Source organism: Ctenocephalides felis, unplaced genomic scaffold (assembly GCF_003426905.1).
Source record: "Ctenocephalides felis isolate EL2017-DRISC unplaced genomic scaffold, ASM342690v1 CF-g0.4_SCAFFOLD_01886, whole genome shotgun sequence".
Classification (NCBI taxonomy): domain Eukaryota; kingdom Metazoa; phylum Arthropoda; class Insecta; order Siphonaptera; family Pulicidae; genus Ctenocephalides; species Ctenocephalides felis.
The window spans coordinates 80,573,014-80,645,102 of record NW_020538040.1 but is presented as its reverse complement, the minus strand read 5'-3'; the positions used below and the strand labels follow the sequence as shown (position 1 = coordinate 80,645,102).

The window sequence follows — 72,089 nt, the reverse complement described above, 5'->3', positions numbered from 1 at the left end:
TGTGGTAAGTATTATTATCTAACAATTAGTTATTAATATCCAATCAATATGCTCATTTTCCCCCCAAAAAATAGATAAAGCAACTTATAAACAACTTTCCAATCATATTATTGCAAATTATTTTTGTTAGTTGTTTGAAAGAAAATTATATAAATAGTGAGAGCGTAAATTAATTTTAATATGGATCTTTACCACTTCATCAGGTTAATTAATCAACGCTCCAATTATTTGTCCATCTATCACTTTTTTCAGAAGAAATAAACAATAATATTATATCAATTTTACATTTTTTTAACTCCCGAAGAAGAAGTTTATGTTTTTATCAAAAAATTCGGTTCGCTAATTTTATGTTTTCTTGACGTTTCAATTAGTTACAATATTAGAACAAGAAGTTATCTACAAAATTTTTAGCTGCAAATATTTTAAAACCTTTTTTTTAACAAATTACCGATATTTATTTAATAATGTAGCTTGTAGAAAATATTGTAAATTGTAACGATTGAAAGATTTGGCGAGTTGTGTATTTTCTGGGATATTTTAGAAATATGGATTTTATATTGGAATACTTTTTAATATTCTTAATTATAATGTTTCCAATAATTATCCTTTCCTCATCTTTTCAGTTGCCTTGAGAATAGTTTTAACTTTATCCGTGGCGTCATAGTCTTTCTAAATTGAAATGGATTGAACTTTCTTAAAAACGTTAAGTTCTAACTTTATCCGTGGCGTCATAGTCTTTCTAAATTGAAATGGAATAAACTTTCTTAAAAACAAATATGTCATAAGATAGGTTCAAAAGTTTGAAGTTAATTAGCATTGAGAATGAAGTTTGTGCAGAAATACATGTTAAAAACACCATATCAAATTTTTTGTTTCACAAATCAAGATTTATTAAATAGTGATTAAATTTATATTTTTTGATACTTTTAATGAATGAAAACTGTTAAAAAAGTTTGAAAAAATAGGGGCGCCAGGATAAAAATTGCATGCGGACCTGGCACCAACCCGGGGTATAACGATCAATCAAATTAATTACTGACTAACGTAAAACACTAGAACATAAAAAATTGAAGCTTTTAAGTAATATTCATTTGCTAATTATTTCAATAGCATTAAATAAGTAGTATAAAATGTAGTGCAACTCAATATTCTACAAATGTTGTGTAAAATCAGGATATAAGTAAGTTTATATCCTGAAGAAACATGGCACGTTATTTTTATTTTTTATAAACTAAATATTTTTTATTTTATTTAAACTAAACACGGGGTTACTGCCATTTAATACAATTGGGAATTTTTTTACGATATAATTATGATAATATTCAATTTTACCAATGTAATACGAATATATTGGTTTTGTAGATATTTTGGACGTCACTAAGTGTATCGCTTTTCTGCTACGAATTTTGGACTTATTCTACTGACCAGAGATTTCAAGACCTCCGAGAACTTCTGGGGGTAATTGCTATCACATATTAGTTGCTTTGAACTTCATATATAAATATATTAATTAATTTATACACATGTAACTAAAAATTAAACAATGTTTGGTTAGAAATGTTAATTAAGTTAGTTTGTTAAGCTTGTATAGTTTATACCGTAAAACATAGTACATATAAATGAGTTTATTCTTAACTCACGCGTTTTTCTAACCGAACATTGTATAATTCAAAATGTTAGTTTTTTTTTAATAATTTTGGTAGTGTTTTTCATTCTTGCTGAATGAGACACATTTTGTTCTCGAAACTAGTGGGGCGCATGGCATCGTGTCTTAAGGCAAATTGCTGGAACTTTCCGTACCAAAAATTATTTTTTTTAAAAAAGATTAACATTTTTGAAAATTAGATTTTTGAGAAACTATAAATTTTTGATAAAAAATTACTTTTTTTGAAAAAAAAAGACTTTTTAAAGAAAAATTTATTTTAAAATATTTTGGAAATTCTGAACTTTTTTTAAAGCAATCGTACTGCTTTAACTGCATAGAGACGAAATATCGAAGCGCGTAAGCGCCGCGCCGCCGTCTAACGGATAAACATTGGTACGGAACCCATAGGAATGTAAACAAAAATTATACTTATTGTTAAAATCTCTATATAATATCTGATAATTTGATGTGCATATGTCTAATGATCATTTTTGACCGCCATATGGGTTCCGTACCAATGTTTATCCGTTAGACGCCGGCGCGGCGCTTACGCGCTTCGACATTTCGTCTCCATGCAGTTAAAGCAGTACGATTGCTTTAAAAAAAAGTTCAGAATTTCCAAAATATTTCAAAAAAAATAAGTTTTTTTCGAAAAGTCTTTTTTTTTCAAAAATGTTAATCTTTTTTTAAAAAAGTAATTTTTGGTACGTGAAGTTCCAGCAATTTGCCTCAAGGCACGATGCCATGCGCCCCACTAGTTTTACGTGCAAGAGCCGTACCTCTTACAATTTTTAATATTTTGAGCTTTGGTATTTACATGGTTGACAGAACTTGTATATTTGTTACGAGGAAGAAGCAAGCATATCGTTGATTTTAGTATCATTGAAATGTCGTGACATATATAAAACACTACTGTTTCCCCTAACCTAAAGTATAGAACGCCAACATCGTTAATTTATAACAGTAGACGATACATATAAAAACTCTCAAAATAAATTGATAAACCATTTATTTGATTTTCGATCATTTGATATTTCTATATTTTGATCATGCACGTTTATATCTAGATTGATGAATAAGTAAAATACGGAAAATTTCTGGAATTTCCCGTACAAAAAACTAACATTTTTAAAAAAAGCTTCAAAAATTTTTCAAAACTGAATAAAATTGATTTTTGAGAATTTTGAAATTTCTGAAAAAACTTTGCTTTTTTTAAAAATTTGATGTCTTCTATATTTTAATTTTTTTTTAATTTTGAACTTTTTTTGCTTTTTTTGAATCGCGCTGCATAGCTGTTTCAGAGACAAAAAATCGAAGCGCGACAAAGAGGCAAAAATTGGTATGGAACTCATAGAAATGTACAAATAATTTGTACTTATTATTATAATCTCTATAAAATATCTGATAATATAATGTACATAATACAATGATTGACACACATACATCATTTTTTTTTCTAAAGTATGCCAAATTGTTCAAAAAACTTTGAAACGTAAAGAAATGCAAAAATTTTCTTTTTAGATTTTTTTGCGATTACTATAACTTACCCTACGGGAAGCTAATTATAATTATTTTTTATATTATGTTATGAATAAATCCAAAATTTTAATTATCTTTAGGTTGCACTGTTCGTCAATAACAAATAATTATTATATTTAATCAAACTCCCATGGAGAGTAAGAGTTCTACTTAAAACTGTAAAAACTTAGTCGTAAGTAGCATTTAGCTCTCAGGCAAGTTGCATGAACTTTCCGATGTGAGATTGAGGTGAGATCGACTTTGTCTATTTTATCTATTTTGTGCTCTAAAAATGTTCTTTATATATTGATGTCAACTCTAATCAGTAACTACTTACGTAAAACAGAACAAACAAATATGCTTGACATAGCTTCTGAATACAATCGTATAATCGCGCGGCGAAATTTTAAACTTTGATGAATTATTATTTTTCAACCGCTTATCGTAGGCCTTAATATTCTGGTTTGTTATTTCCGACTTCAAAATCTATCGTCATACAAAGTTTCATCGAAATCGTCAAAATATTTTTTTTCGATAAGAAATTACAAAAAACGGCTCAACAGATCTTTAACAAAAACTATTCAACGCAATCAATACCTTACGAACAGTTTTTGACTTTTTAAAATCGGTTAAGTATTGTGGGCGTAAATCGTAAACAATAAATTTTACACCTTTCGGCGGTTCTTTATTGAGTTACATCAAAACGCTTTTAAATTTTTGAAAAAATATCAATGAATATTCAAAAATCGGCTCACATACACGCACAGACAACCATATTTCTACAAATTTTGGTCTCATTCGATTCAGAATTGTCGAGAACACATAAAATCAGCAAATCGGATATTCTGTCGAAAACAACCTTCTTCTTCGGGAAGTTGAAAATATTTATAGAATCTAACTTCATATTTAACTTTCCGAAGAAGAAGATTATGTTTTCATCAAAAAATGCGATTCGCTAATTTTATGTTTTCTCGACGTTTCAAGCCATTCTGAATCGAATGAGATCAAATTTGGAAAAAGTGTGTGTGTGTATGTGTATGCGTGTATGTCAACAGATTATTTGCCGCGAATCGACGTTTTCTCAAAAACGGCTGCGACGATTTCAAAAATTTAAAAGCCATTCGATGCACCTCGATGAGAACTATTGTTTGTCAGTTTTGTGCGACCATCGGCCAAGCCGTTTCTTTATAAATAGCAGAAAAGTGAAAAAAAATTCGTTCGAAAGATATTGGTTTGGAATCGTGCTGATTAGTTTTTGGTAGAGGTCGGCCGGGCCGTTTTCTTGAAATAAAGTGTTAACAAAAATTTTTTTGACGATTTTTATTATTATTTTTTTGACGGTAGATACCATAGTCTTATAGATCATACTAAAATATTACGTCCCTACGACAACTAGTTTAACTTTAAAAATTCGTATCGTATCGTTTTTTGGCATTTGTCAAAATTAAACCTTTCATCAACGTTTGCTCCAAAACGCCTGAACCGATTTCAAAAATTTAAAAACCTTTTGATGTATCTCGATAAGGATTATTGTTTCTCAGCCTTTGTTCGACGATCGGCCGAGCAGTTTCTTTTCAATTTGAAAAAAGTGTTGAAATTTTAAGCTCATACTACCGAATCGATTTTAAAAAATCAAAAACTGTTTGAAAGATATTAGTTGGGAATAATACTGATTAGTTTTAGGTGAAAATCTACCGAGCCGTTTTCTTGTAATTAACTGTTGAAAAAAAATTAAGCCGATTTTTATGGAACTTTTTTTGGCAATATATATCATGGTCTTATAGAACTTACTGAAATATTACGACCTTACGACAATGTATTTAAATGCCAAACAAGTATTTAAATTTTAAAAATTCACCAAAATTTGAGAAAATCAGTAGTTTTTTGACGTTTGTTAAAATTAAAGTTAGACGATTTACTTGGTATAATGATAGAGTACTTGGTCTTAATGAACACACTAAACCATTAAAGTCCTACGGAAACCGGTTCAATTATACAAATTACTGATTTATGAAAATTTGCTTTTAGAAAATGCTCCAAGTTAACGTGTTCGTTCATTTTTAAATATGCGTAATAAATACACTCAGAATATGTTTAAGGGGCCGTTCAAGTATTACGTAAGCACCATAGGGGGGCGGGGGGGGGTTTATCGATTTGCTTATTTTGCTTATTTTTGGTAAGAAATTTGCTTACTTTTGCTGACAAAGGGGGGGGGGGTAAATAATTGTAATAAATCTGCTTACGTAATACTTGAACGATCCCTAATCACTTATAAATTAATTTATTTTTTATTGATTAAGTCGATTATTTAAACATATAGGGAAATTCATGTAACTTGCCTCAAGGCAAAATACCAATACCGACTAGTTATATATCATATTTATTATGATAAAATAAAGAAATAAGAGGTTATGATTTTGACAGGTTTCGTTGTCATTTGGTCGAGGTGCGGCATTGCCATTGGCCGTGAGTTGCGCGATTGCTCCTCTGGCGGTGTGCCACACGATGCATACGCTTCTAGGCAAAGTGTACCAGCCTCTCCTTTACACAGTATTACGATACGCCAAGCAGGCACACTATACTGCAGCAGCAGTTATCGTCATTGGAGCAGGTAATAATATAATTAATTGCTGTTCAGTTACCCATCAAATTAAAGTCGTATTGAAATTGATAGGCGATGGAGATATAATTGCATTACCTCTTTTGTGCGAGCAAGCACAAAAATTTAACAGATACAGCATATTTATAATTACTATGAATATGTCTATTTTTTATATGCGTCCACTATCTTAATCAGCTTTTTACTCTTATTATATCGTGATGGGATGGCAGACACCGAAGTAATATATAGTGCATGAATGCAAATAATTTACTATGAATATGCCTATTCTTTATATGCGTCCCACTTTTTTAATCAGCTTTTTACCCTTATAATATCGTGGTGACGGAGTGGAAGACACCGAAGTAATATATACAGTTATTTAGTGATATTTGATATCGAGAAAAACCTGACTCATACCAAACCAATTTGTTTTTTCAACCAATATTCATGCAGTAGTTTTAATACACAAATTACATAAATTTTTTTAGGATATTTAAAAAGTCATAACGCGCAAAGAAAATCCAAAATACTCACTCTAATACTTAATCCTTTTAACACAACAAAATGCAAATGTTAGTCGCTTCCTATTTTTAAATAGGAAATATACTATTTTCATTTTTATTTAGCATTTAAAATAATAATTTCAATTGCAGTTATTCATTCATTTGCCCACTTTGTCAACGCTATGCAGTTTTCTAATAATTTTGATTTTGCTTCCCGAGAGTTGAATTGGGCAAAATATAAAGGAGAGGTAAAACAAAATTATTTTATTTCAAAAATCATTTGATGTTCATAAATAAAGTATAATAACAAGTAATAAGTAAATTTCACATATACTTGTCATTATCCATAAACATCTTATAACTAGTATTTATCATTTTTACATATATGTTACTCTTTAAATAAACCCAATAACTTCAAATGCTCTTCAGTTTTCTCACTAAATGTCATTTTATATGCATTTTTCTATATATATATATATATATATATATATATATATATATATATATATATAATATAGAATTTTATGATATGAGTGGAACGAATATTAATTGTTTAATATGAACAAAACAGCACTCAGATTTGTTTAACACAACTTTATTTTATGATTACAGACGTTTCGAGACCATGGTGTGTCTCATCTTCAGTGTAATTTCAAAAACAGTTACTTATATACTACACATTCTTTAATAATTTATTTAAATTTTATTTAATTTTATTTATTTATTTTATTTAATTTATTTAATTTAAGTTGGTGTTTTTTGTATACCAAAAATTAAATAAAATTTAAATAAATTATTAAAGAATGTGTAGTATATAAGTAACTGTTTTTGAAATTACACTGAAGATGAGACACACCATGGTCTCGAAACGTCTGTAATCATAAAATAAAGTTGTGTTAAACAAATCTGAGTGCTGTTTTGTTCATATTAAACAATTAATATATATAATATATATATATATATATATATATATATGTGTGTGTAATTTTGAAATGTTGTAGATTCATATATAGTACATAATACTGCAGTTATTAATATTATAATTGTCACAACAAAATACATAATTGATCTTAAAAAAAAAATTATTTGTTCGATTTTTCTTGTTTGTCCATTGGATGCGAATGTCACCTACATCTGTTACATTAGCATTATTATTTATATATTTAATGAATTAAAAAAAGAGAATATATCATAACATGCTATATTATATTTTTTCAGTGTTCCTTTTATATAATAATACGGTCTTGGGCGGGCATCACTGGAATTCTAATTCTATCAAATTTACTTATAATTTGCATCACATCTACGCGACAGATAAGACGTCTACATCATGGTGCTTTTTGGTTTGCACATCAAGTAGCAGTTCCACTCTTTCTACTGCTTTTGCTACTTCATCCATTGAGGTAAAGGCATAACTATTGCGCATGAGCACAAAATGTTATAATATTAACTAAATTATTGGTTTTAGTTTTCTGGTATCATTTGATAACTTATTGAAAAAATCATCGCCAAAATCCGATTTGCTAATTTTATTTTTTCACGAATTTTCAAGTCATTCTGAATCGTTTGATGTTCAGAATTGGAAGAAGTGTGTTCTTAAATACGTACGGTTGCACCGATTTCAAACAATTAAAAGCCATCCGATGAAACTCGCTGAGGATTCGCATTAATAAGTTTTGTTTTAATTAGCACATAATGGCGCATCAAAATTTCAAAATTCTACTGTTACAATTTGAAATTAGTTAAATCTTAATTCTTATCGATTAAATCAATTATTTACAAATATGGCAAAATAATAATAATAATAATTGTGAGTGTGAGTGTGAGTGCCATTTCGTCTTAAGATATGTTGCATTAAATTTTATTTATGTGTAAAATTTGTTTTAGTACTTCACTAAATTAAATACTATAAAATTAATTGAATATTATACGTATGATATTTGTAAAAAGTACTAACTAATTAATTTTATATTATTTATTTTAATATATTAGGGTACGAGTATGATATTAAATATCATACTCGTACTGTAATAATAAAAAGTACCAATTAATTAAATTCATGTTTTCTATTGTAGTGGAGTACTCAAACAAAATATGATGATAGAGCAAAAAGAAGCAGAAAATAAAAGAAATGCATATGCAGACAACATAACTGTAATTACGGCGAAATACGAGCCTATTAAAACTAAGGTATAAAATTTATTTAGCGTAAGTGTTAAACATTTTTCTCTTATTAGCAGTATTTTATATATTTATGCGTATTTAATTTAAAGATTTATAACACCAGGCTTGGATTTTTCCATTATTTGGCTTAATGCTGTGCATTCTGGATGTGATATGGAAGTACTTCTGGGCATACAGCAATGTGGAATTGATTAAAGCAAGTAAAATAAAATTTCACTTTCAGTATATTTGACTATATTTGCAATAAATGCATAATTAACTATCACACAAAGCAATAAAAAAATCGTCAAATTATTATAGGATGATTGACCAAAATATTCAGTAACTTCAATATTTTTTGGATAGCAAACCAAACAACAGTTGCAGAAGATTTTAAATTAATTAGCAAAATGAACATTTCTTTCATTGTGCAAAAAGATGTTTTTGAACTTTTCGAATGTCATAAATGCTTAATATTTCACTTGCAGTGCTTTAAAAACTCCCAATACTAATAGAAAGTACGAAACTTGCTTGCACACTAACTAGTGGTGCATATCATCGTGTCTAAAGCAAATTGCTGGAACTTTCCGTACTGTAATTTAAAATTTTTAAAAACTCAAAAAAAAAATAGATGTTTTTTGAGAATTTTGAATTTTCTTGATCATTTTTGAAAATTTTGAAATCTTCTAAAAAATTTGAATAAAAATAAATTGCTGTTTTCGAAAATACTGATAATTTTCGAAAACTTAAATTTTTATATTTTTTAGGAAAATTTGAAAAACTTTGAAATTTTTCGAAAGTTTTTGATACCTATTCACATCGGTTGATTTAAATTATAAAATATCTGATTTTGGACCACCAAATTGGCATTTTTTAAAACTTTTTTTTATCTCCTTTGTAAAAATTTAATCAAGTTTTTTACGTCAATACAAGTGGAATGTTTTATAAATCATTCAAATCGCATGCTCCGTTCTTTCACAAATTTAATTCCATTTTCTGCACTCTTTGCTTCGTATCTCCGAAACGGCTGGACCAACTTTTGCCAAAAACTAATCAGCACGACTCCTCATCAATAGAAATCGAATGTGTTTCGAATAACTCAAGTCGGTTAAGCAATGCTCCCGAAAACGTCGACAAAAACGTGTATCCATACATACATACATACATACTACATGCAACCATACATATACACACACAAATATCAAATATACATTTTTTGTAGGGTATGTCAAAATGTTCAGAAATCTCTGAAGAAACGTGAAGATACTAATATACATAATTCTAATACTACGTCAATTAACAGGCAAAATACCTACTTGGCAATGCTGCGGAGTTGACTCTTCGAGTTCTTCATAAGTTAGACTTCACCCCGCGACCAGGGCAGTATGTTCTGTTGAAATGCACTCAGATATCACGTATTGAATATCATCCTTTCACCGTTGCTCGGGTCAGTTACCTGCTAGGCATTTTAAAAACATTAGTGTCAATCAAAATATATTAAATACATAATTGTGTTCATGTTTATTATAATTGCTTTAGAGTGAAAAGTGCGGTAAGATCTCGTAACCTACCAGTTCATTCAGCAACTATCACTACTGCTTATAAAAGTCAATGTTCTGTGGAATAGATTATTATCAATTCATAACTAGAAATGGATCAACTTATCATATATTATCTTGTTTTATTACATTTTTTTGTCTTAAAGGACACTTTTTATGTTTGTAAAAAATATACACAAAATTTATAATTTACAGTGCCCGAAATCAGACGGGGGATCTTTTACTATTATAGTATCGCATCAAGGGGATTGGACTTCTGCACTCTGTCGAAAGGTACTATTTAGATAATGATAATACTTCGTATATATACTTCGTATATAAATTTAAAAAAATGCATTCTGTATTTTAAGTGAACATCTTTTTGTACTTTTTTGTATTAGGTGAAAACTCTCAATAGATCTTCTTGTGAGAATTCTTCCGACGGCCTATTAACGTAAGTATATTGACATTTTTTTCTTGCCCTTAATCATGATGAAGAAAGTAAATATCTGCTATGAGACTACTATTTAAAAATACAGTCTTAACATTAATATAATTTTTCACTAATTCATTGATTAGCTATAGTACTTGGCAATGCGATATTAAAACTGTAACTAGTGGTTCAGTATCTAGTATTTTTTTAATTGGGTTCATATTTTTTTAAATTGTGACTCGGCATATAGTTCCAAACTTTAATAAATTTTCATAATTAAACCACTTTTTGTAGGCCCTTAATATTTTAAAATGTTTATTAAGGTCATAATCTTGAGCGCGAGTCCTATTCCAGTTTCATCTAATTGCTTTTAAATGTTTGAAATCGGTGGAACCGTTTTTGAGAAAACGCCCATGAACGGAAAAACAAACTTCAGAATTACTTGAAACACGTCGCGAAAAGTCAAATTGTAAATTCAAAATGTTTGCAGTCGACTATCTAGTTTGAGCACAGGACCGCCCTGATTTCAAACATATGCAGCAATGTGGAAAGTCATCAGTTTTTTAATTGACAAAACTTTCAAAATTATATATTTACATTTGTAAAACAAATAAATTGTTATATTTGAATTACCTGTCATAAAACAGATTTTCGATGATTGGTCCATTAAGAAGCCCATTTGAACAGTTGATGAAATGTAACGTGGTTGTATGCATCGCTGCAGGAGCTGGAATCACACCATTTGCTTCTGTGCTACACGAGCTAATGTAAATATACATAATATATATATATATATATATATATATATATATATATATATATATATCTGGTTTATACATAAACTTAAAAATATTATTTGTAGAATAAATTCAACTTTAACGAAACCAAAAAGAATCCACTTAATATGGGTTGTACGACACACTAGTCAAATTAACTGGTTTGCAGATGTAATTAATAATTTATATGACAAGGTAATATATAATAATGATAATATTTTTATGGTAATATTTTTTATCATAATTTATTGTTTTACTAGTTCTGGAATGCAAACAAACCTGACCGATTACATGTAATATTACACATTACACAAAGTGATGTTGAGATCGATAAATCCTGTTTAAATTTGATAAAATATTCAGTGCTTAGAAAAAGATGTTATGATGGAAAACCTAGTTGGGAAGAAATATTTGGCATTATAACATCAATTTATAAAAGGTAAATTACAAATATTATTAAACTTCACTTCAATCTTGTATACATTTTATTTGCGTCATATGTGCAATCGTCCACTTAATTCATACATTATTGTTGAAAGATTAATTATTAGAACTATTACTAATTTTCAGGCAATCGGTTTCTGTATTTTGTTGCGGACCAAAAAAATTAAACAAAACAATCAAGCAATACTGCAGAAAGTTTAATAACTTAGGACATAATCTAACTTACATCCATGATCCATTTTGAAAATAAGTAATTTGAAAATAAGAAAATAAATAATTTTCAGATAAAAAAATTGTAAACTAGTTTCCGTAAATCTAATAATAATATTCAGTCTTTAGTTCATTGTTGAGATATTTTATGATATGGGTCTTATTGTGATAATTGTAACTTGTTGGGCCCTCATAAATTATTAAATGAATACATATTATCTTATTATTATTTCGCTAATATATTCTTAAGTTCAATTTAAAATGGACTTTCTTTAGCTAATTAGTGTATGAAGTCCTGTCATAAGTCAAATTGTTGAACTTTATGTTGTATAACCAAATATCAAATAAATAAAATTTCAAAAATATTATCAATTTATCATATTTGCGTAAGTAGTTTTGTTGAAACGCTTTATAAGTTACAAATACATCTTGATTGGAATCCAACATTTGTCTTAAACCATGTAAACTTTCAGCTACATGAACATTTTCATTTAAACTTAAAAATTGTTGTTGAATTTATTATTAAATTTTATAAAGAATGTGAAAAATTAACCAGGTAAAATAAGTTCAACGACATCTTTTAAGCAAAAAAAAAAAGAAAAATGACATAGTAATTCAATCTCCAAGAAAAAGATTTCAGTACAATGTCTAATTTCCCTCTTCAGCTCTGGAAGTATGTATAAAATTATATCATTTGATAATGCAATGTAAAATATAATTCACTGATGGTTATTTTCCACTAATTATGAAGAATGGATAATAATACATGAAGGTCCGTGGTTAAAAAGTTCCACCGCCCATATCTCAAAAACCAGTAAAGTTAAGCATTGTTCAACAACAATATTTGAAAGTAGAAGGAAAAAGATTATAAACAGTCATCGCCTTGATTCTTACAACTTTGGTATCGAGATGTAAAAGGTAATCTTTGAAAATCCAAAACAAAAGTATTTCTTTCGTTGTTAGTTTTTTGAGTTGTGAGCACTGTAGTTTACTAGACCTTAATATAATTTTTAACTCTACGTTATTTAAATATTTTATAAAATGTAACGTTAATTTTAAGTGAGATTCAACAGTGTTTTTTAACTTCCCGAAGGAGAAGTTTATGTTTTCATCAAAAAATCCGATTCGCTTATTTTATGTTTTCTCGACGTTTCAAGCCATTCTGAACGAAATGAGACTAAATTTGGAACAAGTATTTTTTACCGTAAATCGACGTTTTTTCAAAAACGGCTGGACCAATTTCAAAAATTTAAAAACCATTCGATGTATCTCGATGGGGAGAATGGGGACTATTGTTTGTGCGACGATCGGCCAAGCCGTTTCTTTATAAATAGTTGAAAAGTTAAAAATTTTTCGTCCACGTTTTAGCCCGCAATTCTGAATCGATTTTGAAAATTCAAAAACCGTCCGAAAGATATTGGTTGAAAATCGTGCTGATTAGTTTTCTTGTAATAAAGTGTTAAAAAAATTTTTTTCGTCGATTTTTATCATTATTTTTTTGACGGTAGATATCATAGTCTTCTAGATCATACTAAAATATTACGGCCCTACGACAACTCGTTTAGCTTTAAAAATTCGTCAAAGTTTGCAAAAATTAGTATCGTTTTTTTTGGCATTTGTCAAAATCACACCTTTCATGGAACGTTTGCTCAAAAGCTCCTGAACCGATTTCAGAAATTTAAAAGCCATCGATGTTACTCGATGAAGTTTAATTTTCTTGTAATTAACTGTTGAAAAAAAAATTTAAGCCGTTTTTTTGGAACTTTTTTTGCCATATATATCATGGGCTTATTGAACTTAGAGAAATATTACGGCTTTACGACAAGTAGTTTAATTTTAAAAATTAATAAAAGTTTGAGAAAATGAGTAGTTTTTTTGACGACCGTTAAAATTAAAATTAGGTATAACGATTGAGTACTTGGTCTTAATGAACATACTAAACTGGTTCAATTATAAAAATTATTGATTTGTGAAAATTTGATTTTAGAAAATACTCCGTGTGGACGTGTTCGTTCTTTTTCTAATATGCGTAATAAATCCACTCAGAATACTTTTAATCGCTCATAAATTAACTTATTTTTCATTGATTAAGTCGATTATTTACACATATCGGTAAGTTCATGTAACTTGCCAAATATTGTTGATATAAATTATATAATATTGAGCACGTAGAGTAATTTGGGGTTTTATTGTATTTATATTATCTCATTGTCTATACTATATAGCATTCAAACAACACATCCTTACACACTTAAAGTATTACTTCTTTTGATTCTCTAAAAATTGTGTAGAAATACCGTACCTAGCAAAACACCATTTGCCGGGTCAGCTAGTATATATACACTAGATAAATAAATATTTATGTGAATATCAATCTGAGAAATTGATATTAATGCCCAAATATGGATTTTATGGGAAATAATAAATATGGGAAATAAGTAAATAGTAAATATGGGAATAATAATAATAAAATTATTATTTATTTTTTTCAATATAAAATCAAGAATACTTAATAGATTATAATAGTCTATCTAACTAGTTGAAACGGAACTTGTTAAAATAATAGATACAAATTAATTCAGAAAAAATGGAAAATGGGGAGTAAGTGCTTAGAAAATGGCTTATTTATTCCGAGAAATTGAATTGTAACTTTTGTTTTTATAGCAAAAGCTTCGCTTCTGATAAACTTTGAAATTTGAAGCCATGGATATGAAGAAAATATGAAAATGAAAGCAAAATTTACATTGGACCAAAAATCTTTGAGCTTTTTCATACATAGTGGTGTTCATACTCCAAATATGATTATTAACTATGCGAAAATAATACAGATACAAATATAATTAGTTTTTTTTTGTTTCGATATAGTTCAAGAAATATGTAATATTTTGCATTTTTTGCTAATCTTTGGACAATACCTTTAAAATACGTTAAAAACTTAACTTCAAAACAACAATCTGACACTCTGAATTTAATGGGAAAGTAAAGATGAATAAGTTTGGCCCTTACGATATCAATAAGAAGAAGTTTACGATGCAATTTTGGATATTGTAAGTAATGAAAAAATAAATTAAATTAAAAGTTTAAAAATCCATTATGAAATACGAGTGTTATGTTTAAAAATGAAAGGCTAGTTTTTTCGTCCTCTTATCATGATTTGCTCAACCAGAAATATGGCATACTAAATAAGTAAAATGTTTCAAAACCCAAATATTAATATTACACTTATGATAGAAATAAGTAAAATTTTAAAAATTTAATTATGATCAACCCGCAAATAAATCTTATACGGTTTTAGATTATTTTTTTATGTACTAAATCCGGAATAATTAATTAAATTAAATACAAAAAATTATGTTAATATTTATATTATTTTAACAATAAACTATTAAAACAGATAACATTATTAGGGGGGGGCGCTAGAAAAAAATTGTATGCGGGCGCTGAGGACCCCAGGACCGGCCTTGTATGTATATATATATATATATATATATATATATATATATATATAAATATCAATGTGATAGTGGTAATAATTAAGGTTAGCCAGAAAGCCTTTGAAACTTACTAGATACTTCAGTAAAACGAATTAACGATGAGGCGGCCAACCTACTTTTCTAGTACAATATATTGGCAATAGAAACTTTGTTATTAATACAATTCACACATCCTTATTGTTTTGTACATAAGGCCTAACCCAGATCTTGAAGCGATCGCTTTCAGTTCAAGTTTACTAGATATCTATAGAAATTTTGTTGTAACTCTAATAGATAAAAAGCCAGCTAAAACATTATAAATTTATAAAACAAATTCAAAATTTAATCGCCAAATAAAAATCATTTAGAATAGAAAAGTAAATTCTAAAATTCTCTTATATCGACACATGGTGCAGAGTTAGGTAAAACAAACATGCTTGATGTTTAAACCTCTATCAAATCTCATATATTTGATGTGCATATTTAAAAAATATCTATTTTTGTCCAGTGAATCTATTTTTGATCGATTTTTCCAGAAATGTATGGATAGATACATACACAATGCATTTGAATAAAGTATGCCTAAACAAAAATACAACATTTTAGAATTAAAAGATATATAAAAAGCTATATTTATTTGAAAAAAAAAGAAAATTATATTCATAATTTAAACACCGTGTCAACATACCGTAATAATTTAGTTTCAATGTAGATGCTTCTTATTCGTTAATTTAGTTTATTTTATAATTTCATAGTTTTCAATATAATATAAAAAACTATTGTACAAAAAAATATTTCTTCAGTATAATTGTATTAAAAAAATAATTATTTTTTATAATATACATCAAAGTACCATATAAATTAAATAATAACTTATAAGTAAAGTAATAATAATAAGAGACGAAATTGTTTTTTAAATTGCCGAAGTAAAAGATTGCCAGAAGATTCTAGATCGTTTGACACCAAAATTGAAAAAAGATTCTGAATTTTCAAAATCAGTTTAGAATTTTGCTTTTAATTTTTTTTGCTAATTAGCACTTTTTGCTAATAATTCTAAACGGCTAGGACGATCGTCTCATTCATCATATCGAGATTCATCGAATGGCTTTTAAATTTTGTAAATCGGTTTAGCCGTTTTAAGTAGACAAAATGTTATTTTTTGGTTCATATCACAAAAGTTTGACCATCACCTTGCAAAACAAAACAATACAAGTCCTCATGTAGTTTAATCGAATGGTTTTCAAATTTTTAAAATCTGTTTTGGCCGACGAAAGACAAAAATTTTTCAAAAATGGCTTCAACGATTCAGAATAACTTGAACCGTCGAGAAAATAAAAAACTAGAAAGTATATCATGTATAATAAACATTTTATATACCAGAAGTAAACAAAAAGTAGTATTTTGTAATCTTCACTGTGAATATTTTTTTTGAATAATAACAAATACAGGAATACCTCGTTTAACGCCGAATCATTTATCGCTGTTTCAGTTTACCGCTTCTTTTATTTCAACCCAGGTTTTGAAGGAATAAATGATGAAGATGTCGAAGAAATAATTCAAGAAGCAGGGCAATCTTTCTAATGGTAAGCTCAAGGAATGAACTGAATAAGAAGAAAACAAAAATGTAAACAGTAATTATAGCAGTAATTCAGCAGAAAAGCAAAAAGAACTTTCGATGGTGTTTGTAAAAAGGAGTTTGTTTACCGTAACTGAAATAATGAATCAATTCATTGAAAATGGTCCGAATTTTGACAGGAGCTCTAAAGTAAGGCGTGGTGTTAGAGATGCTATATCCGTTTATGAAGCACTTTTAAGAGAACAACGCAAAAGAAAAAGTGAAACAACATTAGATACTTTTGTCACAAAACGGCAAAACACTGAAAACGCGGAGGGCTAACCAAATATGACTGACTTTTTGTTATTTATATTTATATTAGTTATCTTTATTTTTGCAAGAATTAATGATGTGATATTAATTTGGGCTTTAAGAAATAAATGTTTGGTTTTATTTTTAGTAAAAATAACATACTTTTTAAATTTAATACCGAACAAATTTTAGCCCTAGCCTCGTTTAGTGCTGTTTCGCATTGCGCTCTACTTTGATGGAACGGGTACCCCGCGTTAAACGGGGTATTTCTGTAATACATTTAGGATCAAAGCCTTATTTTTCAGAATGCTTATACTTATTATTTATATGATGCTTTGCCGCCGTTTGAGTTCTTATCTAACCCTCATATTATCTCATCGAACCGTGTGAAAAATGATCATTAAATAATATTTAAGCAGAATTTATTTTACCTTATTCATATTGATTTATACTCAATATTGCTTGTTTAAGTCGTACCACCTAGGGAAATAATGCTACAATATTTATAGAGCTTAATGCTCTAATGCGGAAGAAAGAAGAATATCTTTGGCTTTCAATAAATCCTCATTTAGTTGGTCTATAATTAACAACTACGGATTTTTTTTCGATCTTACACGCTTTTTGAAAATAATCTTTTTTAACAAAATTTATTGATTTTGCATTTACTCGAAATTATAAACACTGAACTATAACTTGCTTATGTCTGCAATAACATTTTAATTGTTTTACTGTCAAAATACAACAAACTGTATGTTACAGTTACACATTTTTAGTAATCTTTATCTGTGATGTAAACATGTAGATCAGATGGGAATTGAATGTTTTATGAGACAAACTAAATTTTGTATGTGTATAAGCTAGTTTGTTTGCAATATCAAAACAAAAGACATCATTGTTTTTAATAAGTGTTTTAATAATTGATAGCGTAAATTTATTCAAGGTGAGCAAATAACAGAATCATTTTTTACAAAATCTTCAATTTATAAAAAAAATATAGTTCAGCAATGACATAAGATGAAAATAAAAAACTATACAGTAAGAGAAAGTTTATATCTCTGAAAACAAATTTTAATTTTTATCTATAGAGAAAATAAAATATTGAAAATAGTTTTTTTATATTTGTTTTATTATAGAAATAAATAAATTTTTTTATAATTTATTTAAACGACTGTCGAATAAGTAATATAAATAAACACTAAAATAAAAATTAGAAACATATTCTTGTCATATTAGGTTTACTACTGCGACCAAAATATTAGTTAAAACTTTCCAAAAACATTATTTTTTAATTATTTCAGTTTCACAATGTCGGGCTTCTTTCCAATCCTATTTAACGGATTTTATAATTAGACGAAATATAGCCGAGGTACGACTTATTGTTAGGCAATTTGAGCAACTTGTTATTTTTCAAGTAAAGACATGACGCTAATAAGATTTTACATTTTATCATTTGTGCTGAGAACTTTAAAAAATCTGTATTTATTTTCAGTGATGATACTTATTACGTTTAGCTAATGGTAATAATTGAAATGTTATTGCTTGATATATTTCTCAATAAAAAAGGATACAATAAAAACATCAATTGTCATATCTTCAGAAGGTTAACACAAACTAAACATTGCGGCTCGTTTTTAGTAAATACGTAAAGTACTCTCGCTTTTGTATACAATAATATTGGCACATATTACGTATGTGAGATAGAATTTCCTAATGTGCTATATATGTGTATTATGAGCGGGCATATAAAAGGGGAGCTGAATATCTTCAAAGTGAAATCTTTAGGATAAAATCTAGTAATCCTAAAAATAATTGATAACACTTTTTTGAAAAGCTCGTCACTGTATTCTTCTTATGTCACAATGCATGATTGATTTATTACATGAATTGAAGTTGTACTGAGTTGATCAGTCATAATTTTGTTAACGACGCGAAAATACTAAAATACTGTCCTTAAATATGATATATTAGCCATTAAATTAAATCATTCAAAAAAGGGCCAGTGGCACATCCGAAGGACGGTTGTGACAGTAGTGACAGGCATAAAAATAGGTTAAGAACAATAGGTACTAACGCCAAAATCAAAACCAACCGACTTTTATTGTGGTTAATAATAATATGTAACACAACACAACATAAAAATTTAAATAAAGCTTATGAATGAAATATAATAATATAATAACAAAACATAATTTTTTAAGAATTCTCTGTAATTTTTTTTTATCATGTTGAATTTTATTTTTCCTATCTCTTTCGTATTTTGTCTTAGTTAAGTTAGATTGTTTTTTATCTGTTTCATCCTCGCCCAAGAGAAACAAGAAATATATGTCACAACCGTACCCCAAAATTTGTCACAACCGTACCCAACGCACAGTTCTGAAAACAAATCAACCATTATGACTGAGCTAAATTATTTAATCAAAAACTAATTGCTGCTAAATAACTACTAATGTTCAACTTACAGTAAAATAACAAGAAAAAGTAAACTATCTGAATAGGTTACAACTAAATATAAATAAAAAAACTATATATAAATAAAAAAATACAATAAACAGTTCTTATTAAAATAATTCGAACATGAAAACTAACTTTTGACTCTTTAAAAGCAATGGGGTTTACAAATCATGTTAATGTAAGGCACTGACTGAAAGCAATAATGGAAACTTATTCAAACAATTATACTTGATCTTCTCCCTTTAGACCTTATCTCAAAATCAGTATACTTCAGCTGTTATGACAACTGTCACTACCGTACCCAGTCTCCCCTACATGCCCAGACCTTTTCTCAATTCATGTCATTCCATTGATTTTTTTATCATATTAAACTAAACATTTCCACAAAATCTAAGTAATTCAAATATTTAATATTTTTGTCACACCAAAAATAAATGAGATATACATAATAGTTTTAATATTTATCATTTTGTTTCAAAATAGTTTGAAAAATTATCATGTTTAACCCCTTTAACCTATATTATTATTTATATCAAGTTGTAGTAAATATGAGTAGATTGACCGTTTCAAAGAATTTCAATTTAAAATAACAAAGTTCGTTCGTTGGGTCAAACCCTTAAATTTATTGATGTTTTCCTCTGTTATATATGTTTCATCAAATTACAATTTTCCTGATTTATTTCTACTTCTATTACAATATTTTAGTTTGTCAAAAAACATGTTTTAATATTCTAATTGCTTCGAAAATTTCAGAATGATATTTGAAATGTATAGTGATAATAATATGCACTAATATAGTCAGTTTCGGTTTTATTTGAAACATGTTAAAGCTCTTTGACTATGAAGGTGTGGCACAAAACGCGTTCACTAAAAGAACAATTACTCAATTTTTTGACCAACTGATGAAAAAACAATAGATGGGATGGGGAGATAACACATCACATGAATTTGTATAAAAGTGCGGACTGCACAAAACGAAAATCAAGTAACTCATTTTACTTGTGCTGGTACAACACCGAACAAATAAACAAGATGGGTCTAACAATGAAGGTACGGATATCAGAATCTTAAACTTATGTACATTTAAAAAAAAGTTAAACTAATTTTAATAATTATATTCAAGAGTCTTGTTGAAAACGTTTTCAAAAGCAAGTTTTTAAAAAGTGAAATTGTAATAGTGTGCTTTTTTACTTTCATTTTCATTTTCGCAGATATTTGATTTGATTTTTCGGTAATTATTAGTTGAATTTAATATTTTTTGTTAACATTGTCGATAAATTCTAAATCGATTGTAAAAATTCAAAAACCGTTTAAGTGTTATTGATTAAGATTCTCGCTTATTAATTTCGGTATAGATCTCCGTACCGTTTTCTCGTAATTAAAAGACAGTTGTTAATCAAATAAAAGCATTCGCTTGAAAAATATCGGCTGGAAAAATTGCAGTGATTCATTTTGGACAGAGATCAGACAACCTGCCTCTCATAGGATAAATGAGAAGAAACGCAAACAAATCGGAAACGATTTTTTTATATCTCGATATATTTTAAAGGAGTGGATTAAGCGATTTAAATGAATAGTTGCATAGTCTTTGCATAGGTCCAACAGTTTTAAAAATGTGAAGACAAGAAACGGCCATTTATTGACAATAAAATATCAAATATCGTTTAAAAACTCGTGATATGGATGGTATTAACTGATTTAATTTTGCTAGCATTATATCTATTTAGGTATTTTGTTTATTTTTTTATATTTATGAATAGACTTTTTATATAAAATTTCCCTTGCTAACGAAAGTAACAGCTCCGAATTGTAATTTTTTAATAATATTTTTTAATTTATTTCAAATTTTTAGCTTGCATTAGTCATGACTTTAAGCTTGGCTTTAGTTTTCGCTGAAGAAACAAAATTACAAGCTGCCAAAGATGACTTAAACACCGCTTCCAGCGAGCGTAGTAAGTAAATTAAATTATCATTTTCATAAATATTATAAAAATGATTTTCGAACAAAATCGTATTGTTCTTTTTAACTCGGAAGGTTTCGAAATTGATTACTAATCTCGAGTCGACAACACACATTAAGAACCAATTAATTTTGTGAAAAGTTGTAAAATATGTTTACTAAATTATTTTATAATTTATCTATAAAATTTTACAATATTTTCATCTTGATCTATACTTTTTATACAACAATCGATATTGATTCCATTTTTTATAAATTGGTATCTTAATAAAATTAACCTCTAAAGTATTCTTATTGCCAATTCAAATATGAAAAAATAATATAAATTTTTAATAAAACTTGTATGAATGACATATGTGTATGTGATGTGTGAATAACAATTTCGTTCATAACTCATTCTTCCAGTTACGCTCAGAAAATATTTGTTCTTACAGTTTTCGACTTATTCGGTAACGTACCTCACCAGACATATGGTTATCCCAATACCAACTACAACTACAACTATCAGAATCGTTATCCCTCATTTGGTACAACTGGTGGATATTACCCAGGCACCTCAACCGGATATTATCCTGGCACAACAACCGGATATTATCCCGGATCATCTTCTGGATATTACCCAGGAACGTCTACGGGATATTATCCAGGAACTTCAACCGGCTTCTACCCTAGTACCTCAACGGGTTATTATCCTGGATCGACCACGGGCCATTACCCAAATGGCGGAGGATACTATCACAACAATGGAAATAACTTTGTAGGAAGTCTTGGATATAATGGTTATTCAGGTTACAGGTAATATGTTTCATCTATTTCATTTTTTAAAAGTAAATATCTATGCCACTATATACGAAAAGAAAAACTTTCACAGTTCCACAGATAATGCAAGGCGCTATCTTTTCGTATACATTTCTGTATTCAAATTTTCACCTATAAGTAGACGATATATGTTTAACGAGTCTCTACTTATGCAGTGGTATTGTTGATGTTATTGTAAAAAAACTGTCATAATAATAATTTTCAGCAATACCTTAAACATAAAAATGTAGTAAAGTATTAAAGTAGTAAAATAAATGTATTAAAGTAATTGTAGAAAATATTTTATACTAGTATTTATACCAAAACCACAATCACCGTAAAATTATTTGTTATTGCAAAGTATTGAAAATAACTATAATTTATATACAAAATTAGCAGTACATGCCATTAAAATATTTATTTACGATGCATCATATATTATTAATATCAAATTTTAATAACATAGATTCAAATAAGTTAATCTCATTTTGATATAATATATTCGTGCATTAAATTTAAACTTCTTTACAGCGGTCGTAGTAACGGATATTACAACAACTTGGGAACGTCTGGTTTTGGATACACTAGCGGATATACATCAAATTTAAATCCGGGGTATACAAATAACTACGTGAATTCATATAGAAGATATTCCTGGTAAAATGAACTCTTGACCAAATACATGGATGAAATATACTGGAAGTTCAAACACTGTTATTGAAAACGGCTAATTGAGAGCTTTATCAACTTCGTATAGACGATTCAAATGTATATAGCAAAATGTTCCAGTCAGAACTTAAAAATTATGATTAATGCAACTTTAAGTGACAAATGTTAAATATAATAACTATAAGCAATATGATTACAAAATGAAAAAAAAAAGTTTGTATATAAAAAATTATTTACAATAAGAATCAATCTGTAAATAAATTCATATAACCAACATAGCGTATTTCACTTATTATCAAACACGGTACTGTACACATTATAACGGTTTTATATTAATCCTAGAGAAGTGAAGCTTTCAAAATATTAAGTAATAATATCAAACTATTATTTCTTTCGAAAATTTGTAAGATACATTGCAAGATAAAAAAGAACTCCATAAGCAACTTTGACTTCGATAAGAATTAAAAAGAGTTGTCAGATTTTCCATATTATCACTTGCCGATATTTTGAAAATTGAACATAAATAAATGCGTTTGTTTTTCAGTATAAATAACTTTGAATGTGCATTGAAACCAACAAAAATCAACATCTTCACCCTCCGATGATTTAAAAGAACAATTACTTGGACAAACTAGGCATTACTTCAAAATACCGTATTTTCATTTAAACATATATTATTGAAGTACGATATAAATCTACGAAGACTGGGTAAAAAGTTTCCGGCTTAACACTTCAATTTTCAGCATAATCTCCATTGAGACTGATGCAATTCTCATAACCAGTTTTAAACGTAAATTCATCAAGCTCCTCCAAAAACTTAACTTATAACTTCAATCTTTTCTTAATTGTTTCCAAATCTTTTACCGCCAAGCCATGTTACAGATAAATCGCTGGGGCTTGTCCAAAGATTTGGGAAGATGCCGCATGAACTTCCCGATACGTGTGAATAATAAACTTAATCAATAAGAATTGCGATTCAGCTATTTAGGTAAAATGTTCAAATGTTCTAATTGATGTCTTTGATAGTTACATTGTTACATACGTATAATATCTGTAATTGTAAGAATTAAATTAGTTTAATATATATCATATCATCTATTTCGAGTTCAAAAATGTTTTTTATTTTTGTGTGGATGCCAACTGTTATCAGTAGCTACATACGAAATACAGCATATGTATAAAGCTTGGTATTTTGATAAATTTTTATAATTCAACCGCTTATCGTATGCCAATAATATTTTAGTATGCTCATCAAGTTTCATCAAAACCGTCAAATAAAATTCAACAAATAATTACGAAAAAAAATGGCTCGGCAGATTTTTGACAAAAACTGATGAAACGATATCCGACCAATATCTTAATGGAATTATATATTTGAATTTTTTAAATCCATACAAGATTGTAGGCTAAAAAGTGGACGTAAACTTTTACACTATCAAGGAAACGGCTCTGTCAGTCATCAAATGGCTTTTAAATTTTTGAAATCGGTTCAACCATTTTTGAGAAAACGTCAATGAGAGGTCAAAAATCGGGTCACATGCATACATACGCATACTTTGGCTTAAAATCATCCAAATTTGATCTCATTCGATTGAGAGTGACTTGAAACGTCAAGAAAACAAAACTAGGAAATCGGATTTTCCGGCAAAAATATAAGCTTCTCCTTCGGAAAGTTAAAAACGTTTAGTACACAAACCTAGGTCTATTCAGTATAGTGAAATAAGTAATATCAATTTAGACTCTAAATTTAAGAGCTTACCTTGTATTTTTGCATTCTTTCATTAATGAATTACCAATTAACAGGTCGGACATATAAGATATATCATTAATGATTGCGACTTATTGCATTTTTGCAGCATCAACAAATTATGTTGAATAGGTTCAGCCTAAGCCCTTCCATATGGCACCCTAAAATTAAATCCAATGATTAGTAAACTAACTAAATAAACCATATGACAAATACGTTCTTTTATAATTTTCTAATTTACTTATATTTGTATAAAGATATGTATTTACATTGCATAAAAATGGAATCAGCTATGAAAACATTAATTCAGAAAAAGCTTGACAAGGCTAAATAGTACACACATATCCAATGCGCAGTATGTAACGCATGTATGTATATTTTTATGTTTATGTATATATATATATATATATATATATATATATATATATATATATATATATATATATATATATATTTAGAACGACTCGATTTAAAGGTCACTTAGGCACATATGATTTTCAGATGCTATGGATCAAAGTAAGATACTTTGCTGAAGAAACCATACCTCTAAAATGAATTTTGATGTCACGTGCATTGACCCAAAGATAAAGGTTAAATTTTGAAAAATCCGTTTTGGCCCATCTAGAGTCCAATCGCGTCCAATTGCGTCCAATTGCATGACCGACCCCACAAACTTTAGAACATTGATGCACCATACAAAAACCGCAAAAAATCATTGTTTTTGATACTTTACATAACAAAAAAAAACAACAAAAAAATTTTTTTTTGAACTACTTAACGAGAGAACAAAAATGGCATGCGGGCGCCTATCACCATAAAGACTATTCACATTTTCAATCGCCTGGCTAGCACCGGTCCTGCTCAGAACCATAAAGACTATTCACATTTTCAATCGCCTGGCTTTTCTTTTCGACTTTATCCAACAAAGGCTATTAAATATAGTTAAATATCTTTGCTAGTATCTATATTTGATGCGCACTCAAACAAAACTGAGTTAACGTTTATTTTAGTATTAAGTCTCATCTTTTTAACGCCACTTAATAACACCCGATCAGACAACGCGAAATACAGATAATTAAAGCCGTCCATTGAAAAAATAATGGATTTCTATTCACTTCATATGTAATAATAATAATTAGTAGTCTGCCCAAAGGCAGGTCCATAGTATGATAGCACCACATAGTCAAGTATTTTCTTCCCCTCCCTTGTTGATTATTCCCATTACCGTTTCATTACCATTAATTAATGATCACTAATCACTTTATGTTCGATTTTATGTATTTTTCTCTCCAAACTTCTGCTTCCGTGCTTCCTGAACCTGTGACTTTCATTTCAGTTCTCTGTATTTTCTCTTCACGCGTAAGTCATAAACCTTCATCTACACACATATATATATCACATATATTCACTTCGTGTCTTCTTGAACTAAGAAGCTCGGTATTTAAGCTTATTCATTTCAAGCTTTCTCAAACTAATAAGATCGGAAAGTCTGAAAAACCTCACTTAAGCGCAACACAAAAATGAATGTTTGCTGTCAATTCCTAGAAAGTTACTGCACTAGACGTCGGAACTAGATGCAGAATGCCCCATACTGTCCTGATTTGGTGCTATCTGACCAATTATTTTCAACTCTCAAAATTTTGTACATGATAAAGCATTCACTAATGATGATGCCCTGTGAATTCAATTAGCATGCAGTCATAAAGTGGTTAGAAATATGGGAAAATATGAACAAATTGGAAAATATATATACAATCGATTAAAGTTTATTATCTCTATAAAACAATTAGTTTCACACTACAAAACAAAAAATACTTTCTTGCCTAGGTTGGCATATAAATCTATATATCCACAAATACTTATAATATATATATATATATATATATATATATATATATATACATACATACATACATATATTGCCCATTTACTCCTCATCAACCATAATGCTATAATAAATAATTTATCAGATAGAAATCCAAAATAAATTAGTAAAAATAGTTTTTAGGGATGTCTAATAACACATTGTGACTGTAATAAAAAAGATTTTTTACCACGTAGAATTGTTCCATCACAATACTACTTGTTTAATACATTATAATAAATATTTATAATTCAACAATATAAGATTTAGTAAAAGCAAAGATAGGTCTAATTATACTAAAACTAAACCTATTTGAATATATTTTATTAATCATAGCTAAAGGTTAAATGAGTTTACTGTTTTAAGAAAAATATGTATTTAAAGCAATATAATATAAAATAATGTTAATTGTCATGATGAACAAATAACAAATATCATGATAAAATTCAGCTTTGTGATAGTACAACTCTTTCAACTCATGATTTATGATGATTAGGCTTATGCTAACTTAGACTAATTAAAACCGTGTATTTTATCAATAACAATAACATACGACATTCAAAAGCCGCTCATAAAAATAAATAAAATAGTTGAATAATTAAATTTTGACATTTTTAAATACAATTTGCCTCTAGCTCAATGTATTAGTTTAAAAACCATGTATTCATATTTAATTATGATGCCTAACATAATTTTAGTGCACTGTTTAATAATAACAACTATGTAATCTTTATATGTGAGTTACTTTTGCTAAACCTATTTATGAATTAAACATATACACATTAACAACACAAACATACAATCACACTTGCATATTACAAATGGATTTATATTATATATATATATATATATATATATATATATATATATATATATAAGTTACACATATTTACATATATACAGTCAAATATGTGTGCCTAAGTATGTGCATACAAAGTTAAGAATATATGTAATAATAATTGTGTTCTCAAATATCACAGCAATAATTATAAAATGTACACTAATAAGATAATAATATTTACAATTCAAAGTTAACAAACAGTTAAATTTTCTAGAAAAAGACTTTAAAGTCAGTCTGGGACCAGCATTATTATGTATGCCCTGAGCAATTTGAATAAAAATGATATTAGGCATATTAGATAAAATTAGAAATATTCAAGTTGTCTTAATGTGACATTATTTACTTAGTCTTAGTTCTGAATTCCCATATCAAAAACTGATTTTCATACGCTTGTGTGGTGAGAAGTGACAGGCACGATATTTGCAGTATTAGCATTATTTACTGCTTCTTGATTTCCTGTTGGAGAATCTTTTTCTTCAGCAATTCTAGGTAGAAGTTCACTTGGACCTGGTAAATTTAAAGACAACCGACCATCAAAATTAGCAGATCCTTGAATTGTATTTGTACTCGTTGGAACATTTGGTAAAATATTAGAAGCATTTGATAAGACATTTGTAGCAGGCGCTGAGCTTATGGTCGATGATGAATGTAAGGTCGAGTTCTCCAATACGGTTTCTTCGTGGTTTTGATCGTTTTCTTCCTTCTCCCGTTCTTGAGTTGAACAGCGCCAAATGCTAGGGGTAGTTTTAACAGTTTTATTACTTGTAGCCTGGGTTGAACATAAAGGCGATATTTGAGTGCATTTATTCTCTGCGCTTCGCGGATGCAATCGATCGGGCGACAAAGCTCTGCGAAGTAACGGCGAGCCCGGCTCTGCGCTCTTTGGACGGACAAAACTTTTTTTCGAAGTAGTTGCAGTGTTTGAAATACCTCCTGGACCACCCGGACTGTAGGATTGAGTTGTGTTACTACTTCCGGGCTGATGACCAACAGGAAACGCTAGCGGACTAGGTGAACGAGTAGGCGATGCGGGCAGTGGAGAAGGAGAAGGTGTACGTGCCAATGGCGACAATGGTATATGGCCAACGGATTTTCTGCGACTGGGACCTGATCCTGTAACTCCGGAATGCAAGGATTTATTACACCCATTTGTATGCAATTTATGCTTCAATCCGTGCAACGTTGAGGGCCTTTGATAGTGTTGCGAGCCTCCTATGCCACCGGTACCGCTGCCTGCCGTAGGCGTGTTAGGAGTTGACGAGCTGGGAGAACTCGATTGGGGCGAGTTACAGGGAGATGGTTGTATATATAAATCGTTAGATGATAAGCTGATTCGATTCACTGGGGAATACGAACTTCCAATCGGTACTTCCTGACGAGGAAATGCTTGGAAACTTCGACTTGGAGTAACCATAGTCGGCGATGATATTGCAGCGGCAATCTAAATTAATAAAATTAAATCTATATATAATCTATATATATAAAACTAAATGAATGACTGTGAGTCAATGTCCTATGCATTCATAAACCATACATCCAATCGCCGTAAAAATTTGGGAAACTGTTCGGCATATCGCTGGACAGGTTCTAGCATATTTTTTTTGGAATAATCTTACCACAATCTCCTATTTCGCAACAATTATCATAGTATTTACATCATTTTTCATCTCGATTTAATTGAACGCGTGAACGCATTTGACTGAATTTCGATTGAGAAGTTTTGAGCTTATGAAGAAGCTCAATTTTACATTGAAATAGAAATAATTTCATCAAAGCTTGTGCAACATTAACACTTATTTCTCAATGCATTGGAACAATTTTCTTAATTTTACAAGTTTATATTTATGTAAGATTTTCAATCATTATGTTTAACAATATATATTTAGAATATTATTTTTACATTTATTGTTCAACCTAATAATTAAGCTGCATCGCATTGATTAAATCTCATGTAATTATTATTCCGTGAAACCTCTTTAAAGTTAAAATTAAAATAATTGATCCTTTTGCCATCTGGCTGCCCCTTTTTAACCCGCAATGAGACAAATTTTTGAAAATAAAAAAAAAACATTTTTACAATGATAAATTTACTGGAAATTTTACTGAACATTATTTTGTTACAAATTACTTTTTTTAATACCTTGGATCAACTTTTTTTATTATTCTTTTTTATAAATCGAGATTGAAAATAGATGTAATTAATTTTTTCATATTTTGTAATAAATTAAAAATAAAACTTATTTTGACAACTAATTTTACATAGAGCACATAAACCAAAAAAGTTTGCTGATGCTTGTAATACAGCTCAACCACCAACTAACATTTGCTATTTTCCACCATTTAATGTAATATAACGGCATTTTTGTTAAGATTTTCAATTATATGTATAACACAGCAACGAGTGATCGGGCACAGCTATATGTTTATAAGATATTAAAGCACATAGTTCAGCTATGATTTAAATATCAATGTAATACAATTAGTATTGAAACATTTAATCTTAAACAAAAAAATAACTATTGGTAAATGGCATTATGCTTAAGGTAAATTGCCGAAACTTTCCGTACCGTGATTTAAAATTTTAGAAGGCTTTAAAGTTTTTGGAAAATATTGACTTAAAAAAAATTGAGTTTTTTTTTTAATTTTAATTTTTTTTCAAAATTTTTAAACCACTGAAGTCCGCCTTCCCCAAAAACTTATCTTTTCTTGACATCGTCAACATAAGCAAAATGCTCAAACTGTATGACCATTTTTGCACTCTGCTCACTAACATGACAGCGCGACCGCACGGCGTATCTATTTTATAGACAAAATATCAAAGCGCAATAGCGCTGCATCGCTGTCCACCGGTTGAACATCTCGATAAAAAAAAAAAAAATACAACTATGTCTAACGATCATTTTTGACTGTCAAATGGGTGTTTTTAAATTTCTTTTTTGGATCTCTGAAATCGCTGGATTTGCCTTACCAAAAATTTAATTAATTAGTCATTCTATCAATACAAATGAAATATCTCTTGTATCGATCTAATCTGCTCCTTTCTCGCAAGCACTAAATTTCCGTTTTCTTCTTTTTTTGCCCCGAATTTCCGAAACGGTTTGACAAAAATTTGTATCCACACATACACACGTACATCCAGTTTTTCCATAGTATATTAGTTTTTTTTTTTAATTTTCAAATGAATTACAATCTGTCTTTATAGAAAGACATTGAGTAATTTAAAAAAAAAAATCCAGTGGTTTATTTTCATTAATGTACTAAATTATGTGTGAATTTAGTATGGGTATTATAAAAAAAACTAATATATGCATACAATTATGAATACAGTACATTACACAGACTACACATACACATACATACACACACCTATCATAGATAATATGGTACAACTACACATACATACACATACATACACATACATACACACACCTATCATGGATAATATGGTACAACAACTTACACATACACATACATACATACACATTCATACACACACTACGCATACACATACATACATACACATACATATTTAGATGTTATACATATACATTCATATTTGGATGTTACATACATGCATACATACACATACATACATACACAGGCTACACATACACATACATACACACACACCTATCTTGGATAATATGGTAACAACTTATTAGCAATTAAAGTGTTAAATCTATTAAATGAGTTCTTTTTAGTCTTATATTGTACATGGTGTTGTAAAGACTCACTATCAGTTCATTTGGATGTTGGTCGATTTTGCATTTTTATTTAAAAAATTTTTCTGTTTATTTAGTGATTACTATAAATAAAATATTAAAATTATTGAGTATATAAAAAAAAGTTTGGCAACACTTGTTAATATTTCTAGCTTACTTGCTGCATTTCCACACTAGCTCTTTTGCTGCTAATTTTTCTAAATAATGATGATTTTCTTCTCTTATCAGTATCTCGTTTCGGTTTCCTTTGCCTATGTAAATTCCTCCGCGCTAGCTTGCTTTGCCATAATTCGCGCTTACGACCACCACTCTGAATACTAGTATGCTCTAAAGGAGTAGCTCTCAAACTGACATGTTCTACACCTCCTGTAATTAATATAAGTAATTAAATGACGAGTACTTTAAATATGAAAATAATGAATTGTTTTTACTGATAAACACATACTTATATAGATATAATTTTTATGATAATTTTTAGTAATTAAATGATATATATTTTCATAAAAAAATGTTAGCATAATCTTAATTAAGTCATTAATCTTAATCATCTTAATTAAATGTTATAAGAATATAATGCACACTATTTACTATGTATTGTAAATGTCCTAAAAAAACATGTAAATTATTTGAAACTTTCTCCTATTTAACAATTATAATTTTTTTTAAGAGATACCATCTTTGAATCCCTTCCATCTTTAAATCAGCCGGTGCTGAGATACTACACTGATTATAATGTGAATAATCCTTCTAAATCTATGCTATCTAAATATAAAAATTACACTAAAATAATAAATAAATCTTACATATCTCATATATAAAATTCTTCTGTAATGATGTATGTAAAAATATAATCCTACTAAACGATTATTTAAATTTTGATAAATCTTCCTGAAGTTTCTTAAAGGAATTTTTTAGAATGTATGTGATTATAAATATATAGTAATATTGTAGAAATAAATGGAAAAAATTGCAAAAAACTACATGTCATTGTTTGACATTGAAAATATTTGAGACATTTTTTGGCTGTCATCTGCCAAAAAACTCAATTTACTTATGAGTCTAGACTAAATATTAGAATATGTATAAGAAATTCATGATTATGAATAAAAAAAATAAAATGTCTAAATTATTATTGCCAAAAAAACAGCTGAGATGAGCCAGAAATTAAAATAATATAGGAGCTAGAAAAAAAAATGTATATGCATTTTGGTGTGAAGAGTAATTTACAAAAAACAATAATTATTATTTTTAGGTAAACGGTAAATATTAGTATAGGTTATTATTGTTATTACTACCTAATAATAGTTGTAAAACTTGAGTGTGATAAAGGCCTTGAACAGCTTCCCCATTAATATGTGTAATTAGGTCAGCTGGTCGCAACCCTGCTTCGAATGCCGGACTACCTTCATCAACAGCCTATATGATATACAAAATAAATGTAATAAAATTCATGGATTTTATGAAAAAATTACATCATTTACATCAAATATAAAGTACAACAAATTATATAAATATGTATTAAAGTAAAAAGTAAAGCTTTTCAATACTATCACCCCTTTATAAATCTAATCTAAGCATAAAAACACATAAGAATAAATCTGCACTTTAAAGAACGGGCAACTAATAAATTGCTACTGCCAAGAATTACTGGTTCACTTTTTTCACTTGAAGAACAGACCAAAATCAAATCAAGAGAAACCTATTTGCTTTATTTGAAATTTATTGCATTCGCACTTGAAGTATAAATTACTTAACTTGTTTTGTAAAAAATAAAAACTATTTATATATAATGCAAAACATGTATTTCTAATTAGCTAAAAATTAATTGAATTATTTGTCTGTTATTATAGATTAATATTATCTAAAAAAATGAATTACTTGAAAATTGAAACACAATTAGTAATTGTGTAAAATCATAGCTGATATGAAGAAAAATGTTTACCATACCATGACTAAATGATGCATAGTGTAGAAATCTGTATCGCCATAATATACGCGAATAGTGTGTACAGTGAAGCCAAATCCTTTTGGACCACGCCTGATGATGATCGGAGGTTTCAAGTTTGTGACTAATGGTGACAGCTCCCGACAAGGCGAGTTGTCACGGGAACTTGCAGTACTAGAACCACCACCGCCTGGCGACTGTATCTCCACACATGAACTACTATCTATAATGTAAAATATTCAATGCATATAAGCCAGACTATAGTCAATCAAACAGCAAGTTGCATGTGTAAGATAACTAATGAAAAAGATATTAAATTTTATAAAGTAGAAAATTTTATTACTAAATTCTACTTTTTTATGTATGTATGTATGTATATATATGTATATATATATAAATATATATATTCTTTTTTTCTCTTTCCAAATCATTGTTTTTTGTTCTAACACAATAATCTATGAGAAAGCTACATATTGGTATTATGAACAATAATTGCATCTGAACATAATCTTTAAGTCACACACACATACATATATTTATATATACCCTGCATAATTTATATATACCTGAAGGTATTATAAGTGATAAGCCTAAAGCTGAGGCACTTTTGACTACAGCGCGCGACTTGTGTTTACTTGTAGGTAGAATTTGAAGATTCAACGATGGAGCCTTAAGTCGACTAGCACCGAGACCACTACTATTTAAGGACACCGGAGAAAGTTCTCTAGTATTTTCTGATGATGATGTACCAGTGTCACTGCCAAATTTTAAAGCATATTATAATATAGTTTTTAAATTCTTATTGAGTAACTTTGACATTCAATGTTAATTGTTTTCAATTTGTCAAAGTTTAATCCATTTACATTTTGTCAGAGCTACTTGATAGTGTAAGCTCTTCAATATATTAATGTTCAAAATCACTTTACTGTGTTTCAGATTATGAAGTGAATGTAACTGAGTAGATTGCTTACATTTTCCAATCTATAATAATTCTCTTTAGTTATTGCAATATAGAAAAAATCATCTCTTAATGGGAGTTTTAAATAAATTACCAGCTATGCTCGTCTTCCACGGAAACCGAGAATCGAGGCAAGGCGTCACGCGTATGTCGCCGCCTTCTTTGAATCTGGGGCGACACGTCGTCACTGTCTGTTTGAGAAGACTCTGGCGTACTTGTTGTCTTATTTGAAGCGCACGATAATTGGTTGAGATCAGCTTGCAGCTAGAAATGTATTCATAAAATTCGTATCACACATTGAGTTATTTAAGTAGTTATTGATATTTCATATCAATTAAAACAATTTTTCATATTGCGTTCATCGGAAATGTTGACACAATTAATTTTGTATATGCTATAGCTTTAAAATGTTTACAACGATAAATGGTTGAAGCTGTTTCGATTTTTTTTTGTTTTGAAAAGAAAATCATAATTTATTATTTGCATTAACAGTTTTAAATTTATTAAAATTAATTTATAACAATAATATTTATTTTAATCCTAAAATATGTTTCGAATCACTCGGATTATATGAAATACTCCTGACAATATTATTATAAAATTAATAAAAAAAAAATCAATAGTTAAAAAAATATATAATATTCAAAAAACAGTTTTAGCAATTAACCACTTAAGGTCACGCACGAACACTACTCGCGCCTAAGTAACGTATCCTAGCGGGCTAACAAGAGCGCTGCTCGCCAAAGTTAATGTTTGTTTTATGCGATAAAAGGCTTACGATGGCTCGTTATTGGGATATGTTTAGTTTAGATATGATAAGTACAGATCAATTAATAATTGTATATATAATAGATTAATCTTTAACGACTTTTGAGATTAGAAATAAACATGTAAATAAAAATTTCTGAATATTCGTCAAGGGACATGTTATTGTTATATGTTTGTGTTATTTTCGATAGGAATCAATTGATCATTACACTGGATTGTATCATCTAATTAGACAAGAATCCATCTATTTTGTTTTTAACTTTCATAGTTTTACACGCACATTTGCTCTAATTATATATTGCTGAATTTAGTTTTATTTCCCAGAAATTGTTAAGTATATATCTCAATTATTTCCATTACACATATATTCTTGAATAATTTATATGTTACTATATATATGCTTTATTATCAAGAAATCGCAATTTTGAGAAGATGAATTTATGTAGTTCAGGAAGGATTTCTACATAACCGATTATTAGTTCGAAATCAGAAAGACAATTTGAATTCGGGGATGAAATTGAATTTGATATGAGTACAAATGTCACATTGTTAACAACCCCTCAAAAAATTTTTAATTATTTTTTCCGCGACTAATTGGTAAGAAAAATTGTAGAGTAAACAAATACAATGCAATATATTGATGAGTATTATATACGAGTCAGAAAAAAACATGTGGTGGTTGAAAAACCCCATTATTGCACCTCCATTTTTTTCTGAATTAATGTCCAATAGGTGTTACAAGTAGATCAAAAATTACTTGCATTTCATGAGTAATGAAATGTACAGGATTTTGTATAAAAAGTTATTTCTTGTGCGAATCAAAAACTTGTAGAACTTAACTAAACTTGTATATTTGTAATATACCAATATATACGAGAGAGGATAAAATTGTAAATAATAAATTGTAAATATACTAATCTGCTAATATCTTAACAAATTATTATAAATTTGATGAAAGCATTGGTAAATGAAAGATAATTATCGATAATTTTTACTGTTCTGATGAATTATTTCGATTGTTATCAGTTTTTAACTCTTTCGACTCTGATCCTGGCAAAAACGGTTGTAAAGTAGCAATGTACGAGTGGAAAGGGTTAATAATTAATAATTATACCACTGGTGGTATTTATCGAACACATTGAAAAACATAATGCAGAAAATTTTTTGTTAAAAGGTGATCAAGCAACACTTTGAATCCGCTGAGATTGGCAAAATGTAATTTTTTTCAAAACTATACCAGCAGCAGGCAGTGGAAGAATGTTTCGAAATCTATCATACTATCTATCATACAAATCTATCATACAAAAAATATTTTTTTATTATTATAATATAAATAAATAAGTAATACTTTTTATTCTTGAATTTTTTAAGTAAGTAATACTATTTGTTTAAACATTTTTTAAATTATTCTTAGATAAATAAATAGTATTAAAATTTAGAAGTTATTAAATAAAAATTTCGTATTACTTATTCTTATTATATAACAATAATTCAGGCATAAAAAATAAAGGTAGTCCAAAAAACATCAAAACAGTCATCAGTAATGTAATATATATTGTTAATTTTAAACAAAAATAAAGTTGTTGAAAAGAAAATGTTACCAGAAACACATATTACATCAATTGAACTTTTAAAATCCGAAATAAAAAAACCTGCTTTTTTAGATCACTTTTCACAAAAAAAAAACCAATCATTAAGTGGTTAATATCATACCTTCTTCAAACCAGAAGTAACAAATGATTTTTTTCCTTCGCTAGGTTCAGTCTCAGTGTGACTTAATCGATTACTTTGAACTTTTCTGTACTGTGGAGAACATGATGAAAATGAACCAAACAGTTTTGAATCATCTGTATCATCAGTGTCGTCCCCAGCAATCTCATGATTGTATCTGTCAACTCGAGCTTTAAATAAAATAAGAATTTTGATTATTTAAACACAATTTAAAAAAACATAAGCAAAATATGTAAATTAAAAAAAGCAAAAATATGTAAACTCAATATATACTCAAGATAATGCTTCTAAAACTTTTAACAAAAGTATTATCCTTGTAATAAATTTGCATTAATTTCATTTACTATATGAACTTAGGAAATAAACTTACTATCAAAATAGCTGGTGTCATCCTCATTTTCCAGTTGAGGAACAAATTCAGCCTTTTGTCGAAGCAGAGAATTCCAATCAACACCAGCAAAGTACACATGCTCTTTAACTTCTTGAGGTCCCGCTGATCCGAGGCGTTCACGTGGACTTTGCTGCAGCAGTGCTGTTATAATATTTTTGGCTTCTGCTTGTATTGGCCAGTCATCATTATCGGGCCACTCAATATCATCTTAAAAAACAATCCAAATAAATATATCAGAAGTTTGTCCAATAAAATGTATCAAATAGTTTTACATAAATATCATTATTTTACTACTTTTAGTGGTCTGAAAAAAATGAACATGTTTTAGAATTGTTGAATGTATATTAATTATGCTTTTGGTTACTTCAAATATAGTCATATTTGCGAATTAACTCGTTTAAAGGTTTACCACTTATATTAAAATGTGTCCTAATATGCCATAATATTAAAGATTATTTCTCCTTATGATCTTACTACTGTACAAAAGTTTCGGCACATTATTGTGATTTTATTAATGCAATCTTTTTTGCCTATGTTTCTGTTAATTATAATAAACAAAATTCATTTCATATGCCAAAATATTCTTATTGTTAGTGACTGTGCGGTAGGCATTTACCTACCGCACATTTAGGCGGTTTGTTCGATAGAGTTTTTGCCGTAAATCTTTTCTCAAAAACATTTGAGGTATCTCGATGAGAACTATTGATTGTCAGTTTTGTGTGACGATCGGCCGAGCCGTTTCTTTGTATTTTGAAAAAAAGTGATAAACTTTTCGTCCGCATTGAAGCTCACACTACCAAATCGATTTCAAAAAAATCAAAAACAGTTCGAAAGCTATTAGTTGGGAATGATACTGATTAGTTTTAGGTGAAAATCTGTTGAGTCGTTTTCTTGTAATTAACTGTTGAAAAAAAATTTAAGACAATTTTTATGGAACTTTTTTTGTCGATATATATCATGGTTTTATATAACTTACTGAAATATAACGGCCTTACAACAAGTAGTTTAATTTTAAAAATTCATCAAAGTTTGAGAAAATGAGTAGTTTGGTGTTTGTTAAAATTAAAATTAGACGATTTACTTGGTATAACGATAGAGTAATTGGTCTTAATGAACATACTAAACCAATAAAGTTCTAAGAAAACTGGTTCAATTATAAAAATTATTAATTTTTGAAAATTTGCTTTTAAAAAATACTCTAAGTTAACATGTTTGTTTTCAAATCTGTGTGATAAATCCACTCGGAATACTTTAAATCACTCAAATTAATTTATTTTTTATTGATTAAGTCGATTATTTTCACATATCGGGAAGTTCATGTAACTTGCCTCAAGGCAAAATACCAATACCAACTAGTTTAATTTTAATATTAATGTAATATATTTACCATTAACTGTATGCGCAAAAAGTTCTTCAGGTGTTTCACCAAAAAATGGAACACAACCAATAAGAAATTCGTATAAAATAATTCCCATAGACCACCAATCAACAGGTTTCCCATAGCCCTGCCTTAATATAACTTCAGGTGCAATATATTCAGGTGTACCAAACACTTGCTTATCTGAAAATTGTCTGGCTTCTCTGTCAATATACCCTTCATATAAATTAGTTGCCACTAAAATAAATAAAAAAATGTTTAATTGCATTAATAAATAAATAAAAATTAATTAAACAACAAAAATACTCACACGACATTAGACCCATTTTACTTAAACCAAAATCTGTGAGTTTAATATGTCCTAAGGCAGTAATCAATAAGCTGTAAAGATTTGCAATACAGAATTTAGTGTCTTTTTGAGGTTTCAAATGACGTATAACATGAAATTAATTATACATACTTATCAGGTTTTAGATCTCTATGGACAATGCCATAGCTGTGCAAATACTCCACTGCAAGCACAGTCTCCGCAAAATAAAACCTTGCCATATCTGCCGGAAATGGTCCAATATTTTTAAGTAAATATGCACAATCACCACCTTCTACATATTCCATAACCAGACACAAATGCCTTTTAGTCTCGAAGCTGCAGTACATACTGACTACGAAGGGATTATCAGCAAAACTTAAAATATCACGTTCAGCAAAAACTTGCTCAACTTTATTTCGAAGAACTAAATTTGTTTTGTTGATTTTTTTCATCGCAAACCTTTGTCTGTTTTGCTTATGTTTAACAAGATATACAGCTCCATATGCACCATTTGAGATTAATTTCACAATTTCGTAATCGTCCTCGCTCGGCGAGAATAATTGAGTATTATGTTTTTTGTTTGGTGTTGATGTGAAACAAGAATTTTTATTTGTGCTGTGGCTTGCATTACCACCGCTATTGCCACTTCCACTGCTGCATGTAGAAGTAGTTGAATTGTCATGTAACCACTTATTGTCTTTCAAATCTAGTTGCAGCTCTTCAATTGGGTCTCGATTTAATCCTAGTTTTTCGATTATATATTGCGGAATGTCTGCTTTGATGCCCTGCATATCTTTAACTTGTCCTTCTGCTGCTTCCAGCAGATGGTAAAATTCCTCCGGATCAAATTCAAGACATTCTAATAGCCTCGCTGGGCGTGAAACTATAAGAAGTAGCTTCCGTATTAAACTAGTTATCTCCACTGCTGCTTCCGGTGATTTTTCTTTCGTCTAGAACAATTATGTAAAATAAGAATACTCTAAAAACTGTAATTCATTTTTTTTAAGCTAAGTAAAAATTTTTAAGAAAGAATTTGTTTGTTTTCTTTTTTTTGACTGCTTATTTCATGTGGCACTATTGTATATACATATGACACAAACAACATGCTAACAAATATTAAAAATAATGACAAAATTAAAATTGAAAATTTGTATTTAGAAAACTAATAATTACCTCAGTAATTAATCGTTCCAAATTTTCCTGCATTTCAAAAAAATAGGTGCTAGTGATAAGTTTGGCGTGCGATTTGTCCAAACAGTCCCTAGCGACTTCTAGGACTTGATGATGAACGAATCGTAAAATTGGACATTGTTGCATGAATGAAGTACTATCAGATTTATGGTCGTTCACAAACTGTGCTAGACGTTCCTCCATTTGTTGTGTTGCTTTTGGAAATCTCTCCTTGTACAGAGTATTCATAGTTGAAACCTCATTATCGACGTGAAGCGTCCTACTTGGACTACTGCATAAGGCAATATGAACAAATTAGATATTACGAATATTTTTCATCAATATTTATAGAATTTGGTTTTGGACTTATTGTTAGTAAACTATATATGTAATAATAGTGTACAATGCAGTAAAAGAAGACATAGTCATATATATCATCAGGACTTTAAGCCCAATTAGGAAATAAATTATAATCAATGTTGATAAAATTATCGATAATTACACAACATGAAAATGCAAAATTAATCATGTAAAATTTGTAATATTGATTTACCTCAAACTACGTGAACGCGGTCGATGAAATGGTGACTTTTTTCCATTTCCGGAAGAACCTCCGGAGTCGTCTTTATTTGAAACAGGCGTAGAACCCGAATTACTATCATTACTTGAAAAATGATGAATGAGCAGTCTTAATTCGTCGCTTGTTGGAAGGTTTGGTAACTGATGAAGACGTTCCTGACTTGAACATTGTGACTGAAAAAAATGGTTAAACCACTAGAAGCATATTTGAAAATAAAACATGTATATCATACTAAAAAAAACATCGCGGTTTAATATGAATCGAGAATAAAATAGTTATTTAATTAAATTATACAAATAAAAATATTATTTAAGAGTAGTTACAACTAGCGTTGCTCAAAATATATATTGAAAAGTATTTGAAGCCATCCAGAACAAAAAAGAGAAATGTATAATCTAATATAATCTATATAATCTGTAATCAAATTTAAAAATATCTATAATCTATCTTAATAGCAATTTCCAATGCTTTCCGAAAATCATAAAATATTACTACAAATTATGCCATGTGAAATGAAGTTTTTATATTTACTATATCTTATATTTACTATATCTGTAAGTTTTCATTTTAGCTTATTTAAATCATATCTGTATAAATTTTTGCTAAATCATTGTGTAATCTTACCGATAAATTTGAACTACCAGGAGTGGTTCCGTAACCAGAAGAAGGAAGTGATGCAACCGACCAGCGTCGTCCGTCACCTCGGCAACCGCCTCCCATAACACTGCTGGAGTACCCAAATCATAAAATTATGAATTCTAATTTCTATTTTTATTTATTTGGAACAATAAATATTAAGAAGTACAAGTAGAAAATATCACACGACAACAACTTTCATAATAAAAAAGATGTAAACAAAATATAATCTGATAAATAGTAATATATCAACTTTTAAGATTTCATTTTATTGGTATTAATATTGTTTAACTATTATAACAATTGCAATAATTTAATTTATTATATTAATTAATTTGCAAAAGTTATATAAGATAAAAATCATTGTACGTGTGTTGAACGCTAACGCAGGCACTTCATGCATGTTCGAATATAATTATCGGATTATCGCTTTTTGAATATAATTAAGTAGAAAAGAATACGACAAAACTGAAATGATATGAAGTTGTGCATGCGATAATATAAGAGAGCGATTTCCAAACATACCGTTTGGGTCCAATGAATGCGAAATGTGAGTTCGGGGAATTTATCCTAGGACTGTCAATAGGACTAGCTGAGATGGGTGAATGAGATCTTGGAGATGTGTTGGCGGCGAGACTCAGTCTGTGTGCCGTCGACACAGTCCTGCCAGATCTGCGAGGCATGCCAAGCTCTTTCTATCAACACACAGAAAAAACAAAGATTATTCGACTCATAGTTATGCGTTGCCTTTTGCAAAATATTAATCATCGGCATGATTCTTGAAATCACCTAAAGCAAGTATTCTGATGTGTTTGTGTATATCGATTTTGGACACTTATTATATATATTGAGAAGAAAAAGAAACATACAAATTCCAATAAAATTCCAAACTTTTATGATCACAGAAAAGAACATATGTACATACATATAATAAAATTTCATACTTATAAACTGCTGTAATTCATAAACGCGAACACGATGTCTTTAATGTCAGCTGTTAAGTATTAATTCCTTTACAAACAAAAATGATTCCTTTGTATTAAGTTTTGCTATATACCAATATTATGTATGTTTGTCAATGTACAAATCACTATATATCTTATGTATAATGTTCATTGTTTGAAACAAGATATAATTAAATTTAGTATATGTTAAATATTTCGCATAAATATGAGGTAAGATAAAAAAAAGCGGAATAAAATAAAAATCCACTAGATAGTCATATCAATATAAAATATTGATTTCCATTAGAATAATTTTGACCAGTATCAATATACATTGAAAATCCTAATTTAATTAATTAATTATCTTTGAAAAAACATTAAAATACATTTCGATGTTTCAACATTATGATGAAGTACAATGCCATCTGATAATCCTTAAATATAAGAATGATTTAGATTCGATTACTTCTGGAATGATTTCAGAAAACAATGCCGGTTCTGTAATTTATATATCATGATGATAGATATTAGATGATAAAGTTTTAATGAGAAAATACATTAAATAAAATTAATTATTATATTTTGAATGTTAATATAAGTTAAATGTTTAAAATACAAATGTAAACTTTTAATTATTACAAGCATTTGATGTCAATAATAAAAAGTTCATTTTTTACAAGCATGCGTTTTTAAAAAACATTTTATATGTTTATTACCATGTTTCCTGACAATGATGGAGCAGATTTTCCTAGAGGAGATTTCCTCATTTTAACAAGTTTCGAATCATCTGAAAATAAAATAATATATATTAATTATACTATTTTACATTTAAAATAATTTCACGTAAATATTATTTATAAAAGAAATAACATGAACTTTGATATTGAAATGAATTTCATTCGTTATGAATTTAGAGTAGTACGACATAAGTGTCACGATTATGGATAAATTTACCTTGAGAGAAATAATAAAAAAAACTGTGCAATACCAATGAACTGTTTGAAAATTTGGCAGAATTAACCGAATGATTTTAAAACGCGTATTAGTCGGCCCTGATCGTAAAAAGCTTGCCCAATCCCGCGCAGTATGGTTTCTCATTCACGCAAGCTTATTTTTTGTCAGTTGTTTATTTGAATTGCAAAAATAGAACATACAATAACTACAGCGTATGCGAGAGACCTCGCCAAGAGACGCCGAGGTCTCGCACTCGCCTCCGAGACATCAAAATACGTCAGAATTTTAGGCTTTTTTTTTCATCCCATGTCGTCGCCCATACGCTTGTGAAGTCAATGTACACATATTGATACTTGACAATAAACTGCATTTTAAACAAAGAATGTATGAAATACATCGCCTAGAAAGAGCATCCGAAACGATGATGGTTAATTAATAATACCTTCACTTCAGCGACGTATTATATACAATTTCTGACTTAAAATGACTATTAAACGAAACGCATGATTGCACTTGCCAATTTTCCACCGCCAAACCAACCTTTTACCAAAACCGGTTTAGCATCGCCCATAATTACATTTCACGTTCTTCGATGCAAAAAATGCTGCACTAAACCACTCAAAATCCATATATTCATTTTGAACTGCAAAGACACCAGAACTTTCGCTATATCACAACGCAGATCTTAATATATTTTCGATGCATTCAAGCTTTTAATCACGACTTTATACAATTTAGCGTTTGTACTATATTACTATCAAAAATGTAATATACATATATACAAACATTGTTAATAATTAATAAACTAGTAAACAAGTAAAATTCTGGTAATATAAAACAACATAGTTAATGGCAAAAAATTCAACTGCCAAACAATTGAAAAAAGATTTAGATTAGCACAAATCTTATTTCGTAATTCTAACCAAAACGGTAAAAAATAATATACTTATTAGAAATGACTGACGGCAACTGATTTTTTTTAATATATTACGGTTCCTTTTATTATATTATTATAACACAATACGGAAAAATGACTTTTATATCATTAAGTATAGAAACATACGTATCTCAAATAAAGATCACAAACAACTGTATTTCTTGCTCAAGCTATTATATAACAGGGTCGACTGGACTTTCTGCGGAGCCCCCAGTGCAAAACAGCAGCGAGGAGCCTCTTCCGAAGGCTCAAATAGCATTTGTTACTCATTGTCGTAACAAATAATAATACGTACATTAAATACGATTTATGAATCGACTTATATTTTATATAATTCACGCAGTTTTTGACTTAAAAAAATCGAAAATACAGTTAATCAGAGGAAAAGATTATTACAGAAATAAAAATTAAATGTCAAAGTACCGTACGTTCGTTCACTTTTATAGCTATAAAATAAAAAATTTTGCTCTTATTTTGAAGAAGAAACAATTTTATTGAAGCAAATGTAGATTTGCTTCAATAAAATTGTTTCTTCTTCAAAATAAGAGCAAAATTTTTTATTTTATAGCTATAAAAGTGAACGAACGTACGGTACTTTGACATTTAATTTTTATTTCTGTAATAATCTTTTCCTCTGATTAACTGTATTTTCGATTTTTTTAAGTCAAAAACTGCGTGAATTATATAAAATATAAGTCGATTCATAAATCGTATTTAATGTAAGTATTATTATTTGTTATAGAAGTGAAAAAGTATATTATTGTACTATAAACATTTAATTGTTATTATGATTTATTGATCGATTTGAAGAATTTCTTATTTAGTAAATGTAACATAGTTGAATTATAGCACTCAAATTTACCAAGGGCTTCTAAAGTTTGTGTTAATTGTATTTCACTCCAGAACATTGCAAATAGAAAAAAAATGTTTTTTTCTATTTTGAAATATTTTGGAAATTTTGAACTTTTTTCAAAGCAATCGCTCTGCTTTAGCTGCATAGAGACGAAATATGCTCTAAGCAATCGCACTGCTTTAGCTGCATAGAGACGAAATATCGAAGCGCGTAAGCGCTGCGTCGCCATATGACGGACGATGTTACGGAACCCATAGAAATGTAAACAAAATTGATACACATTATTAAAATCTCCATGAAATATCTGATAACTTGATGTGCATATGTCTAATGATCATTTTTGTTCGCCAAACGGCATTTTTTTTTACTTTTTTTGCTAAATCTCCGAATCCGCTAGACCTGCCTTCCGAAAAATTTAACCAGTTCTTCGTTCTTTGTTTTGAATTACATGTTAAAATCGGACGCCTCGTTTTCTTAAAAACTTAGTTACCGTTTTTGGCACTTTTTGCTCCTTATTTTCGGAATGGCTAGACCTGCCCTTTGCCAAAAACTAATCAGCACGCCTCCTTATCAATTCGAATCAAATGCTTTTTAATTATTCAAAAGCGGTGGATCGGTGTTACCAAAATCGTCGATGAAAATTTGTGCCCGCATACCCACACACACACAAACGAACATACACCCATTTTTTCTAAGGTATGCCAAAATGTTCAGAAACCTTTAAAACGTAAAGAAATATAAAAAAACTAGCAACTTAGCAACTTTTAAAATTATGACAATATAATTTGGAAATTTTATTCCACACTTTGTTTTTAATTTTCATTATTACACTGTTCGTAGGCCTATAATATTTTAGGTTAGGATATTCATTAAAAACATAAACTCTATCTATCGCCGTACATAAATTATTCAAAATAGCCAAAAAATTACGAAGAGACAATCGAAAACTAATCTGCACGATTTCAACTTATATTTTTCGAACGGTTTTTAAATTTTCAAACTCGATTCTGGACATTTTTCGAAAACGTCTACAAAATGCTGCACTTCCAGCTAAGTCTAAAGAAAAGGATCGGCACACACAATCTTTTTCCAATTATGGTGTCAAATGGTTCAGAATGAATTCAAACAGAGAAAAGAAAGTTAGCAAATTCGATTAGCTGTCAAAAACGAACTTCTTCAACTACTGAGTCAAATAATAAAGTTAATCATTTCATCAGTACGTAATGAAGTCTGAAAAAATTATAGATAGATCCAGTAAATGAATAAAAAATATAAAAAAGCCCTAACGTGAAATACATTTTCAGATACTACACTACTGGTATTCAAAATTCTATTAAAATAACACATTTTTTCCATTTCATTTGATGAGTGCGTAACTCAATTTTCGAACCATGGCGAGCTTTTATTTCTTAGAAATATATTTTATTTCACATTTATATTATTATTAACTTCCCGTAGGGTAAGTTATAGTAATCGCAAAAAAATCGAAAATGAAAATGTTTATATATCTTTACGTTTCAGAGGTTTCTGAACATTTTGGCATACCTTAGAAAAAATGGATGTATGTGTGTGTGTGTGTGTGTGTATGTATGTATGTGTGTGTATGTATGTACGGATACAAATTTTCGTCGACGATTTCGGGAACACGGATCAACCGATTTGAATAATTCAAAAAACATTCGATTTGTACTGATAAGGAGACGTGCTGATTAGTTTTTGGCGAAGTTAGGTCTAGCCGTTCCGAAGATACGGGGCAAAAAGTGCCGAAAACGGTAACTCAGTTTTTAAGAGAACGGAGCGTCCGATTTGAATAATTCAAAAAACATTTTACTTGTATTGGCAAGATGAAGAGTTGATCAAATTTTCATGAAGGCAGGTCTAGCGGTTTCGGAGATCTAATGAAAAAAGTAAAAAAAAATGCCATTTGGCGGTTAAAAATGATGATTAGACATATGCACATCAAATTATCAGATATTGTATAGAAATTTTAACAATAAGTATAATTTTTTTTACATTTCTATGGGTTCCGTACCAATGTTTATGCGTTAGACGGCGGCGCGGCACTTGCGCTGTGACAATTCGTCTCTATGCAGTTCAAGCAGTACGATTGCTTTGAAAAAAAGTTCAGAATTTCCAAAATATGTCAAAATGAAGAAAACATTTTTCTTTTCAAAAAAATAGTTTGTTTTCAAAAAAAAAAATTTTTCTTTCAAAAAAATATTTTTTTTTTCAAATAAAAATTTTTTTTTCAAAAAAAAGTAATTTTTTGTCATATTCCTAGTTTCTCAAAAATCTAATTATTTCGAAGTAAATTTTTTTCAAAAATGTTAATCGTTTTTAAAAAAATAATAATTTTTGGTACGGGAAGTTCCAGCAATTTGCCTTAAGGCACGATGCCCTAATTGCCTTAAGACAGAATTCCACTTACAACTAGTTTTATGTTACATTGCATATAATACGACGATGACATCAGCAGCTAGCAATATTTTCTAAGAAAGTTATATTTCGATTACGTGAGTTTCTAAAAAAATTAGATCGAAGAAGTGAAGTGCAGCAAACATGTGAGGCATTTAATGTCATTTTTCTTCTTATATCGATAATAAAGCTGCATTATAGCCAATTATCGTTTATTGTGATATGTTCCAACAATAAGCAAAATTTGTAGATATATTTCAGGCGAAGGTTTTATTCGTTGAACTAATTGATAGCATTTTTTACAAAATGCGAAGTTTCTCGAAAAATGTTAATATTTATTATAATATGAAGAGAATGCGTGAAAAGACTTATTCAGTATTAATTCAAGAATTCAATTAGCAATTCTAATATTAAAATGCATCACGTGGCATTTTTCCAATTATATAATTCACAATTGCATGGAAGTACAATTTATAAAAGATGCCATAAACGACGGAGTAACCAATTATGTGCTCTAGTTAATTGATGTTCCAGCAAAAGAGTGACTTGACAATCAATCATAGTTCAAGTTAAACAAAAACTTAAGTGAACAACACTCAAAAGAAAGTGCACTGAGCGTTTCTTAAATTATTTATTCGAACAAAAGTATGCTTTTGTGATGTAATAATTCACGTGCATGTCTTACAAAACAGTTACCAATTTATTTTCATTAAAAACGTAATATTTGATGTTATGACGGATAAAAGAATAAAAACCAATACATCAAACTTTAAGGAAAAATTCCTCAATTAATTATAGGATATACACTTAAAATATAGTATAACATAATTATATAGCAAGATACTAAGCACCTTTCTATTTATCTATATCTTCCCAAAATCATATTTTCAATATATTTTTTTCATCTAAAACCACTGATTTAATAATAATAATATATAATAAAAATAATTTACAAATGAAGTCTTTAGTTTAAACAATTGAAATTTTTGGGGTTTGATAATCAAGAGCTATTTATGAACAAATATAATATGTTAAGTTTTTGCATTTTTATTTTAAGTGCGCTTAATTTCTGGTTTTTGTATTAAATGTATTGAAAAGTTTCTCTAAATACATGGTTTGGTGTACGATTATTTTTGGTTAAAACATCCACACTTTTGGCCTTTCTCGTGTTTTTATAGAGATTTGACTTTTCTTATCATAACTAATGCGTGTATATTCAAAAAAAAACTAACCTAAAAATTATTTTAGAAAAAAAAAACAACTATAAACGCTACTAAATAAATAAAATAATCTATGAGAAATTGATTAAATTCAATGTGAATCTCAGTATTGATACAAATATACACACCTTAAGTAAACTATATGCTTATATATTACTAAATACTATAATTAAGTAAACTTACTACTTAAACTAATATTTCAAATTAAAATAGAGTGAGATTTAAAAGATATAATACATAAGATTATTAAAATATTTTGACGATGAGATGAAATGCAAAAAAATAAAATAAAAATAAATAAACTATTTATATTCATATGCACATGAAAAACGTCTATTTCAATATAACAAACACTCCAATTATATTTATTTATTTAATTATTTATCTATTTATTAACTTCCCGTAAGGTAAGTTATAACTAATTATAACTAAGTTATAATTAGCTAAGTTATAGTTAATCGCAAAAAAATGAAAATGAAATTTTTCATACATCTTTACGTTTCAAAGCCGTCTGAAAATTTTGGCATACCATACAAAAAATGGATGTATGTGTGTGTGTATGTGCGAATTCAAATTTTCGTCGACGATTTTACGAACGTAAATCAACCCATTTGAATAATTAAAAAAAAATGATTCGTATTAATGGGTAGCCGTTTCGAAGATAGGCGGTTTAGCCCAAAAAGTGCCAAAAATAGTAATTCAGTCTTTAAAAGAACGAACCGTCCGATTTGAATGATTTAAAAACCGTTTTATTTGTGTTGACAAAACGAAGAACGGATTAAATTTTTGAGAAGGCAGGTCCAGCGGTTTCGGTTTTTCATCTCTTAAACAGCTACGAAGCACGATTGAATTGAAATAAAGTTCGAACTTTCAAAATTTCTTCAAAAATTTCATAATTCTCAAAAATCTTTTTTTTATTTTAAAACTTTTATAAAAAAAATTAATATTCAGTATGAAAAGTTCCAGCAATTTGCCTTAAGGCACGATGCCATGCATGCATATATATATATATATATATATATATATATATATATATGTAGAGACAAATTAATTTTATCATATTAAGTGTTTGCAAACAAAAAAAATGTATTTAATAACTGTCGAATTATTTGACGCTTTTACTCAAAATTTAGGCATTATGTCATATTTATCTAAAAATATTATCACATATGATGTAGTTAAAAAAATAAAAACTAAAAAATTAAACTTATGTTTTTTACCAGAAAAAAGAGAAGAACTTAAATCAAAATTAACAATAAGAATTAAACTCTTTCATATTATTTATTTGGCTATAAAAATAATTTCAACAAATATTATGAACAAATTTAAATCACAATTTCACAACACATGAATTTCATAAATTTGAAGAGCTCAAATAAGTATTTAATAAAAGTTTCATTAGCACATTCGTATCGCAAATTATGAGAGCAAACACGCGTTTATAAAATGTAATCAAAACGTTCAATAAACGTAAACTCCGTGATTGCCATAAACATGCCTTGATTTATTGCACAACTCGAATGAAAAATAAATAATAGCGCAATTCATAAAACGTCACTTAAAAACCATATTAGAAATCTAAATTCGGCTTTCTAATTGATGCTAATCAAGTTTATTTTAGGAACAACTGAGTGTAATTCCAAAAGTTTAACTGAATTATCGCCAAATATCGACTGTATTCAAACGCGTTCGCAAAAAATCAGCCAGACTATTGTCATCTTATACATAAATAGATATTTCAACCCAAATTCTGACAACACACCCCTTTTTGGCATGATAAAAATTATCATGAGATCGATACTTAAAAAAACTGTTAAACACAAATTTTTCAATTAGATAAAATAACATAAAACCATATTGGTATAAAATATATTTCTTATATAAATAAGAGTAATACTGAAAGGTGGCTCTCAAAGTAAATGATTACATGAACGAAGATATGTTTGATAATATACACGTGCACAAGAAAATCATATGCTGATGGTAAAGGGATAAATTTCAAGTAGAGGTAATTTATAAATGTACAGATTAAAACATAAATAAATATTAAAGATGCTTTCAAAATTTAGCTAAATTGTACTGCTAACATTTCATTTTATTAACCGATAATTTGTCCAATCATGTTCTATTTATAAGATAAATAATTCATTCAATTCTAAATATAAAATTTATCTGATTATAGTAAAAAGACCCTCAAATCTTACATACATTACAAATATTATTTTTAAAATATATATACTCACACATAATGTTCAATCACTATTCTACCAAATCCAAAAGCATGTCAAAGACTAAACTACACAAGACAACTAACTGTGCGACTCACAGTGAAGATATATTTGTAGCAAACTAATCGGATTATTATTTTAGAAATTCTATTGTGCCGATTGGTTTGTTATAAAATAACTAGGATGTTTCAGAAATACATGATTGTATTCCAGTCTTCCACAAAACTATTTCAATAACAAAATTTCAATGACTAACGAATACCATATCGAGGACTGATTATAAAATAACTAGGATGTTTATAATATACATATTGTGTTCCAGGCTTCTATAAAACTATTTTTATAACAAAATCACAATGACTAACGTATATGATATTGAGGAATGATCGAAATATACATGTAGTTTTCAATGTTTATGCATTTCATTATTAGTTTATTAGTATGTTTTAAATATTTGATAATTTATGCTTGAAAAATATTATTTCTAGCATAGTATAAAAATATATCTTCAAAAACAATATTAGTCAGCGTACGAGCAATGACTAATGACGGAAATTTTGAAATTCAATCAATAATTTAACTAGCCTAACATAGAAATACACACATTTCACCAACAAACAGATCGAATTCTTTCGTAGCTTTGTAAACAATTATAAAATGATTAATTTTCTTTCAAAACAATATAAAAGTAAACAACTTAGAAATAAACAATAATATTATTAATTTTGTTTGATATTGTATCTCAATGTTTTCTTAAAAATTTCAAGATTACAATATATATATATATATATATATATATATATATATATGCTTCCAAATTATTAAAAAACAATCCTCTAGAAGTTTTAGCTCTTAATATTGTCTTTTACATAGTGCGCAATTCAATCAAAGTTTTGTATAAAAATAGCATAGAAAATTTTTAAAAATGTTTTTTAGATATAACTTAGCGAACAAATGAATGAGTTTTATTCAAAATTCGACGCTCTACAAAACAAATTTTGAAAAACCCCTTGTGCAGAGTGTCGAATTTTCAATAAAAGATGACACGAATTGTCACTTTTCATTCATTTGTCGCTAAATTATACCTAAAAAAACATTTTTAAAATTTTCGAAGTTTTTTCCATGCTATTTCCATACGAAACTTGATTGAATTGCGTACTATCTAAAAGTTAATATTAAGAGTTAAAACTTTTAGATTTTTTTTATCAATTTCGAAGCATATAAATTTTCTGAAAGTTTTAGATCTTAATATTAACTTTAAGGAAGTTTGTTATAGAAATAACATGGGAAAAATTCAATATGTTTTTAGAATTTTTTAACTTAGCGACAAATGAATCAAAAGTAACAAGCTCTACAAAAAAGATTTCTCATAATTTTTAACTTCCCGTAGGGTAAGTTATAGTAATCGCAAAAAAATCGAAAATGAAAATTTTTATATATCTTTACGTTTCAGAGGTTTCTGAATATTTTGGCATACCTTAGAAAAAATGGATGTATGTGTGTGTGTGTGTGTGTGTGTGTGCGTGTGTGTATGTATGTGCGGATACAAATTTTCGTCGACGATTTCGGGAACACCGATCAACCGATTTGAATAATTCAAAAAACATTCGATTCGTATTGATAAGAAGACGTGCTGATTAGTTTTTGGCGAAGTCAGGTCTAGCCGTTCCGAAGATACGGGGCAAAAAGTGCCGAAAACGGTAACTCAGTTTTTAAGAGAACGGAGCGTCCGATTTTAATAATTCAAAAAACATTTTACTTGTATTGGCAAGGTGAAGAACCGATCAAATTTTCATAAAGGCAGGTCTAGCGGTTTCGGAGATCTAATGAAAAAAGTAAAAAAAAATGCCATTTGGCGGTCAAAAATGATCATTAGACATATGCACATCAAATTATCAGATATTTTATAGAGATTTTAACAATAAGTATAATTTTGGTTTACATTCCCATGGGTTCCGTACCAATGTTTACGCGTTAGACGTCGACGCGGCGCTTACGCGCTTTGATATTTCGTCTTTATGCAGTTAAAGCAGTACGATTGCTTTGAAAAAAAGTTTAGATCTTTCAAAATATGTCAAAATAAAGAAAAAAATTTAAAAAAAAAAAAAAAAAAAAAAAAAAAAAATTAAAAAAAATTTTTTTTAAAAAAAAAGTAATTTTTTGTCTAATTGTTTGTCAAAAATCTTATTTTTTCGAAGTAATTTTTTTTCAAAAATATTAATCGTTTTTAAAAAAATAATAATTTTTGGTACGGGAAGTTCCAGCAATTTGCCTTAAGGCACGATGCCTTAATTGCCTTAAGACAGAATTCCACTTACAGCTAGTTTGTTAAATCTATTGGCTTAAGAGTTATTCGAGTCAAAGTTTGATTATTATAAAATTAGTACTACTACTAACTTTCAAATTTCTTACAAATAGCAAACCTTTTTTGTAATCTTCATTTTGACACCACTCAGACATATATCATAATTTATTATAAATTTAATTATTTATTATCATATATAAATAGTATATTTATATGAATCTTATAATTATTAATATATTAAATATTATTATTATTTATTTTTTATTAATTAAGTAATATATTCATATAAAATTTTAGATTTAAATTTAAAATTGAAGTGATCTTGATGAATGTTCCAGTTATATACATCTTTAATATTTTCAATTTCAAAGCGTTTTCTAAACTATTGTCAATACTTTTTAAAATAATCAAAATTTTGAGAATAATATTGTATTTGATTATTTCGATTATAAATAAAAAAATCGCAACAAAACTTTGATATATTTTAGAAAATATTATTTACTTAATATGTAATTATACTTGATAATATTGATAAAAAAAGCCAATAAATTTAACAAAAAATTATAGGAAACCTTTTTTGTAGAGTGTCTAATTTTCAAATAAACTTGACACGAATTGTTACTTTTGATTCATTTGTCACTGAGGTAAAAATTTTGAAAAACAAATAGAAGTTTTTGCATGTTATTTCCATAAAAAACAGTTGCTCAAAAGCTTTCGAATTAATAAAAAAAACTGAAACTTTCAGTGAATTGTCTATCAATTTAGAAGCATTTGAGCCCGCGTGAGTAAAAAATTCGCCAAGACCCTTTGTACTTAATATGAAAATTTGTATAAAATATCGGATAATTTGATGTGCATATGTCTTGTGTTTGCAAGTGTGTGTATGTGTGTGAGTGAATGACATAAGCCAAATAGCTCATAGAATAGTCATGTATTCTGATTGCTATTGAAAATAAAAAAAAAAATATATATATATATATGTCTGATGATCGGTTTTGACAGCCAAATGGCACTTTTCATTTACATCTTTTATTGAATCTCCAAAATCGCTAACCCTCTTCAATTTGCCAATATAAATTAAAATGATTTTTGAATTATTCGAATTGAACGCTCCGTTTTCTCAAAAACTAAATTGCAATTTTTGACATTTTTCCCCGTATCTCTGAAATAGCCCCGTCAAAAACCAATCAGCACGTCATCCCATCAATAGGAATCGAATGTATTTGAGTCGTTCAAATCGGTTAATCCGTGTTCTCGAAATCATCGACAAAAATTTATGATAAAATGTCCAGAAACCTTTGCAATGTAAAGATAAGTAAAAATTCATTTTCGATTTTTTTGCGATTACCATACCTTACCTTATGAGAAGTTAATTATCAAACAAATATATTTAAGATTTTTACTAACATATAATCTAGAGTAATAAGATAAAAAATCAAAATCTGTTGCGCACCTTATCATTTTATCATTTTTGTGCGATTAATTAGTGCAGCATGAGAATTTGGAATCGTGATAATGTTTTCTTGTTATTGTAGATCATATATTCACGTGTGCGATACGAAATTTCTTTGAAAATGATTATCATGGATACACTCCAAACATATCACATTCATTTTTTTAATAAGGTGGCGTCCATTAATCACGTGATCGATTTTTTAAGGAATTTTGGACCCCCCTTCCCTCTTCGTGATACATGATGATATTCAAAATTACCCCCCTCTCCGACCAAACATTAAGTGTAACTTTAGTTATGAGAAAAAATGTAAAATTTTCATTTTTTTTTTAATGTTTGGATTTTTAAATAAAATTTCAAGTAAAAAATAAATACACGTGATATATTACTATACCCCTCTATTTCGGGATTTTTGTCAAATAAAATAAGTTTGCCTATATTAGGAGGCATCTATGAATCACGTGATTAATTTTTAAGGATTTTGGACCCCCTCCTCCCCCTTGTCATACGTGTTTAATATTTAAAATCAACCTCTTCTCTCACAATTTTCTTTGATAACTTTTGGATTTTTTTAAATTCAGGTAAAAAATAAATACATACGCGTGATATCTTACACACCCCTACCTCACGTGATGTTTTGTAGACCCCTCCATCTACCGAAGGTGATTAATGGAAGCCCTCTTACAATATAATTATACCTTCTGTATAACCATAGCAACAATAAGGCATTTTCACGATCAGAAAAATGGAATTTAATTTGTAAGCGTAAGTGGTGCAAGGTGCAAATACTTCCTTATACATGTAAATTATCGACTTAATAATTAAGAATTGAAATATATTTATATTTTAATTGATAAATATTTTTCACAATATAATAATTTGAAATTCTAACACGACCCATTAGGTCAAACTTTAATGAATTTTTATAATTACATCATTTTGCGTAATAATATTATAGGACGTTCGTTGAGACCAAGAATTGTATTATATACAATTTCATCTAAAAAAATCAATAAATAATTACGAAGAAACAACACGAACGATCTTTATCTCAAACTAATCAGGACGATTCCCAACCAATACCAGTTTTAATAATGTTTTAGGATGTTCATTAAGAATTGTATCATATACAATTTCATCAATTTCTTAAAAAAAAATCAACAAATAATTACGAAGAAACATCCCGAACGAACGATCTTTATTTAAAACTAATCAGAACGATTCTCAACCAATATAATATCAGTTTTGAATTTTCAACACAGTTCTAGGATTTTTGGGTAGAACGTAAACTAAAATTTTACAGTTTTCTGCTAATTTTAAAGAAAGGTCTCGGCCGATTAAGGCAAAAAGCTAAGGGGGCGTCCATTAATCACGTAAGGCTTTTAGGGGGAGGGGGGGGGTGTTGACATAAAATGACAAAGTATCAAGTAGGGGAGGGAGGGGTCAAGTAAGATATCACGTGTATTTATTTTTTACTTAAATTTTGAAAAAAATCCAAACATTTAAAAAAAAAATTCAAAAATTTTACGATTTCTTTGCAACAAAAAACACGCGTAATGTTTGTTGCGGGAGGGGGGTATATTTTTAAATATCATCACGTATCCCCAAAGGGAAGGGGGGTCCTAAAATCCTTAAAAAATCGATCACGTGATTAATGGACGCCCCTTAATCAATGCGAGCCCTTATCGAGTTTCATCCAATAACATAAACTTTTGAAATTGATGCAGTCATTTATGAGAAAACATTGGCGAATTGTATCATTTTGACTCACATACACACATAGTTTTTCCAATTTTGGTGATAAACTATTCAGAATGGCTTGAAACGTTGAAAAACCAAAATTTATAAATCGGATTTTCTGGCGAAAACATAAACTTCTTCTTTGGGCAGAAAATAAATGTTCATTCTATTTCCAAATTGGTGAATACTGTTTATGTTAGTCTTAAAAAATGTGCGATTAATTAATTAATTCAAAATTAATAATTATTAAAACTAAAAGTTCTGTCGACAACCTGAAGCACATCTAAAATGTTCTACATATATTTTTAACTTTCCATGGGGTAGGTTATAGTAATGGGCCAAAATCGAAAATGATTTTTTTTTGCATATCTTAACGTTTCAGAGGTTTCTGAACATTTTGGCATACCTCAGAAAAAAAGATGTGTGTGTGTATGTGTGGAGACAATATTTCGTCGACGATTTCGGGCGTACGGATTATCCGATTTGAATGGTTCAAAAACAATCGATTTCTATTGATGAGGAGACGTGCTGATTGGTTTTTGACGAAGACAGGTTCAGCGGCTTCGGAGATATGTAGCAAAAAGTGCTAAATATGTCAGATTTTAAGAGAACGAATCAACCGACTTGAATGATCCAAAAAACATTCGATTCGTAATGATGGGGAGAAGTAGTGATTAGATTTTGGCAAAGGCAGGTCAAGCCGTTTCGGAGATATAGAGGTAATTGTGCAAAAAATGGCAGATTTTGAGAGAAGTAAGTATCCGATTTGAATGATTTAAAAAACTTACTGCTTGTGTTGACGAAACGATTGCTTTTGAAAAAAAAATAAAAAATTTTTTTTTTTTAATTTTCAAATTTTTTTTTGTATATGGAAAAATTATTCGGATTTTAATTCTAATTCTAGCAAAAATTCTAAACATCACTTATATATTTCAAATAAATAATTTTAACTTTGCAATTCAGTTTATATAGTGCTTAGAAATATTAGACAATATTCTTTCATTTTAAATCCGAAGATCCGAAGTTTTGTTTATAATAATCTAATTGAAAACATTTAATATTCCTCGAATATTTCATTAAGGTACAGGAAGTTCATGCAATTTGCCCTAAGGTGCAATGCCATACACCACTAGTTATTAATGTATTTTAAAAAAACCTATAAATAAACTATTCATTAAGCATAAAATTAGTGATTTATTTGTTATGTATTTTCATTTAGAACATCTTACAAAAATATATAAAAGTCTGCATTTATTCAGATTGCACCATAAAAAATAAGTGTTCAGTTCGTAGAAAAAATAAGTGTATAATATGTTTGTAAACTAGATAAAATATGAGAAACTATATTGATTTTAATTCTAAATGAATGTGAGAGCATTCGTAGACAATTGTTAAACCAAAGATTAATTCACCAAAGCCTTACAAAACTACAAAATATGATAAGAACATCTTACAAAAATATATAAAAGTCTGCATTTATTCAGACTGCACCATAAAAAATAAGTGTTCAGTTCAAAAATTGTATAATATGTTTGTAAACTAGATAAAATATGAGAAACTATTTTGATATGAGAAACTATATTGATTTTAATTCTAAATGAATGTGAGAGCATTCGCAGACAATTGTTAAACCAAAGATTAATTCACCAAAGCCTTACAAAACTACAAAATATCATAAGAACATCTTACAAAAATATATAAAAGTCTGCATTTTTTCAGACTGCACTATAAAAAATAAGTGTTTAGTTCAAAAATCGTATAATATGTTTGTAAACTAGATAAAATATGAGAAACTATATTGATTTTAATTCTAAATGAATGTGAGAGCATTCGCAGACAATTGTTAAACCAAAGATTAATTCACCAAAGCCTTACAAAACTACAAAATATGATAAGAACATCTTACAAAAATATATAAAAGTCTGCATTTATTCAGACTGCACCATAAAAAATAAGTGTTCAGTTCAAAAATTGTATAATATGTTTGTAAACTAGATAAAATATGAGAAACTATATTGATTTTAATTCTAAATGAATGTGAGAGCATTCGCAGACAATTGTTAAACCAAAGATTAATTCACCAAAGCCTTACGAAACTACAAAATATGATAAGCAAATCTTCACATATTAAGTGAACATATTTAAGATCAATTCAATCTGTTTATTTATACTATCGTAAAAGGTAAACTTTTCTAATAAAATTTGTTTATATTACGACAAAAACAATTTTAAAATAATTCAACACACTATTAATGGCCATGAAGTTTTCTTCGCAAATTACAAATATATCAATAAAATCAATTAATTGGCTCTGATTTTCATGATTATAGACTATGTGATATACTAATAATGCGAATGCAAATGCAAGACTTTTGATAAATTGCTAATTATTAAAAAGATTAAACAGTTATTGCATTTAATAATTATTACCAGAGCAAAAGAGGTAGTCAAAATGCTACACGAGGAAATAACAACAAAGTTTGATAACAACAAAGCTGATTCAAAAACTTAGTTTCAAATATTATTCAAAATCCCCCAAATTCATATTATTAAGGGTTGTAAAACAATTATGTAATGCAATGCTATCGGATAAGTTTTGCTCATACTCAGTTCCTTCGTAAAATTATTATGGACTTCAAGGGCTATTTTATTTTAAATTTTTTGTTAACAAATAGAATTGAATTAATTTATTACAATAGTTTACCTTTGAAACTGTTTTTTTTATACAGATAACTTTTATTTAATTACTGTAATAATCATCCAATAGTCCTTTAAATAGTTTTACATTAAATTAAATATTATAAAAAAGTGCTAGTAACTAAAATGAAACAAATGTTAATAAAATGACAATGTTTATTAAAACAACATATAACCAGGAGCAATTAGTAATATAAGCATTTAATAATGTGTTAATTACATTTACAATACTCGTTAAACATACTCAAAATTTATTTAAAAAAAGTAAAATGTAACAACGTAAATAGTAGTGCAGCACACGATTTTCTATTTACACTTACCATTAGAAAGCTGTTTATCCGATTTTTGTAAAGAACTTTGTAGTCTCCTAGGCGAATATCCCGAATCGAGACTTTGTACATTTTTGGAGGTGTTTTTTAATGAATTTCTCAAAGGGGGTGATCCACCAATTTGGTCGTCGAATATTAAGCTCCGAACAGAATGCGAATTCGATCTACTCCAAACAGGTTTTCCTCCGGCCCTAGAGGATTCACTATTACCACTATCGTCCATATTAATTATTTAGAACTTATTTCCATTTAGGCTATCTCTTCCAAAATTGATCGATAACAAAAACTTGCATGGACAAAACATAACACATCACAAATCCATCATAAATATTACTTAACTACAAATATAGTAATGATTCTGTCCACAATGCTGGAGGTGCACACAGATATGTCATCACGCAAAAGCATGGACTAAATAACTTACATGGATTGCGCGTGCGATATTATTCAACATGTTGTCTTCTTGACATGTGACATTTTTTTTGTATTTAAAATTAAATTAATACTAGTCGTGTATGGCATTGTGCCTTAAGGTAAATTGCTGGAACTTACCGTACCTAAAATTACATTTTTTAAAAAGATTAACTATGTTTTAAACTTTGAAAAAAAAATAGATTTTTGAGAAATTTTAAATTTTTGAAAAAAATGACATTTGGAAAAAATTATTTTTTTTAGTTCGAAATATTTTGGAAATTTTAAACTGTTTTTTCAAAGCAATCACACTGCTTTAGCTGCAAAGAGACGCAATATCGAAGCGCGTAAGCGCCGCGTCGCCGTCAAACGAACAAACGATGTTACGAAACCCATAGAAATGTAAACAAAATTGATACTCATTATTAAAATTTCTATAAAATATCTGATAATTTGATGTGCATATGTCTAATGATCATTTTTGACCTCAAAATGGCTTATTTTTTCAACTTTTTTTTACTAGATCTCCGAACCCGCTAGACCTGCCTTCCCAAAAATTTAATCAATTTTTCACCTTGTCAATACAAGTAAAATGTTTTTTGAATTATTAAAATCGGATGCTCCGGTCTCTTAAAAACTGTCATTTTCATCACTTTTTGCGCTATATCTCCCAAACGACTTGAATTGTCTTTGCCAAAACCAAATCAACGTGTCTCCCTATCAGCAGAAATCGAATGTCTTTTTAATAAATCTGATCGGACATCCGTTTTCGCAAAAACCAAATTCCCATTATCTGCACTTTTTGCTTCGTATCTTCGAAACGGCTGAACCAGTTTTGCCAAAAACTAACCAGCACGTCTTCCTATCAATAGCAATCGAATGTTTTTTGAATAATTCAAATCGCCTGATAGTCCATAGTTATTATAGTAAGTTCACTTCGGAATTCGAGATACCCAGCTGTAAGTCTGTAAATACTTGTATATTGACATCTAAAAGTTGTCTCAAAACCTACATATGGTAGGGTGTACGCAACATAAGGAGATTCTTATTTAATTTAAGCTTAAATGACTGGACTATGATCCGTGCACCCGAAATCGTGGACAAAAAATTGTAAGCACACAGACACACACACATATATTTATCCACTGTTCCTAAGGTATGCCAAAATGTTCAGAAATCTTTGAAACGTTAAGATATACAAAAAAATTCAGCTTTAATTTTTAGACGATTTTCATAACTTACTCTACGGGAAGTTAAAAAGTTATCACCTTTTATAAATGCGTGAGTTAAAACTAATATTAAATATTTACTAATGAATATTTTTTACAATCCTAACGACAAAAATAATATGTCATGTATTATAAAATAATATGCAAATATCTGAATGTATTGTTTACAAACTTATTAAATATCCTCCTAATTTAGTAAGTCTACAACATTTGAGGCTTGCATGTTTACATTTAAATGATGCCATCTATTGTCACGTAGAGCTTAAGATACATAACATAGCAATTACTCGAACCTTGCGTAAAATCTGCATCATCGATAACAGATATATATTTGCAAGCTGTAATCCATAGATAAATAAGCACAAATAAGATAAATAAGATGTAATCCATCTGTAATCTATTACTCTAAGCGAATCTGATGTAGGTATATTGATTTTATATAAAATAATGTTGTATTATACACGTATATTTTATTATCATATTTTAAAATGAACAGCCAATTCATTGCTAAATAGAAGCCAATTCGTGACAAGTAAATCTTCATACAGCGTAGAAAACTCCGAAAATTTTAAAACATAGAATTAAAAATACGCTAAAATTGGTTATGGCATAAAATTTTGGTTGAAACGACCAGTTGAAAATGACTAAATGTGAAGATTTAAATGTAAAGACGAAGTGGTTACAGTAAATATATTAACTTTTTAATGTTCATTATTTCATAATATATATTTTTTTATATTACATATAAGATATATTTATCACTTGTGCATTTTTTATATCATACATAAACATACATAAATCACTAGAAGAACAATATAGACATCATAAACAAAAATAAAAACTAGTGGTGTACGGCATCGTGTCTTAAGGCGTTTTTCTGGAACGCCGAAGAATATTAAATGTTTTTAAATATATTATTATAATTACTGTAACTTTCAATATTACTTCAATCCGTGCGCCCGAAATCGGGAACGAAAAATTGTAAACACACATACAGTAGAACCTCGATTATCCGGACTAATTGTTGTCGATAGGCATCCGGATAATCGAAAATCCGGATAATCCAAATTATGAAGAATAATATTTTGTTTATCAAAAATAACAAATGCATACATAGATGTCAACAAAAATCGATGATTATTAGAAAATTAACACTTACATATTTTCTTAGATTACATTATACATATTATATTAACATGAGCTAAAATATTCAGGCGGTACGTAAAGTATCAATGAAGAAGAAAAGTTGCTTACAAATAATTTGTTGATCGTTTTTGTAAAAACCAACAATATAGAGCTTCTTCTAAGAGTTCATTTTTCGGTCTCTTCACAATTTTCCGATTTTCACTACCCTCTTTACTATCTAACTTGCAAGTGTACGACAAAATTGAAGCGGCATTCTTTTTAATATCGCTTATAGTGGATGTATCTACACTACACCATACGTATCAGCTAACTTACGGCCGGTTTCGCCTTTTTAATGATTCTATAATATTTATTTTATCTTTAAGGGATAACACCACTCTTTAAAAATGTTATATATGCACGTCAAAACAGAGAATGTATTAATGTATATATGCACATCAGAATATGCAAGTTCCGACGCGATTATGTCCGGATAATCGCGAATTGTATAACCGAGGTCCGGATAAGCGAGGTTCATTTGGTTTCACATCCATTTTTTCTAAGGAATGCCAAAATGTTCAGAAACCCTGAAACGTGAAGATAAGCAAATGATTTGAAGATTTCGATTTTTAGACGTTTACTATAACTTACTTTTCCGGTAAGAAACTATTAACCTCTCGAAGAAGTTAGTTTTCGCGAAAAAACCGATTTGCTAATTTTATTCTGAATCGATTGAGACCAAATTGAAAAAAAGTATGTGTGTGTATGTGAGCCGTTTTTAGACCTTTTGTCATCGTTTTCTCAAAAAACAGCTGGGCCCATTTTAAAAATTTAATTGTAAATATTTGAATATGTAACAATTTCGACGTAAATCGATAAGGACTCAGTTTTGCGCGACGATCGGCCAAGACGTTTTCTTGTAATTAGCAGGAAAGTGTAAAATTATTTGTTCACGTTTTAGTCTACAATCTTGAACCTATTTTAAAAATTCAAAAACAATTCTATAAACTATATTATTTGAGAATCGAATTAATAAGTTTTTGGTAAAGATGCGGCGGACCGTTTATTCGTGATCAATTATGAAAATTTTTGATTAAACTTTGCATGACGATAAATTTATGATCTAACACACTAAACTGTTATAGGCCTACGATAACCGGTTGAATTATAAAAAACACATCTAAGTTTGGACTTGCGCCCCTCGCTTAACCGTTTCTAATCAGTATCTATGCCTTTTCGTGTTTTGTAGGTAGCTGCTGATTACAGTTGATCTATTGAATTTATTTTATCGTTCTTAGGGTTAGGATTACTATGAACAAATAAATGTGCTTATAGCTTGAAATAAATATATTTAGTCCACTTGTCATTACATAAAAATAAAATATTTTTATATAAACAACAGGCATTACACATATCATTTGCCAACATCGTTCATTTTTCGGTAATCCAAGCAGTGAATTAATCAATTCTGAATTTCTCTTCGGGAATGTTATGAATCCTTCTGCTCTACATGGTCTTGTCCTGTCAACCATTTGAGGAAGGTCCCTTGCCGTCAGAGTATTCAACCAGTCGGACATCTCTTGGGCATACTGCAGAAATATTTATACTTAATACATTAGGCTTAAATCATTATTTGTATTGTAATAATACAAAAACAAACTCACACACATACTTATATTGGGGGTTTCCGTGGGGTAAGAGATAAGCAAAAGTTTTTGTCGGTTTTATGATTAATAAGTCTGACATCTAGGCATGCATAAAGTTATAGTAATCGTCCAAAAATTGAAAATGAAATTTTTTTGCCTATCTTTACGTTTGAATTTTGGCATACCTTAGGAAAAATGGATGTATGTGTGTATGTATGTATGTGAGGATAAAATTTTTCGTCGACATTTATGGAAGCATTGCTCAACCGATTTGATTTATTCAAAAATCATTGAATTCCTTAAGGTGCGTCCACACCTAACGAACGAACACGAACGAACATGTCGAACAAGAAAATACAAAGAAGAACGAACAGGAACACGAACGAACGCGAAAAATTCCAAACAAACGCCTCAAAGCAGTGAGGGCTTGAATCTTTTTGTTCGAGGATGTACCGTGAAACGTCAAATTTATTATTTAAAGTGGCGGGAAAGAGCAAAATTATTTAAAGTCATCAAATTTACAAAATTTGTCAATAACATCAATATCTTATTATAAACACAACAAAAACTAATGCAGGACAGCACATTTTTACATCAAAAAAGAAAAATGTTTGTCTACATTCGTGGTAGCGTCCACACTGCACATACGAGAACAAACATGAACGAACAATTCCCTTTGATGTACCGACAAGTTGCGGAACATTGCTCGCCATGTTTGTTTATGTTCGTTCGTGATCGTTGTGGCGTCCACACTATGCTTTTGCCGTTCGTTCTGGTACGTTCTTTTATGTTCGTTCGTGTTCGTTCGTTAGGTGTGGACGCACCTTTATAAGATCAATAGATAAGGAGACGTACTGATTGGTTTTTGGTAAAGTTGGTACAGCCGTTTCGGAGATACGAATCGAAGAGTGCAGAAAATAACAATTATGTTTGTGAGAAAATAGCATTCGATATGAATGATTAAAAAAACATTCCAATTGTATTGACGTAATGAAGAATTGATTCAATTTTGCGAAGACAAGTCCAAAATAAAAAAGTGAAAAAAAATTCCATGTTGCGGTGGATATCAGATATTTTTGACAGTCTGAATCAATGGACATGAATAGGTATCAACAACTATCAAGAAATTTCAAAATGTTCAAAATCGTTAAAAAAGTCTAATTTTTCATATCTGAGCTTTTAAAAATTTTATATTACGGTATGGGACGTTTCAGAAATTTTCCTTAAGGCACAATGCCATGCACTACTAATTTTTTTCTAATCTCGTTAAGACGGTTATGCTTAATACGATTTTTCTCGTAATATGCTATATTACGCAGGTCCCTGCACTTTGAAATATTTTATTCTATACTAGCTGACCCGGCAAATGTTGTTTTGCTAAATAAGGCATATTCTAACCCATTTCTAGAGAATCAAAAATATTAATACTTTAAGGATGTGTTGTTTGAATGCTGTATACAATTAGGTATTATAAAAACAATAAACCCCATTAGTTTGTCTATATTTTGTCAATATAATCAAACTGCAAGTTTTATATACTTTTTATAGAAAACACGTTATAATCCAATCCGAGTCTTTTTTGGTCTTTCGGCTTATTAATTACGTTTCAAGTTTTTCAGATTCTTTTTAGATTCTGGATTTTGTGTATAATTGTAAATAATACTACTGAGCTTATACAAAATTTTCAAATTTTTGCGAGGAGAGATAAAAAATGAATTAAGTATTTCTTCTTTGACCTGCTTTTTGAAAAGTTTCAAGTTACATTCGATGAATTAAAGTAAATTTAATAAAAAGTATATATGTAGAACAGGGCGAGACACAAAGGTCCAATTTGACTTTGAGCAAATATAAACTATATTGTGAAAACCCTAACAATTATATCACAACAAATAACACATATCAAACGAACAATTATCTGACTACGTTCAGCAAACTGACTTCTACTTCATCATTGTAGAAATGTGCTTTTTTATGTCGTTCAAAAATTTGTTATCTAGACCTTTTTATCCTATATGCAGGGTAACTTGTAACGGCAGGTGGCAAAAGGTTTAAAGCCTTATTATAATTTTAAAGGTATTTTACAAAATAATTACATTTTTAACTAATGCTAAAACTACCAACGGAAGAAAATACTTTTATTATGGATTTTCAAAGATTACCGTTTATCTCCCCCATTTCAAAGATCATCGTTTTCAAATCAAGGTTGTAGCTGGCTATACATCTTTTTTCCTCTACTTTCAAATATTGTTGTTAAACAATGCTTAACTTTACTGATTTTTGGCACATCGGTGGTGGACCTTTTTAATCCCGGACTTTAATATATTACTATCTATTCTGCGATAAATTCTGGGAAATTATAACTGGAAAAATGTTATTCGACAAAATGTCCATTTGATCGATACCAAATTTAGCTTCTGAATTTAAATAACATAAATAAAAAAATAATATAACCTAGAAAATGTTTTATAAATACCAATGAGTATATAATTATACAAATGAGATCTTTCAGAGCACCGTGTTTGAGAAAAATATGCCAAAAAGTGCATTTTCATATTAGCATTTCAAAAAAGTTGATATTTTGAGTCTCTAGTAACACTTGCTGCCCGTTTACTAACGTTTTTGAATATAAATAAAACTACAAACAAAACTACTTACTACAAATTTATCATAATTAAATAATATTCGCGTAAAACATCATGTTAAACGTAATTGAACATCATCTGTCAAAAGCGTTTGACATTTCACGAAATTGCCACCGTCAATTGTTTCATTTAAATTACGCTTCAACAAAAATTTTCAAATTAAAAATGTAAAGTTTCTACGCGGATTTGAAATAATTTCTCACCTTTTGGACTTTCTCTGGATTGGCATGAATTTTTCAAGACTAAGACTGGCCAAATCGATTCAGCCGTTTTCGAGTTTTATTCGGACATTTGAAAGAGAGCTCCATTTTTATATATAAGAATAAATACCGCATAAAATACTGTCTCGCTTAAAATGCGTGTTTGATTCGGCGTTCAAAAAATCTGTACCGCGTCTTAAAAAGTTTTTAATGTATATTTATAAAACTGGCTTCACAGTACGAAATAAAATTGCGGAGCCTGTATCAATTGAAATTGAAATTTAGCAACTAGTCACAAAAGAAGTTTGAAATTATTGTTAATTAAACCTCATTTCAATAAAATTCAAATTTATGCAGATTCATAATAGATCTCGATTTCGTAGATCCATAATAAAATGTTCCATCAAAATCCGACAAATTAACGCGAGTCCTTATCTATATCGATGGTATTTAAAGATTATAAATCCTTTAAGTCATCTTTGGGAAAATGTCGACGAAAGAATACATTTCGGCTCATATACATAAAAATACTTTTCCTAATTTTGGTCTCAAATAATTCGGAATGACTTGAAACGCCAAGAAAACATATAATAATACAGTTATCAAGATAGATTTTTTGGCGAAAAAAAACTTTTCCTTCGGGAAGATAATAATATTGGTAGTTAAATATATTTTGCAAATTTGATTATATAATAATACCATCACAAAGCCAATTATGGATCCACAAAATGGACAAACTGTATTTGGCTCGAATTTTTTACATCATACCCAAACTGTATAATTATTATATATTGAAAGTCAATATATAGTCAACAAAAAATCATAACAAATTTTACCCTTTTACTATGAAAAGGTAAAAATTATGTCCACACTAAAAATAATTAACCGAAGGATATTGAGATTTATTAACTATAAACCAGTAGGAGGTCTATAAAGTCAGTAGGAGGTTTTTATACAATTCAACTATCTGCAAATACTTGGTGAACCTTTGGTGAATTAAGTGGAAATTAAAAATATATTTCTTAACAGTCTAATATAGTTCTCAACCAAAAACAAATTATTAAATATTAATCCTTTTCGCATAACTTACGAGAAGGATTTATTTACCAAAAGCAAATATATTTTCAAAAATTATTTTAAAATAAGATCATGATTCACAATTTATGATCCGACCTCGCCGTTTTATTAAGTTAACTTTGCAAGACGTGTGTTTAAATTTATTACATTTAATAGGTACAAGTCGTAAAAACAAATATATCCTTAGTAATTTAAAGCATTAATTTTTATAGTTTGTATATTCGCCAGGCTCTGATCCTTTTTCTGACGGTTAGACTAAAAAAAAATCACCATAAGCAATTGAATGTATATACACATGATATACATATATATATATATATATATATATATATATATATATATTATTTTAATAATATGATCTTTTTCCAAATTGAAAAATTTATTTTTCTTTTATAATGTTTTCATAGTAATCTACGTTTTGAGGATGCGAGATGACTCCGTGTTCAGAAACTGTTGAAACTGTTTAATTTGGTACTTATTTTAATTATTAAAATCATTTATTTCCTTGTTAGACAGATCAATCTTAAATTTTCAGATCACCAAAAATAACAAACATATCAAAATGAGCAATGACATAATGTTTTAGATGCTTGTGTCTCTGAGAATATAAAACTATTATTAATAATGATATTGATAGATATCAAGATAAATAATTTTACAACAGTATCTGAAAAAAGGGGCACGTTGAATAACCGAAACATCGAAAAGAATATACTCGTATATTTAATATCTACGTATTAAAAATTATAGAATGGAACGAAGGTTTTTTAAATAAAAATAAATCAATGTATATTAATATTTTTTAAATTTTCTATGAATTGGAAGCTATTACTGTTAATATTATTTATTTAATTTATATGAAAATTGTGGTGTGAAAAGTGTGTTTTTTTGCTATATATCAAATAATTGCCAAAAGACCTAAATGTAAAAGAAAAAAACAGCTAATGTCTAAAATTGAATAATATAATATGCATAATTGTAATTGAAATCATCGATTGGTATTGTCATGAATGTAAAAAAAAAAATTAATATATTATTTGAAATTCTGTGTATATTTATTTATTTATATATCTATAAGTTTTTATTAATCAATTTATTTACTTTCTGTTATTTTTAATTAAGGTAACAGAGACTGCAATTATTCATACAATCGAATATCTGAAGTTTGGATTGCTCGACAAAGTAGTTTAAAATAATAGCAATAAATTTGTTTTTATAAAAACTCAGTACTACATAGTCAAACTATATATAAATTTTGAAAATTATCAATTTTCTTTCAATTATTTTCACCAATTAGATACTTATAGTTTATAAAACAATCCACACAAATGTATATTCCAAATAATATCCGGCAAGGCTGCATATGATCTACACTTGCCGTTAAGTAAATATCTAAACCAAAATTTGATATTTTATTTTCTAAGTAGATCACTGAACTTCTAAAACAACCATCACTACAAAGTTGAAACCAGATCACAACATTTATGCATTTACCAACCTCCTGGTCATTCTCAGGTGCGGGCATTGCTGATATAGTTTGGATCAAAACGGCGGCCAATATTAAAAAGGCAAAGCACATCGAGGGCTTCATTTTATCTTCAATTGTTCGTTGAGATATTTAATCACAATTTTTTATGTTATACGAAATATACTGAACACTGCAGCTGAGTCTCTGGCGTTACTGATGGACTGATTTTGAAAGCAGGTATTTTTATATAAACCTGACAATTTATTACATAAATGTATATGTATATATTGGAAACATTCAATCCACCCCTTGCGGTCTCATTTTATTGGACTCTATAGACATGCGCTGATGTTCAAAATTCAGCATCCGACAACAGGTGTTTTCAACCTAAATACTAATATCCTGGTATGTACTAAGTGATTAGATTATAAATTAATTAAGATAAATTATCAATTATATCATGGAATATTATCAAATGAAATAACCATTGTTTATTGCAATTTATAAACCCTTGTTAAATATGAACCAAAATAGTGCATATCATTTGAAGCGTTTTTATTATGTGAAAAGAATTGATCGTAAAATGTAAATAAAGCAAAATGCACAATTAATCAAGAGTTTTAAAAATTTAAAAGTAAAGAAAATTTATTTCTTGAAGTTTACTTCAAGTAGTGTAGAATTATTATTACTCTTCTATATCTCATCAATTTTCAAACTTACTGAATGACTACCACTGGATAGCATTTTAAAATCTTGTATCTATACATTTGTCATCAAAATTACTGACTGCCGTACCAGGCAAATTGTAATTATAGGCAAATATTAAAAAAAAAAACATTTCAAGTAGTATGGTAGAGCGGGGCTTCAAGGTACGCGGGCAAAAAGATCTACCATGATTATCTCAAAAACAAGCAAAAATTTTTTAGTGATACTATTTTGAAGTAGAAGGTAAAAGATGTGTAAACAGCCATCATCTTAATTCTTACGATGTAGCTACCAGGAGATAAACAGAAATGTATCAATACTTATACCAAAAGTATTTTATTCGTTGGTAGGTTTTTTGAGCTCTTATATTTAGTTTAAGAAACCTGGCTATAATTTTAGCAATACGTTTGTTAATTGTTTTATAAGATGTTTTGTTATTTCTAAGTTAAATCTAACAATTTTTTTATGTAATCTCTATAAAAGCTTACATTTGACTGGGGCAAAAAGGATCAACTCATCCTCTACGTAGGCAAAGAAGTACACAATAAGAAATTGTAAATAAAAACGTAAATTAAGTTAAAAAAACAATTATAAGAGTTAAATAAGATTAATAGTTATTTGACCTCTGCTGATGAATATTTATTTAGAAATAGCAGATCATGGCTATATACAATGAAATTTTTGTAAAAAATATTCTCAAAATTTGTATTTCATATTGGTTAAATAATATTACTATTATTTTATAAAATCTCTTTAAAATGAAAAAAGAGCATAGGATATGTTTACCCCTTGGCTATTCTTTTTTACCCTGCCTATGGGGCAAAAAGAACAGATATCCAATTTTAGAATAATAAAAAAACAAATTTTTATAATTAGAAATTAACTGAGACTTTTACTGAACATAGTTCAGTAGTTGTTTATTTGATATATGTTATGTCTTCTTATGTAGTTTATTTAGTTTAGACAGTATAACTATTGGAAGTCAAATTAGATCTTTGTGCCCCGCCCTATCCCTATATAGAGAATATCAGAGATTCTTATATCAAGTTATGGTACCATAGAAACATTCAGTCTTAACATTCACTACTTCTAAAATTGTTTTAGCAAAGAAAAAAAATACGAGACACTATTTTATAATTATATGATGCAGACATTTTTCATACTAATTTTGTCAGAATCAACTAGCCATATGAATCGTAGTTCTGTATAATTGGGCAACGTACCAGCTTTAAAAATATAATAAAGTCATTTCTAATTAAAAAAAATAAAAACAGCACATAAATTGTTAAAGATGTCATATCTTCTACAAAGTATTGTAGAAAACAGATAAAATTCGAGAATTTACTGAAGCATTAGAATTTACTCAACTTTTATGTTTAATTAGAAAAAGCAAGCCACTTTCGTTACAGAATTAAATATATTTTAGACTATAATTTTATTGATTGAACTGTTTGCATTATTTAATTGCTCTTCTACCAAATTGCTCAATATCAGTAATTAAAAGAGTATTTTTGAAAAGATTTTTACTTTACCACTTCTAAGTAAATCCATAAACACACTATTAGTTGTATTATTCATGAGGTCACATTTAATCATATTAAATTTATGAATTATCCAAATTGGCCAATAAAATGAGGCCCAAATGGGCAAAATAGGTATCTTTTAGATATTTAAGTACTATAACAATAACGATTTAAAATCAATTTATAAAGACCATAATATAATTATTTCATTTTTGGATTTAAAGATTAGCTTACGATTTAGCCAAGTCATCGGAAAATCAGATGCATTATCAATAGTATCGAAGAGTGTGAACCAACCAAAATAAGATATGTATATGTTAATCTGAGTGATATCGTAATTGATCTGTTATTAAGGACAGCGATCTGAATCCTCCTAAACCTGAAGGTTTAAAAAAAATATACTAAAAATATACAGCTCAATTTTTCAAAAAGCGCCGTATACGATGACTAAAAGAAGCCTAGAAAAGGACTTGAACAGAACAACTTGCTGATAAGGAAAAACACAGTTTATTTGAGGTTGGTGCACTGCACACTACATTATAGAATAAAATTTTTGATGAATTGATTATATATATATAGAGAATGGCAAAAAAAGTTGAAAAGATGTACAACCTCATTGATTTGCGATTGGAGAAAATAGTTGTGATAATAATAATAATAATTCTTAAAATGCATTGGAGATTTATTGGTTCGATAGCTCTGCTGCTATATGTTTTATCAGTTCATGTAATTTAATAACACGGATTGAAAAAGATGCAACATAGAAAAGATTATGAATTTGATATATGGAATATTTTACACATATCTTCTGTCTTTTCTTATTAATATCACTTGTTCTGACACATGTCGCTTCAGGCAATGTAACAGTTCCATCGTATATTCATTATAGAGTAAAAT

General features: G+C 28.6%; 2 protein-coding genes across 4 annotated transcripts; one reads left to right on the top strand and one right to left on the bottom strand.

The window, feature by feature from the left end:
• Positions 1–21,487: 21,487 nt before the first annotated feature.
• LOC113375430 (prisilkin-39-like) lies at positions 21,488–23,042 on the top strand. Its single transcript, XM_026615370.1, has 3 exons — positions 21,488–21,579; positions 21,989–22,378; positions 22,913–23,042. Exons 1-3 carry the CDS (start codon positions 21,488–21,490, stop codon positions 23,040–23,042), a joined length of 612 nt encoding a protein of 203 aa, XP_026471155.1.
• A 4,541-nt stretch (positions 23,043–27,583) lies between these two features.
• On the bottom strand, positions 27,584–59,445 carry LOC113377127 (microtubule-associated serine/threonine-protein kinase 3). Of its 3 annotated transcripts, none has more exons than XM_026617333.1 (17): positions 59,158–59,445; positions 42,752–42,822; positions 41,617–41,786; positions 41,080–41,182; positions 40,429–40,628; positions 39,879–40,167; positions 38,856–39,655; positions 38,706–38,776; positions 38,405–38,632; positions 36,997–37,224; positions 36,609–36,796; positions 34,222–34,391; positions 33,736–33,926; positions 33,172–33,392; positions 32,520–32,640; positions 31,382–31,590; positions 27,584–28,943 (listed from the first exon to the last, which is right to left on the bottom strand). In XM_026617333.1, the coding sequence occupies exons 1-17, from the start codon at positions 59,387–59,389 to the stop codon at positions 27,885–27,887; spliced, it is 4,551 nt and encodes a 1,516-aa protein (XP_026473118.1). In that variant the 5' UTR covers positions 59,390–59,445; the 3' UTR covers positions 27,584–27,884. The 3 variants fall into 3 exon arrangements, with proteins under 3 accessions (XP_026473118.1, XP_026473119.1, XP_026473120.1); XM_026617334.1 differs by having other exon boundaries at positions 41,080–41,179; XM_026617335.1 differs by lacking the exon at positions 59,158–59,445 and adding an exon at positions 50,658–50,747.
• Between the last annotated feature and the right edge of the window lie 12,644 nt (positions 59,446–72,089).

Excerpts from the sequence above, each read along its gene's own strand:
- LOC113375430 (XM_026615370.1), top strand. The coding sequence starts at position 21,488 with ATGACTTTAAGCTTGGCTTTAGTTTTCGCTGAAGAAACAAAATTACAA. Across the intron at positions 21,580-21,988 it reads GCTTCCAGCGAGCGTAGTAA|TTACGCTCAGAAAATATTTG; the intron begins GTAAATTAAATT and ends TCATTCTTCCAG. Across the intron at positions 22,379-22,912 it reads AATGGTTATTCAGGTTACAG|CGGTCGTAGTAACGGATATT; the intron begins GTAATATGTTTC and ends ACTTCTTTACAG.
- LOC113377127 (XM_026617333.1), bottom strand. The coding sequence starts at position 59,389 with ATGGACGATAGTGGTAATAGTGAATCCTCTAGGGCCGGAGGAAAACCT. Across the intron at positions 42,823-59,157 it reads GGATAAACAGCTTTCTAATG|ATGATTCGAAACTTGTTAAA; the intron begins GTAAGTGTAAAT and ends TTTTATTTTCAG. Across the intron at positions 34,392-36,608 it reads TTACTTCTGGTTTGAAGAAG|CTGCAAGCTGATCTCAACCA; the intron begins GTATGATATTAA and ends ATACATTTCTAG.